The sequence below is a fragment of the Rhipicephalus sanguineus genome, chromosome 2 (assembly GCF_013339695.2).
Source record: "Rhipicephalus sanguineus isolate Rsan-2018 chromosome 2, BIME_Rsan_1.4, whole genome shotgun sequence".
Classification (NCBI taxonomy): domain Eukaryota; kingdom Metazoa; phylum Arthropoda; class Arachnida; order Ixodida; family Ixodidae; genus Rhipicephalus; species Rhipicephalus sanguineus.
This window is the reverse complement of record NC_051177.1, coordinates 116063898-116135986: the sequence shown is the minus strand read 5'-3', so window position 1 is coordinate 116135986 and position 72089 is coordinate 116063898.

Here is a 72089-nt window from a genome sequence, read left to right as displayed (position 1 = left end):
ACGAGGGACGAACGGGTGCCGCCTTAAGGAGCTTCGCCCCTAAAACAGTTCGGCTGTCCTGTCCTCGCTTCTGCGTAAAAATATTTCCGCTGGCTGAAATTGCCGCAGCGGCTTTCACTGTTTTTCTTTATTCAAGCCTCCGTGTTTGTACGATACAGTCTTGCATGCCGCCGATGCGCGCTTTGCGTCTCAAACTCGTTGCCAGCATATTGCAGAACACGGAAGAAATAAACGCGAGCAAACACAAGTAAGCTGTGTGCTGTTCATATTTGTTCGCTGTTGCTCCTTTGTGCGTGCTCGTGGGCGCATGTTTATTCTTCATGACGAAAAGAATAGAATTTGAAAAAGTTTTCGCTATCGTTAGTCATCTGCACCGGCAAGTTGGTGAAGGCGGCCTCACCGCTTCCCAGGGTTAATTTTTTTTTCAAATGCGGAGCACTTTAAAGGGCCCCTCACCAGGTTTGACAATTTTGAGCTAACGAGCGCAATGCATACACTGGGCGTTCACGATCACGTCTGCCAAAATTTGCAACGCTACGCGCCGCGGAAATGGGTCAAATTTCAAGGTGAACGCTGCTCGCCCTTCCTCTCGCGGGCGCGCGCTTTAGAGAATGAGGGGATGACGTACGTGAGAAAATGGCCCTACGTAGATGGTAGTGCTGCGACGTCGCTCCTCTACGTAGACGACTGTGCTCTGACGTCGCCAACAGTAGCACGTGACACTGCGATAATTATTTGACACGACATGTGTAGTTTATGTAATTTGTTGCTTGAATAGATTAATAAAACTTGAGAGAAATAATGAGACACACAAAGAGAATGTGTGCGTCTTTTTCATTTCTTTTCGCGAATTGCAGCGAGATGCGGGGCTAATGTGCCTGCCTTTCCCATGCGTTCGTGTCCCCGCGGTTAGCGCATCGAGCAGACGCCAGCCCTGGAAACGAAAGTAATCTTCTGGCGAGTTCGAACACGCATTATGCTCATTTATTCTACCGCGTCCAAGTAAACGTTAATGCGGCACTGGCTCATTACCGCCACTCTTGTGCCCGTACAAATGTCTCAACTTTCATGCCCGTCCCGCAGAAAGAGGCAATAGGCAACAGAGAACGCCAACAAAACGCCCACGGCCGCTACATAAAAAAAAAGGTAGCGGCCGTGCAACGCCGCTCGCGTGCTCGGGCTGGCTCGGGCACGTCATGCGCACGTGACCATGCATGCGCATGACGTGTTCATGCGTATATGTCAAGCGAAGAGGGCAGGGAAGGGATTTGGCTTGCTAAGGCTACACGGGGCGAGTGGCAAGGGTTTGAAACTCCCCCCCTCGCATCTTGGTTTCGCGCCGCTACATATTATTGTTTTTCTCAGCTCGTAATGAACCGATTTGAAAAATTCTTGTGGCATACTGCTCTTCATTCGGCACACAACAACTTCCAGCGTCTAACTAAAATTTGCTATGTGGCCTGGTGAGGGGCCATTTAAGGGGCCGGGTTGTCGTATGCTCTCGCATGCTGACATCGTATGTTGTCGCATACGATGCCTGGCGTAGCGCAGGCAAAACCACGGATAGCATAGCCCTCTGTAGCATACTGAGCGCGCGCTCGCGCAAAGGACAAGTCTTCTTCCTCTTGTCCTTCGAGCGCGTTCACGATGATAGGTGCGGAGTACTTTAGGGGCCCGGCAAAATGACGTATAAAAGTAGTTAAAAAGAGGAAGCAATCGAGGAATAGAAAGAGAGAGAAAGAAAGAGAAAAATTGGAAGAAAAATAGAAAGAGCAAGAAAGAGAAAGAAATATATATAGGCAGAGGAAGAAATAAATAAAAATAAAGACATAAAAAACAGAAAAAAAACGGAAAAAGAGAAAAGGAAAGAAAGGATGAAAGAAGGAGAAAACCGAAGAGAAACGCAGAAGGCTGTCCCGCTCTACATTTCCTTCAGGCTAGGCACACCCTAGCGCGAAGCTGCCTTTTGTTTGTCTTTATTTTCTCGTGTCAATTGTTAGGTTTCGGTAAGTAGCGCTTTGAAGACGTTGTGCTCCCATAGGAAGCATACTTGCATATATTGTATCGATTTCGAAATAAGTGCCAAGTTGTAACTGCTCCTTATCTTGTTTCAATTGGAGGACACGAAGTGGTGAAGCAGGAGCCAATAGGCTGTTTAGAGTTCAACGTAGGACGAGGACCTGTTTTTACCGTAGCATATTGCGCTATTCTTGTACGTAAGACAGAATATCAGCCAATCTTCAAGCTCGGCGTGTCTCTACTGAATCCTGCCGACCTATGGCAAAGAATTTCCAACGTACAAAAAGCTTTGTGAATTTGCTTTCTGCTTTTCGCTATCTATCTATCTATCTATCTATCTATCTATCTATCTATCTATCTATCTATCTATCTATCTATCTATCTATCTATCTATCTATCTATCTATCTATCTATCTATCTATCTATCTATCTATCTATCTATCTATCTATCTATCCTTCCTTTCCTCCTTCCTTCCTTCCTTCCTTCCTTCGTTCGTTTTCTTATCCTTCATTATTTTTCCCTTTATCTTCCTCTATTGTTCACCGTGTGATGACTCCTCAATATAGCCCAAAGGTATATGGTCCTGGAAAGCCCTCTCGTCGAGGCCAAGTTTTCGCTAACAAACTCTGTCTAGCAAAATTGTATCTACACCCGGCGCACCTTTGGTTATTGCTGTTGTTTTTTTTTTCTTCGCGCGCCTTGCTGCGAAATTTGAAAAAAAATGTCCTGCCAACGGCAATTCTGGCCATTCCACTCCAACTTGTTTTATATTTATTCTATTTATATTGTAGCACCTCAGCAACTTATAACTCGGCCAGTGTTGCGGCTTTCGACCGCAGCCTGACCGCTAAACTGCACGCTTAGTGCCCTTCTGCAGGGTCCCTTGAGATGACGTCGGTTAAGTGCACGTCTTTTTTTTTTTTTGCGCTCTGGCTGTGTACACTTGCTCCCGGTGAAAGGTTGGATTGAGAATCGGAAGCGCTGTTTGGTGTTTTCTAGGCATGTTTATTTGCCGGAAGGTACCTAATGCTCGATAAATTACGGAAGTCGCGCCGACAATCCTGAAATCGTTCTTTGAAGGCTTGTCGCCTCGCATGCAGGATAAGACAAAATAATGATGAGAGAAGAAGCTCCGAAAAACACGAGAAAATGTCCGGAAAATAATATAACCAGAGCGGTCCACGCTGTGATAGCATTCCAACGATGCATTTAGTCTGGGAAAAAAGGTCCCGTCGGAAATCTTCTTTCCGTCTGCAAATGTCACCAGCGGGACAGCGGAAGGACATACCTGCCGTACCTTAGGAGTCTTGCTCTCGTTTTTTCTTTTGGTCTGTCTATCGTGCACGATATGTCTGCACCGCACAAACTGATATCGCGTTCGTACGGTTCGCCATCTTTTCTTTTGTTCTGAAGACTTGGCGAAAATGCATTTTGTGCCGTGCTCGTGGAATATCAGCTCAAGGACAATTTCAATAGTCAACGCCACTGGCAGGTGCCGTCACTGATGATAGAAGCACACACACACACGCATATATATATATATATATATGTGTGTGTGTGCGTGTGTGTGTGTGTGTGTGTGTGTGTGTGTGTGTGTGTGTGTGTGTGTGTGTGTGTGTGTGCGTGTGCGCGTTTGGGGGGGGACTATAAAGAGAGTAAACGATTTCATACCTGAGTTTGCCCTGCGTTTATCACGAAACGCCAGTCGCCAGCCGAAATTTTAATGGAGCGCTGCAGCAATTTTTTCAGCGTGGTCAGAAAACGCTGCCAATCGGTGGTCGAGGCTCCTGAGAACTAGTGAGCCAAACATTATAGCGCAGCATGGGGCCTGGAATTTACAATTAATTCTAAAGCCCGCTAGAAATTGTGCCCTCTTCTCTCGAGAAATGATGCCATATACTGAAATGACCGCGCCATACACTCATATTTGCGGCCATTAGCTGATTTTAGCATCGTGCGCTGCATAGTTACCGTGACCGCCGCGAGAGGGCACCACGTAACCATGCAGCCCACCAAAGTAAGTATCGCACTGAAAGTAAGCCGCGTGTTCGAAGGAAAAAAGAAAGCAAATGTGCTGAAGGTCATGACGTACAAGTGACGTAACATCTTGCCCCCGTGCCATCCCTCCTTGCTTAGCTTCCGGCGCGTTCGTCGGGACGAGAGAAGAGAGAAAGCAACTACTGCGTGCGACAGATATCTGTTACACCGCTTCTCCTTGACCGATTCTATAAACTTCTGCGGCGATCGATTCATGATGCAATGAACTCCTTTGATAAACCATGCGATGTTACTTGGAAAAACGTTGCAGGGCCCGCTTAATATAAACTTCTGTTTTTGATGAAGTATCTGTTCAAGTGCACGTGTAGGTGTGCGTCCAAAGAAATATTGGGTCAATATATATTTATTTCTACTGTACTACGTTCGAAAGGAGACTTCTTGAGGGCAAGCTACGGTCAAGTACACCAATAAGGCACTACTGCTGAAATGAGGAGAAAAAACGAAGAGAACACACGTAAGAAAACCGCTTTAACGCGTACAATATGTAAGTACAACCACCAGAGTACAGGTAACGGGTACTTACACGTCACTGTAGAACGCCAGCGCAGACAACACAGTTCAGTACCTGAGGGAACCATCGATCACATTACAGGAGATGCGGACATCGCATCACAGTCCTTCCGCACGCGTAGCACACCCATTACGCCGTGTCATTGGTGTTCCCGACATTTGGTACATCACAGCGTATAACGGTGCATGAAAAGCATTAGGGTCGGCGCCATGCACTCGCGACCTCCGTCTTTGCCACTCGAGCGTAACCAATGCATAGTGCGCCGTGTGTAGAGGCACTCTCTCCGTTATTTGATTTGCAGGGAAGCCAGCCCATGCGCACAGGGATTTCCATGCGTGCAGCCGCCAGGCCAAATCGGATTTCCCAGCTTAGAGCGCACGCATTTCCGAGAGGCTGAAAAAAAGAACAAAAATAAGCACGGTATGTAGAGTGGCACTGAAAAGTAAAAGCGCGAGACCAACTTTGAGACTTGGGCATACACACTCCACCGCCGTTGAACTCCATCCTCTAATCCTTATTTTATGCAGAGAAGAAGAAAGACATATTTTTTTCTCGCATATATTACACTTCGCGAAGGCTGCAAAAGACGCAAAGAGAGAACTTGGATTTCGCGTCTCATCCGCTTAAGGGATAACCGTGTCTCCGTCGTGGAAGATGATGATGAGAAAGGTTCATCATCTATTGATGCGTTTCGCAAAAAAAATAGAAATGAAAATAATATGCATGAGGCCATAAGCGCAGAGGAGACATAGATATCGAGAATGATGATATGTTTTAGCTATTGTTCAATTTCTGCATACTGTGCATGATGTAGGGCAATGCAGCGTAAACACTGAGATGAGTTCTCACTCGCACAGGCTGCAGATCTCCGCGGGAAGTCTGTGGTCTATGAGCCGTGTCAGAGATACACCTAATACGCGTGCTTTAAAATATCTGCGATGGAATGCACTGTGTAAACTGGCTTTGAGAGTTACCCCATCCCCGTTACACCATGTGCATTACCACATCGGCATTCGAACCTGCTCATTCGAATTTATGAAGCTATTACAACTTACACTCATATGGCCTGGCTTTGTTTTTCTTTTTTTTTTTTCAGAGTGCCGCGAAAACCATTCGAAGGCAGCATTGTCCTCTTGTTGTGCGAAGGGCAGTTTGAACACACTATAAGAGTCATCATTGATGCAATGTCGGCTGTGTTTATACACCTCAACACGTGTCTTGAGTTATTCCGACTCACACTTAGATCCAACAACGCTAGTTACTATGAAACCGCATCGCCTCGATCTATAGCCTTTTCACAACTATTGCTTTATATAAACGCTGAAAAATAAACGAAGAAATAAAGAAAAAAAAGATACGCAGCGGCAAAGTGCGTTGTGTGGATTGTGTAAACAAGTTATTCGTGTTGGGAACTTCGCGTTCCACACTGCATACTTTAAACGCAGGCGCCAGTAGTTCTGATAAACGTATTTCTCCCGCATATGTTTTTTAATGCACTTCGTTGGCGTAAGTGTCTGTAGTATCGGATTCTCCTTCTGATTTCTCTGATGACGAACTGAGTGAATTCGTTGCAACGCGCGGATGCTTTTTTCCGGCTATAACAACCAGACTTAGCGTGATGATTGCTTTGAAGATGCTTCTCGATGCACTTTTCTGTAGTTTTTGTCTCTTTTCATTCGTTTTAGCGCGCGAGCGTTCTTATAGTAAATTCGCATACCAGATATACACATGCCGGCCCCTATACCACGTATGCGTGAATAGATATGTGACTATGCTTTTCATATCAGGACTCGACCGATCGTGAAATAATAAAAAAGCAGCTGTTGCCGACAAGTTATCCGTTTACGTTTGCATATTTTGAGCGTGTTGTTGCTAAGAGATGAAAAAATACTCACATCTTCCATTAACGACGTATATGCGTGCCAGTCGGTGTTTACAGGCCGGCTTCCAGCATTTGTGTATTTTTTCTACCTTACATTAACGGTGCTTTACCATAGAAAAAAATTTCAGTTCAAGGAATAATGCTGAGCGAGGTAGGCGGATATTCAGAAATTGCAGCAGGATTCCGTGAAAAATTCTGTGTGTCCTGAAGAGTAACGCGGGCTGTCTGATGTAGGAAAATTATGTAAATGCGATGCACGAAGAAACGCCGGCAGATTAATGCGAGACGAGCAAACGGAATAGTCTAGTTTGAAGACCCTTGTCAGCTTTCTCGGCCTAAATAGAAAGTGAGTAATTTTTCGTTTGTCACTTAGTTGCCATTTTATCACAGTAGTGAATAGAATACGATGAGTAAGTACGTACATCGGTCTCGGCTTTTTTATGATCGAACACGCCCACATTCCGAAATATAAAGGCAGGCTTTGGCAAAACGCACGGCGAATAAGAGAAAATAAGGAATGAGCAGGGCAAAATAAAAGTCGTTAAGATGCCCCAAATTAGGCCCTTATCGAAAACTTTGATTGTGCATTGAAACTGTCCAAGCGCTGTATGGCAGGGTCTTATTGAAATACATTTTTTCCAGTTAGCTCGTTATTGCACAGTTTAGAAGACTTTATTAATATTGATTACTGGAATTTTACCTGCCAAAGCCTCGATATGTTATGAGGCGGGCTGCAGTGGCGAACTCTGGATTAATTTTGGCCACCAGGAGTTGTTTCACTTTCTCTAAAATGTAATTAGACGGACCGTCCTGCATTTCGCCCTCATGAAAGTGCGGCAGCTGTGGGCGGGAATAGAAATCGTGTCCTCGAGCTTAGCAGTACGACACAGTTCGAAGAAATTGAACTGTCCTGTTGCCCTGCCTCCTGGAAGGTAGCTTCAATGCCTGAACAGGCTATCCCACTTTCTTTGCTTCGCTAGCGCACTCAAGTGCTGCGTACTCTAAATTCCCGAAAGCGAAGGAATGCGTCATGTTCATGCGGTGAGGCCTGCCTTCTATATTATAGAGCGGAGCTGTATATGGCACACCTCCTTCATTTCTTCGTGTCGTTGTCCGTATGCAAAAACCCCTAGTGACCTTAGGGAGCACTGGGAGGACTAAATTTAATGCATTCGTTCTTTCTAGCACCGCTCCCCGGCGGGCGCCAGATGTTTTATCACTTTAAAGCTTCAAATGTGTATTGGGAGCATTAAACTACGTAGAGTTCGCCAAGGGTGTTATCACTTTGTAGCTTCAAATGCGGCTGAACCGAATATTTGCCACTCACACGATGGCGCACCTGGAAGCCACGAGAGTGTGGGAACTGATTTGCGCCTGTGGAAACGAACATTGTTTGACGATCGTTTAGCCTTCCCTCTATTTGGCTGACCTGGGAAGGGCGAGTAGATGATGAAAAAGCGTTGGTAGCGATAATCTATGCGTGGTGGGGCTTGCCAGTTGTTGAGTACGGTCTCAGGTGCCAGCGCGGCAGCAATGGTGGGAGCAGTACATACATATAACTTGAAGCGCCCAGCGCTTGCGAGAAAATGCGTATTCAACGAGAACTGGGTCGGAATTGAAGCCAGTTGCTATGCGTTATATCTAGAGCCCGCCAATCCTTTCTGGGAAAACGAATTTAGCGCACAGGGACGCAGCAGTAGAATAGGAATAGTTCATTGCAGAACGTGCTTCGTTAACCACGCTGCCGATGTCATAACGTCCCACGTCCTCTTGACGTGGAACGTCGCTTGCCTCATTATAAATACAAGCAGTGTGGTTGCGAAGTGTTTTCATATCGCCCTTGCGCTTACAAGATTTGCCTTCTGAGTAGCTCTGAAAGAACGTGTATAAAGCAAACGCGCCCCCGTGCTTGGACGTGTGTGCGTGTTTGCGTGTGTGCATGTGTATGTGCGTGCGTGTGTTTGTGTGAACTTATCTGTCTAGGTGCGAGCATAGGTCGGCAAAAAAAAAAAAATTGCTGCTCACTCAGACTCACTCAACAAATCTTGCTCTGAGGGCTCGCTCGGACTCAGACTCGCTAAACTTTTAAATGCGAAGCATTTCTTAGCGAAGTTCTGCGACTTCGAGCGTATCTATCTATCTATCTATCTATCTATCTATCTATCTATCTATCTATCTATCTATCTATCTATCTATCTATCTATCTATCTATCTATCTATCTATCTATCTATCTATCTATCTATCTATCTATCTATCTATCTATCTATCTATCTATCCGCCTACGACTTTGTGCTCTCCTGGCCGTTTCGTTAATCGGATGTATACTAAAATTGGTGTGGCATAACATGACCTTATTACGAACATAAATGACAGGTCATAATATGAAAATCATGATATGCATGTCATGAACAGCATGATTTACATTCCACGGCCTTGGGGCTCTTGCGGCCTTACCGTTAGTTTCATATATACCAAAATTGGTATGGCGTGACAAGAGTTCATGACAAACACAATGACAGGTCATAAAATGCAACTAATGACGCGCATGTCATGTGCGGCATGATTTACATGACATGGTCTCGGGGCGCTCGCGGCCGTTTAAATGAATAGATATATGCGAAAACTAGTATGACGAGAGATTTCGGTATGACAAACATAACCGACACGTGGCAACATGAATATCATGACATGCATTTCATGTACGACATGGTTTACTTGCCACGCTCATGGCTCACTCGCGGCCGTTTCGCTAAATTGATATACACCAAAATTGGTGTTGTGCGATGTGACTGTATAAGGAACATGAATAACAGGTGGTAACATAAAAACCATGACATACATGTCATGTATGTCATGATTTACAGGCCACGCGCATGGTGCATTCGCGGCCGTTTCGCTTACTTGATGTACAGCAAAATTGGTATTGCGTGACACGACTGTATGACGAACGTGAATGAGAGGTGGCAACATGAAACTCATGACATGCAACTTATGTACGACATGATTTACATGCCACGCTCATGGTGCGCTCGCGGCCGTTTTGCTAGATTGATATACACCAAAATTGGCATTACGCGATGTGGCTGTATGAAGAACATGAATAACAGTTGGTACCATAAACATCATGACATGGATGTCATGATATACATGCCACGCTCATGATGCATCCGCGGCCGCTTCGCTAGCTTGATATGCACTAAAATTCGTATTGCGTGACGCGACTGTATGACGAACGTAAATAAGAGGTGGTAACGTGAAAGTAATGACATGCATAGCATGTACATGATTTACATGTCTTGCTCATGGCGCACTCGTGGCCGTTTCGCTAGATTGATATGCACCAAAACTGGCGTTGCACGACGCGACTGCATGACGAACGTAAATGAGAGGTGGTAACATGAAAATCATAACATGCAAGTCATAAACGACATGATTTACATGTCTTGCTGATGGCGCACTCGTGGCCGTTTCGCTAGATTGATATGCATCAAAACTGGTATTGTGCGACGCGACTGCATGACGAACGTAAATGAGAGGTGGTAACACGAAAACCATGATATGCATGTCATATACGACATGATTTACATGCCACGCTCATGGTGCATTCGCGGCCGTTTCGCTCGTTTGATATACACCAAAATTGGTACTGCGTGACGCGACTGCATGACGAAGGTAAATGAGAGGTGCTAACATGAAAATCATGCCATGGTAGTCATGTACGACATGATTTACATGCCACGCTTATGGTGCGCTCGCGGCCGTTTCGCTAAATTGATATACACTAAAACTTGTATTGCGCGACGCACCTGTATGTCGAACATGAATAACAGGTGGTAACATGAAAACCATATATGCATGTCATGTATGTCATGACTTACATGTCACGCTCATGGTGCATTCGCAGCCGTTTCGCTAGTTTGACATACACCAAAATTGGTATTGCCTGATGTGACTGTATGATGAAAATAAGTGACAGGTGGTAACATGAAAACCATGATATGCATGTCATGTATTGAATGATTTACATGCCAACCTCATGGTGCACTCGCGGCCATTTCGCTCGTTTGATATATACTAAAATTGGTACGGCGCGATGTGACTGTATGACGAACATAAATGACAGTGGTTAACATGCCAATCATGTTATGCATATCGTGTACGCTGTGATTTACATGACACTGTGGTGAGGCGCTTCCTACCGTTTTGTTAGCTGGATGCGTGCATGCGTGCATGCGAAAGATGCGATATATCGTGAACTAGATGCCACGGCATGAATCATTTCATTTGACTCAAAGACAAACAAGGCGATGTATGCAGCTCTTTGCTGGCTGCTTCGCATTACATCGATTCCCACATTGCGTGGGATCTGCCAGATTTTTTAAATGCGAAGCATTTCTTAGCGAACTTCTGCGACTTTGACCGTATCTATCTATCTATCTATCTATCTATCTATCTATCTATCTATCTATCTATCTATCTATCTATCTATCTATCTATCTATCTATCTATCTATCTATCTATATCTATCTATCTAGCCGCCTAGGACTTCGTGCTCTCCTGGTCGCTTGGTTAATCGAATGTGCACCAAAATTGGTATGGCGTAACATGACTGTATGACGAACATAAATGACAAGTCATAACATGAAAATCATGACACGAATGTCATGTACAGCATGATTTACATGCTACGCTCATGGTGCGCTGGCGGCCGTTTCGCTAGCTTGATATACACCAAAATTGGTATCTTGTGACGTGACTGTGTGACGAACATAAATAACACGAGTTAACATGAAAATCATGACACGCGTGTCATGTACAGCATGACTTACGTGCCACGCTCATGGGGCGCTGGCGGCCGTTTCGCTAGATTGATATGCACCGAAATTGGTATCTTGCGACGTGACCGTGTGACGAACATAAATAACATGAGTTATCATGAAAATTATGACACGCATGTCATGTACAGCATGACTTACGTGCCACGCTCATGGTGCGCTGGCAGCCGTTTCGCTAGCTTGATATACACCAATATTGGTCTCTTCCGACGTGACCGTGTGACGAACATAAATAGCACGAGTTATCATGAAAATCATGACACGCATGTCATGTACAGCATGACTTACGTGCCACGCTCATGGGGCGCTGGCGGCCGTTTCGCTAGATTGATATGCACCGGAATTGGTATCTTGCGACGTGACCGTGTGACGAACATAAATAACACGAGCTATCATGAAAATCATGACACGCATGTCATGTACAGCATGACTTACGTGCCACGCTCATGGTGCGCTGGCGGCCGTTTCGCTAGCTTGATATACACCAAAATTGGTATCTTGCGACGTGACCGTGTGGCGAACATAAATAACACGAGTTATGAAAATCATGACACGCATGTCATGTACAGCATGACTTAGGTGCCACGCTCATGGGGCGCTGGCGACCGTTTCGCTAGATTGATATACACCAAAATTGGTATCTTGTGACGTGACCGTGTGACGAACATAAATAACACGAGTTAACATGAAAATCATGACACGCATGTCATGTACAGCATGACTTACGTGCCACGCTCATGGTGCGCTGGCGGCCGTTTCGCTAGCTTGATATACACCAAAATTGGTATCTTGCGACGTGACTGTGTGACGAACATAAATAACAAGAGTTAACGTGAAAGTCATGACACGCATGTCATGTACAGCATGACATACGTGCCACGCTTACGGTGCCCTGGCGGCCGTTTCTCTAGGTTGATCGACCCCCAAGTTGGTATTGCGCGACATTACTGTGTGACGAACATAAATAATAGGAGTTAACATGAAAACCATGACACGCATTTTCCTCAATGACATACAAGACGATGTATGCAGCTGTTTGCTGGCTGCTTCGCATTACATCGATTCCCACAATGCGTGGGATCTGCCGGCTTTTTTTTCTCAACCGGACTCACTCAGACTCAAACTCACCGACATGTTACCCAGCCGGACTTACTCAGACTCAGACTCAAGGCTTCACCTGAGTGTGAGAGAGCCTGAGTGAGCCTGAGTGAGTCGACTCATGAGTCCGTTGGCGTAAAATTAGGTTTTTTTCTATGTTGGTGGCAAAGCTCTTAAATGCCAATATCTGACATAATCGGTGCGCTATGATGGGCATTTTGATCTTGCACATTCAAATACGAGTTTTCAGTGATTTGAATTCAGTGCGGACATTTTTATGAAATACATGACGCACACGAGATGTTTTTATCAAGACCTTCCCATAAAAAAGATTGCTGGGAGAGGTCATGACACTCCTTCCCCCTAACCGCGCCTCTGATCAATAAATATTGAGGTGGCGCATGAATGCTAGTGTGCAGCTATATATATGTGAATAATATTTAGAACAAACGCAAGCTAATATAAGGCTGATAGTAATGCTGAAGATGAGTAGACATGACCATAAGTCGGCAAAAAAAGGTGTAGCTCACTCGGACTCAGGCTCACCGAACTATTACTCACCCGGCTCACTCAGACTCAGACTCACGGCCAGATCTGAGACTGAGTGAGCTTGAGTGAGTCGACTCATGAGTGAGTTTGCCGACCTGTGGGTGCGAGTGAGTCTTTTTTGCGTTTTTACCTGTCGCTAACCACGAATTCTCAAGTTGGTAATATTTGTGAGCTTTCTTTACAAGCATAAGGTTACGCATGCAATAAGGCTCTTAAGTTCGCAACGTACAGTGAAGTGCAATTTCAACGTGCATTGCAACGTGCAATGAAGAACGCTTTCATTATGTTTAAACACTCTTTTATATCCCTAAAACACAATGAAAAAAACATTCTGCAGATCCCACCTACCATGGGAATTGATGTTATGCGAAGCGTGCGGCGGGAAGGTGACCGTGGCGTAATTTTTATCATTGAGCGAAACATTACGAAATGAGGCTAAAGACATGTGCAAATGGTGTACGCACTCTACCACAAGCACACGTTGTTGGGCTATTCGGTTCACGTTCTTTCAAAAGCCACTGATGTGGCTATTTCGCGCAAAGAAATCACAAGGAAAGGGTTAAGGGAAGTTTATCGCGCTACCCTTACCCCTTCTCTTGTGATTTCTTTGCGTGAAATAGCCACATTCATAGCTTCTGAAAGAGCACTCTACCACGTTGAAGCGTCGCGCATGTGTTATATAACCAGTTGTTTACAGTTGTGTAATCAGTGCTGGGAAGTATCGAAGATATATGTATCTTCGATACTATCTTAGATACTCTTTGGGTATCTTGTATCTGTATCGCTATACGTCTTTCAAAACGAGTATCTGTATCTGTATTTCCGATACATTCAATAATGTATCGTGTATCTTAAGATACAAGATACTGCTATAAAAACACCACCGTGCGAAACAATAAACGTCGACCGGAATTCCGGTTCTCAAGCTGATATTGCTGCCACTGAGCCACTTTAATAAAACTAACGGCGGTAACATTCTTGTATATTTCCGCCAGAGTGCTCCAGCGATCACAAGCGATGATGTTTAAGCGTCCCTATTGGTGGAGCCGAGTCACGTGATGGCGCTCGAGCCATCGCGACAAGAACAAGCGTGCGAACATCTACGCGCAGCCTACCTTTTTTCTCTAAATGTTTTCTTTCTCTTTAGTTGTGTTGATGTCATGACACTTGTTCATATACCCTGCACTCTGCTACGTACTCCAATGCGTGTGGCGTCTTTCGCACAAATTTTGTTGTCGCTATACTGTCGCTATCGAAGTTTGTCTTGCGTGATGCTTCGTTGCAATGTCTCAAGAATGCAAGAATGGGGCTGCTTTGCGTCTCGCGTCTTTCACACATCAGCGATTTGAAAGACCTTGTGGACGCAAGCTTGACTTACATAGTACGATGAGATTGACTTGCATGCAGAGGAGATTCTAACAACCGTCCCACTATCGGTGCTGACGTTAGATGCAATAGAACAAGCATTTACGTAACAGGAAATATTTTGACGTACTGTGTCTTTGTTCTACCTGCTAAATTATTCAAAACGTTCTTTTAATTAAAACTTGATTGTTAGCACAAGTGCTTTCTTTGCTGTCTTCCGTTTACATCCCATACATTACCTAGTCCTCTGCATAGCTTTTCGCCCATCTGTTTATTGTAATATTTCTTTCGTAACCTGCTGCTAAAATACGTTCTCCGCTTTATTATTATTTTTTAACTGTCTACGAACGTGGTTTTATTTCATATTTCGTGGACTTTCTCTAAAAGCCCGAAAACATTCACCACGCAGCATGTACGCTGCCAAAAAAAAATTGGGTCTGTCGTTTTTAAATTCGCTCTACGATGTGTCGAAGTAAAGTTGGCCCTAAAGTGAATATTAAAAATGTCGCAATGTCGTCTAATTGACCTTATTTAATTAACCAGTTGAGCTTAATAAATAAATAAATAAATAAATAAATAAATAGTCTTTATTTTTCCCATGCAAAAAAGGGGGGGAAAGGACCACAGACCAAAAGCTACAAAACTGTAGCTTGAGTGCGCCTGAGGCCCAACATAATACATTCATACAATATACATGGCAGACATACCAAAAACGCAGTCAACAAGTAAAATAATCACACTGTAACATGGCGTTGTATGGTTACATACAAGCTAGACCTACAACCTAGATCTACGCAAGTTTCGACAAAAATGAAATGAAATACGCCACTGGTATAGCAGACATACGAAAGCAAAAACAAGAAAACCTATACACTGCAGCTTACAAAATATTTTTTATGTTCTTTAGGTGTCAAGGTGAGTACGTGGCTATGAGCTGTTTCATATGTGTTTAAGATCGTTGGCAAGAGAAATTGCAGAGTTTGGTTTCCGTAGTTAGTTCTCACGCGAGGAACGGTATACTTATCAGTACTTCTAGTGCAAACAGCTTTGTCTTTTAAGGTTAAATTAGCTAAAGATATGAAAAACTCGTATGAGGCGGGTGGTGAAAATCTAAAGTGATACAGTAGCCAATGTTCAAATGTTGTGGTAAGGCGAATAATATTATATTTAACAAAGAACTCTCTAGTGTGTGCTCTGTAACTAACGCCAGCAACATGCCTCACGGCTTTCTTTTGTAATACCAATAGTCTGTTTAGGTTAGTTTGTGATGTCGTGCCCCAAACCAAATGACAATAATGACAAATGACAATAAAAACATACAATAACGAGTGCCACGTGACGGCAAACCAAATACCTTTGGTTTCATTCAGCGGCGGTTAATCACTTGTTTTTTTTTAATATTGGGTTCTACTTACGTGAAACATCCTGTATACTTATTTACTTTGATTGTTTAATACGGAACCACCTTGCTGTTTGACTCAAATATAATTAGTTTTCCTTCTTTTAGGTCACCTTAAAGTATTCTTGTTGTTACAAATCCGCAGGTAAGCAGAGCTAGAAATGGCAATAATGGGAATAGCAGTGATAACCTGCGGCGTTTTGTGCCGCTAGAGTACGTCTGAGACATTTCCTGGCAGCTCAGGTTCTCTCGGAGAACAAATGGTAAAAGATTGCACGTTAGTGAATATGTTGCTAACGAACGCTTTACGCCAGCAGATAAGTAAAATATGAAAATCATTGCACTTTTGCATCCTCAATTAATTGTGATAGCCGACTATGTAGTTCATCGTCTTTACACGATGCGTCACAAACAATACAGCTACCATTGTTGTTGCTGTTGTAGACCTGTTGGTGGATGCAGTATTACGAAAACAATACGCTTGTGGATAAGGTAAGACTGCACAGCGGTATTTGCGCCATCGTGCGAAGGCACTTGCAAGTACATGGTAACCAGCTAGCTGGTCGCCAAGTAGAGCAGCGACAGCAATAAACTACAGAAGTGTCACTCAAAAAGAACTAACAGCGCAGTAGTTAAATAGCTGTCATGTTAAGCAGCCAAACAAATCCCAATAAGTCGTTCAGAAATGAAACTAATACACCTTGAGCAAGAAACTTTGTATATTGTGATACAAACAGATATTTTGTTAAAATTAAACAAAGCTGGTCGCAGTTAAGAAATTTTCAAGTAAACACATTTCTACATAGGCCTTTACTGGTTCATTATATAGATATATAACAGCAAATTTGCAAATGTATCGAAGTATCTTAAGATACAATTGGGAAGTATCGTATCGGATACAAATATTCCGCGAGTATCTTGTATCTGCATCTCAAATGCTTCTTGCCCGAGTATCTTGTATCGTATCGCGATACAATTTCAAAGTATCTTTGCCCAGCCCTGTGTGTAATGATGCCAACAGCAACATGGTTATTAACAACACCAGACGTGTTATGATGGAGAACGCGCGCACGTTTCACAAATCAATGTGCATGTGTGGAAGGGGTTCTTGAGAGTTATCAGGTAGACGGCGGCGAGTGGAATATCTTTGTTACTGTAATTTATGTGCGCGACGCAGACCTCGCCGATTCAGCTGGTTGTCTGTGTGTGTTCTGTGTCTGGCAGCCGGCGAATTGGAATACTGCCTACATTCAAGTTGGGCATCGTCATGTTTTTATATGTGCCCAAGCATTCGCACCTGCAATGAAGCCGCTTGCTGTGGACGGCACGGTGGGCTTATAGCTGCAGGTTTCAGAAAGTGCTAACGCGCCAGTTTCTATGAGTAGTGCGTCTTTTTCGAGGTCGTGCATGTGCGCGGGCACAGACTGTACGTTGGGAGAGGCAAGCCTGAGCTGATTGTTGTGGTTGTGGCACAGAATGAACGCGGTAGCCCGGTCCAAGACAATGCCTAGAGACCTGTCTGCTAGGCCGGTCATGTCGTCGACAGACTGCCTGCCGATAGAGCCGGCGACTTGTCTAAACCGGAAGTCACCTTTTTCGTTGCTGAGGTATAGGCAGTCGAGGCTCGTAGCCCTGGAAAGTGCTACGTAACCCAACCTCTGTGGTTGGCACTTATCGTATCCGTAGACTATCCGGGCGTATGTGGCCCTTTGTGACATATATAGTTATGGCGTTTGCTTGCTCAAGGGGAACTGTGTCCTCCTGCACGAGATATTTGTAAGGTTGCACTGGACGTGACCCTCTCGCCCCCTCCATACACACATTCCCAGGCTGAAGTGTGCTGAAAAAATCCGAAGCTCCACAGGTGCGTCGGGCCAGACTCGCTCCCCCGCTCCTTCCACGGAACTGCCTGCCCGGTTTCTGTAGGTGTCAATGGCCGCAGTCAATGAAGAGTGATTCGAGGAGAGGAGATAAAAGGAGCGCCCGAGAAAGCCAGGGCGTCTTTTGCCTAAAATACGAGAGCTGGGCGCTTAGACACCGGCACCGCTGCTACGCCCCACAGCGGGTCATTATTTCTTCCCTGTTTCTGCTGCCATTTTGCATGTAAATAGTTCTGAATATAAAGTTGTGTCATAAAACGTCCAGCGGAGAAGACATCTTCTTCCGGGTCAACATTTCGAAGACGGCGGTGATCTCCATCAAGCAAAGGGTCCGGCGTTGCTTTGGCACGAAGAACATCGGATGAAATTTTACTATATTTTTCTAATGTATGTTGTGGTCGCGGTGGTTCGCATTACCGCGGGCATCCATTTCAATTCTATTCATGGGTGTGCCCTAGTGTTGTGCTTCGTCCTGCCTGGGACGACAGTGCCTGCAGTGGACGTTGGAAATTCAAGGTGCAGTCGAACGAGGTTGCTGTGCTCGTCACACTCGATGTACCAGAAGATGCCGATGTTTCCATTAACGAGGCCGTCGCTTACGTCGATGTTGGCCGTGATCATGTACGGCTTGCCGATGCTCAGGAAAATCGAGGCGGGCAGGCCACCCATGTCGCTTGCGTTCATTTTGGCCACCTTGACCAGGGTATCATTGTGTACCTGCTCGTTCTTATAGCCAGTTATGTTACCGCATGCGGGATGACATAACACGTTGTCCGCAGCGTCAAGGGAGCATGCGTTATAGCGGTTGAGGTCGATATTGTTGTAGTATAGCCGTATGCTGTCAGGGCACTTAGCGGCCGCTTCTATGCGTGTCACAAAGCAGCTCTCAAACAATCTGACGCCACGCTCGGTCAGCATGAGGCCATCGCCTAGCAGCATAGCAAAAGAAAAGAAGCCTGCGTCATTCTGGCGGACCAAGTAGACGAGTGGATGGCAGTCAAGCGTCTTCCAATGAAGTTCTGCCTTCAGCTCCCTCACTTGCCTTGCGTTTCAATATATTATGTTCACGGTTACTGAGTTGATTGAGACTGTGAAACACCTGTTGCACTAGCCGCATAACATGAAACGCGGTATGTGGTATGTGCCACACGTTACTGATGGAAAGGGTTTCATCATGTGCGCGACAGACGTTTTGAGTTATTCACGTCATGACCAATGAATCGCGTTCTTCATACACTGATCCCCTGCTATGCCAATTTTAGTATATTACAAGTTATGGAGACGACCAGGAGAGCGCCCAGACGTAGACTGCTAGATAGATAGATAGATAGATAGATAGATAGATAGATAGATAGATAGATAGATAGATAGATAGATAGATAGATAGATAGATAGATAGATAGATAGATAGATAGATAGATAGACGGACGGACGGACGGACGGACGGACAGACAGACAGACAGACAGACAGACAGAGAGAGAGAGAGAGAGATAGATGGATAGATAGATAGATAGATAGATAGATAGATAGATAGATAGATAGATAGATAGATAGATAGATAGATAGATAGATAGATAGATAGATAGATAGATAGATAGATAGATAGATAGATAGATAGATAGATAGATAGATAGCGCATTTAAAAAAAGAAACGCTGTAGTTTTAGTCGGCAACTTCGTAGGCAGCCTAGGTAATGCTTTTCCTCCGGCTGAAATAAAAGACCCCCTCACAATGTTTGACATTCTTGCGACATAGAGTTTTCTCATGAGGCAAAAGGGTATCAAACCCAAATGTAAGGCTGACCTTATTGTTCTGTGCATCAAGAGTTGTTCTCTCTACGGGCGGCAAAACCATCGAACTGCAGTCACTGGATCATGATCGCATAGAGCAATGGCGAAATGCCGAAATGGCGGGATTCATGGCGTAGCCCTGCATAGTATATTTTGGTGCCAGAATGTTTCCCATTGCAGGGTAGCACATCAGGTTTTTGGACTGGTTAAAATCCCTGCCTTTCTTCTCCCTCCTTTTCCTTCATTCGTGCCAGAAGAAAACTACTCATGATTGAAACCTAAGTGACAAGTGAATGACAGTTTTATTGCATCTAACGAAAAGAACTTATTCGCGCTACCAAAGGCTCTCGAGACCTTGACATAAAAATCACGGGTTTGATAAAATGTCTTATTCACGCTAGGGCTTCGTCGGCATAATGTTGTCGACGGGATCCCTATGAAAGTAAAACGAATGTGTCAATCATATTACTATTTTTTTTTCTCTTTTAAATGAGAAATTTCGTAGACTTGGGACTTGGGAAATTTCGGACTTGGGAAAGACCGAGTCAGCATGATGTTTGTTACTGAAGCACCATGGAATTTACTTAGGTAAGCAAATCGAGCAAAAAGCACCGTTCATTACCCAGCAGCAGACCTTCGCCCATTTTTGCTATTTGAAGCAACGTCGCGAGGCAGTCACCTGTATTCATTGTTGTTGTTAGAATTCTGTGTGCCCGCGAATCGTAACAAAAGCGTTTCAAGGCAAAAGTACTGTACACTTGTCCGCATAGATTTTCGATTTTTTATACATGTAAACGGAGCTTAGTATGTGTCTGCTTTGCATCCATAAAGTAACACCACGCACATGGTTTGCTCTTGGGTATTTCCAAATCATCATCTAGTGGAGGCTGAAGATAAATCTTTTTTTTTATTGGCCTTCTGCTATGCATAAGAATGAATCACTCGCGCACGGCTTTCCATCAATACTTACACAACTCCTTCGCCCGCGCACTGATTGGTTCGCGACTACGCCAAAACGGAAGCTTGCAGCACCACCTCTTCAATCATCCATGCGCTAGAATCTTGAGACGCAACTGTGCCCGTCTGCAGGGCCACGGCTGTGCAATGTATATATCGTCTTGTATAAACAGGGCAACGCAGGTACGCAGTCTGTGTGGCTTCACTGTACTTCACTTCTTTTCTTCTTCTTGTATGTCGCAGCTCGAAATTTTTCATATATGCAATCGTCAAGGGTTTTTTCTCTTTCGTCTTCGTTGTGCAGCCATCCCAAGAAAGTATCGCCTGGAGACACACATCTTGTTCGCTTATCGTCTTGGAAATGAAAGTCGTTGGCTTTCTTCTGACTTATTTGATGGTGCTTTAGTGTAGGAGAAAACAGGAGAGGGTTTTTATATTGATTTCCCCTATGTTCAAAGCGTCTGCAATCATATGTTTGCATATGCGCTCGCTGTCCATGTACATTACGTAGAAAGCCTATGTATCCTGTGCAGGATGTGTACAGTCGTCGTCGAAACGCTTTTTCAAAGCAGGATATTACCTTTCACTACAGTTTCGTTCGGTAGACACGCTGCTGACGCAAGAACTTGACTTGTGCAACTCCGAAAATGTCTGATCGTGGCTACTGTTATTCTTTTATTTGTATTTATGACGGAATAACTGTTCATGATAGATTTGATCATGTTGGTCAATTTAATTTGATGGGTTCTGCCCAATCAAAGGCTCAACGCATCGGGATAGAACAGTGGTTAAGTCGTACAATTAGCAAAAGCGTCGTCGCAGTTTCGTATATTGTCGCCGGTGGCAGCATTTGGGTAAGGTCGGCAAAATGCAAAAATGTCGCGTACAGAGCATTGCGTGAACGTTAGAGAACTTCAGTTATCAAATATTACTCTAGAACCTTTCACATTTGTTATTAATCATAACCTAATGCATAGTTTCTTACTGGTAGGTTATGTTATCTAAATTATTGAAATTATAGGTTCGAAAATTGATTGTCATATACCACCTTCTTTTGTGTACATGTTTTCGTGCATTGCTTGCCCTAAAAATGAGATCGAAAAATGGGGCACACGCAATAAAACAAACTTGTCAGACCATTAAAGAGACTTGTCAGGCAAGTGTTGATGAGTGGGCGCCTTGGTTGGTCGTCCGTCAGCTAGTATAGCGCATCACGAACAATGGAGTAACGGCCCGGACGTCCAAACGAAAGGACGAAGCACTAACTTCCAAAGGACTTGTTGAAAATTGCCCCTATGTCTATTTGTTTGGCCGGCACGGCCGTTTTTTCATTTTCCGCGACTTGCTATACCAGTACGACATTTAAGAAATAGCCTACGTTGCAAACATGCTACTGCGTCCAGTAAGAATCTCTCTCGAATGACCATGTGTAATTCTATGCTATTTAAAAAGTTTACGCAGAAAGAAATATTGACGATACGGGTGTATGAATTTTAGTGGCATTTGGCCAAAAACCTCGAGGCGATTTACTTTGAGTTTCAATGGAATGATGAATTACTAATTACAAATAAGACATGGCTGTACATCGCCCTAAAATATTCGCAGCATAATGTGCGCAAAATATGTAAGCATAATATTATGAAAGTTGTAACTGTCATGCGCTGAAAACAAAAAGATATATTACACAGCGATGATAGACTAACACGAGTCAATAGGAGTGACACCATAGCCTCAACAAAACGTTGCACGCGAGACTAGAGAGGCATGTGCTACGCAAATGCAACTTTCGTAGCATTTGCCTCAAAAGGGTGCCCGTAATAGAGGTTTCCCTGGCCAATGATTTTGCAGCGTACGCACATCACTGATGAAATGAAGAAAATACTTTTCAGAGGAATTCGCACTAGGAAGAAAAGCAAGATATTCCTCGGGCAATGAAACATTCTTTTATATCAAAAAGACAACCGTTGTCTCTGAGGCGACCGGTTTTTGTGTTGCTTGAGCCTTTTGGCCAAACACTACTGTCATTGCCACGGATGATGGGAATAACCTATCTGTAATCCCTGGTGGTGTGGGGCGGATAACCTACACTAATGGATCTAATTTCATTTGTCCTATATCTGCTTTTTATCTGCGTGGCGTAATTTAAGCCATCTTTAACGAAGTAGGGCTAAGCAGTACTAAATAACTTAAGACAGTGTGATCAATATGCATTTTTTATTTTTATTAACAATTATATGGATAGTCCCGGCAGGCGCCGTCGTGACCCCTTTATATATATATATATATATATATATATATATATATATATATATATATATATATATATATATATATATATATATATATATATATATATATATATATATCGGTGCCTGCCGGCGGCAAGTTATCTTTTCGTCCACTTTACTTTCTTCACATTTATATTCTGATTACTACAAATAACACCCTATACGTTCCTTGGCGTTATTGCCTGTTAGTTCTAAATAATATTGTGTCTAACAAACAAAAACGATCCCTTAAGAGTCACTGTCACAAAAAATGATTTGATTAGACTTTCTTCATTACTTCAAGTCTATTTTACTCCTAAACATTTTTGTACTAACATACACTTTCCTGAAAATTATATTATTATTAAGATTGGTTACGAAGAGTTTTAGATAGCTCATGAAAAAATCACGAAGTTTGAAGATTTTTGTAGTTTTCTTAAGATACGTAGCTGGTAGTGAAACACAAACATTTCAGAATTAATGAATAAGACAACTAAACAGAACCTCTGCGATAGTGCAAACGGGGTTTCGAAGCTCCACACACAAATATAGATTTTATACACATTTTGCTATTAGGCACAGCTTAACAAATACAAGCGAACTTCGAGGGGGCGCCATGATCGTCAAAGTGTTTTTCGTGCAAAAACGTTTTGCCACAATACTCTATGTGGCACAGGAAAAAGGCACAAATTTTATCAGCAATATCTGCGATGTGCGAGTGCCACCTCTGGGACACTCCGCATGTAATTACCCATCTATATTATATGTATATATATATATATTGTCGCGACGTCAAGAGAGAGGTCGCAACGCCAAGATCGAGAGAACAGCAGGTCGGTCTTTTTAATACCGCGCGCAAGCGAGTTCCTCTTCTTTCTTCTTTCTGGCTTCTGCAAAACGCGTATGAGCCTTTTCGCTGTCGTCTTCGTCTTTCTCATAGCACGCACGTGGCATTTGCCTCCCTCCGAAAGACGCATCGTCCCGATGCGCAGCCCAGGCGCTCTACTTAGAAAAGCGCGCACATATGCACTGAAACCCAACCAGAGTTAGCTGGACAGGTACGGTTTCATCTGTACGACATGCACGACTTCGGGTGAATGCTTCCGGCGACTGGAACCGCAATCACTGTCGGGAACGACCTCGTAGTTCACGTCGTTCAAGCGTCGGATGACTCTGTAGGGACCAAAGTATCGTCTCAGCAGTTTTTCAGAAAGTCCGCGTCGACGTATGGGGATCCAGACCCATACCTCGTCGCCGGGTGTGTAAGTAACGAATTTGTGTCGCAGGTCGTACCGTTTCGCATCTTTATGTTGCTGATGACAGATGCGTACGCGGGCAAGCTGTCTGGCTTCCTCGGCGCGCTGAGTAAATTCTTCGGCGTCGGTATCAATGTCGTCACCCTCGTGCGGCAGCATAGCGTCCAACGTTGTCGTGACCTCGCGACCATGGATTAAACTGAACGGTGTCATTCCAGTAGTTTCCTGTCGAGCGGTATTATAGGCGAAGGTCACGTAAGGCAAGATTTCGTCCCAGGTTTTATGTTCCGTGTCGATGTACATGGAGAGCATGTCTGCGAGGGTCTTATTAAGGCGCTCCGTTAGTCCGTTTGTTTGGGGATGGTACGCAGTCGTTCTCCGGTGAGCTGTACCGCTGAGCCTGAGAACCGACTCCAAAAGTTCCGCCGTGAAGGCAGTTCCTCTGTCGGTGATGACCACTCTCGGGGCGCCGTGCCGAAGGACGACGTTTTCGATGAAGAAGTGAGCCGCTTCTGCTGCTGTGCCCTTCTGCATAGCTTTAGTCTCCGCGTAGCGAGAAAGGTAATCAGTGGCGACAATGATCCATCGGTTCCCTGCAGTAGAAGTTGGGAATGGGCCCAGGAAATCCATTCCAATTTGGGCGAATGGCCGTGCTGGTACTTCTACAGAATGTAATAGGCCCGCTGGCTTACCGGGGGGCGCTTTGCGTCTTTGGCAGTCAGCACAAGTCTGAACGTGATGTTTTACAGCAGCAGGTAGTTTTGGCCAGTAGTACTTTCGTCGCAGTCGGGACAACGTTCGGGTGTAGCCTAGGTGACCGGAAGTGGCCTCGTCATGGCAAGCTTCTAAAATTTCTTTTCGCAGTGATGAAGGCACGACGAGCAAGTACGCGCTGCCGCTTGGAGAAAAGTTCTTCTTGTAGAGAACGTCGTTCCGTAAACAAAAAGATGGCAGTCCTCTGGCAAAAATTCGCGGCACGTCTTTACGTCGTCCTTCCAAGAAATCGATGAGCGGAAGCAGCTCTGGGTCGCCGCGCTGCTCTTGTGACATAGTGGCCGTGTTGACGACTCCCAAGAATGCGGCGTCCACGGATTCGTCATCAATGGCGGCAGGCTCGACGGGCGACCGCGAGAGGCAGTCGGCGTCAGTATGCCTCTTTCCGGATTTATAAGTTATGCTCATATCAAATTCTTGAAGCCGAAGGCTCCAGCGTGCCAAACGGCCAGATGGGTCCTTCAGGTTAGTGAGCCAGCAGAGCGAATGGTGATCGCTGACGACCTTGAATGAGCGCCCGTACAAATATGGACGAAATTTGATTACTGCCCACACCACAGCGAGACATTCCTTCTCGGTAGTCGAGTAGTTCTCCTCGGTGCGAGAGAGAGCTCGGCTGGCATAGGCTATCACTTTTTCAGTGCCGTCTTGCCACTGTACCAGTACGGCGCCGAGGCCTACATTGCTGGCGTCGGTGTGAAGTGCTGTTGGCGCATCCTGGTCAAAGTGCGCAAGAACTGGAGGTGTTTGGAGGCGTTGACGTAAGTCGGTAAATGCCATTTGTTCCTTTTCGCCCCAAAGAAAGGGAACATCCTCTCGTGTGAGTCGGGTCAAAGGTGCCGCAATAGACGAAAAGTCCGCGATGAATCGTCGGTAATAGGCACATAGTCCTAAGAAGCGCCTGACTGCTTTTTTGTTGTGTGGTGCAGGAAAGTCTGCAACAGCGTCTATTTTGGCTGGGTCAGGTCGAACACCCTCGTGACTTACGACGTGGCCGAGGAAGGAAAGCTCACTGAAGCCAAAATGACATTTTGCTGGTTTTAACGTCATGCCAGCCGAACGTATAGCTTGGAGAACTGTGAATAACCGGTTTAGATGTTCTTCAAATGTAGCTGAGAAGACAATAACGTCGTCTAGATATACCAAGCATGTTTGCCATTTCAGGCCTGATAGCACGGTGTCCATCAAACGCTGAAAAGTGGCTGGCGCTGAACATAACCCGAATGGAAGGACTTTAAATTCATAAAGACCGTCGGGCGTCACGAAAGCAGTTTTCTCACGATCGCGCTCATCGACCTCTATCTGCCAATAGCCGCTTCGTAGGTCCATTGATGAGAAATAGCGTGCATGCCGCAGTCTATCCAGAGAATCGTCTATGCGTGGCAGTGGGTAGACGTCTTTCTTCGTGACTTGGTTTAACTTGCGGTAATCTATACAGAAGCGCAAGCTGCCGTCTTTCTTTTTAACCAATACCACGGGAGATGCCCAAGGACTTTTTGAAGGCTGTATGACGTCATCCTGGAGCATCTTCTGCACTTGCTTCTGAATCTCCTCGCGTTCTTTCGGAGCCACACGGTAAGGATTTTGTCGGATCGGTCTCGTGTTATCTTCAACAACGATTCGGTGCTTGGTCAATGGTGTTTGCCTGACCTTTGATGTACACGAAAAACAATCTTCGAACTGGTGTATCAGTTCCAGAGAGGCGCTGCCTATCAGAGGGTGACAGAGTAGAACTGACGTCGACAGACAAAGGAGTCGAGGGAGGCGTGGTCGCGTCATGAGGTTGCAAAGCGAAGCAATCCCTCGTTTGGTCGATGTCGTCGTAGTAGGCAATCGCGGTACCCTTCTGGATGTGACGGCGCTCGTTGCTGAAGTTGGTGAGGAGTACTTCTGCCTGCCCACCAGCTAGTGCCACAATGCCTCTCGCGACGGAAACACCTTGCGTAAGCAATAGCGTAGCTATTTGCTCCGCTATCACATCCTTGTGACACGGCCGCTCACATGATACAGACACAAGGCAGCAGGATCTCGGCGGGAGCGTCACATCGTCGGCAACTCGCAAACGCTCGTGTCGGTCGTCAGTGGTGGTCGTGGTGGTGTCGACATACGGATGTGCGGAAAACGTCACCATACGGTCCGGAATGTTGATGACAGCGTCGTACTCTCGCAGAAAATCCATACCCAAAATGAGCTCTTTACAACATTCTGGTAGAAGGACAAAAGTGGCGACGAAGCTGGAATCGCCGATTACAAGCCGAGCGGTGCATTTACCCGTTGGAGTCATTAGCTGACCACCAGCACTTCTTATGTGCGGCCCTGTCCACGGCGTCTTGACCTTCCGAAGGCGGTCGGCGAGCTCTTGCCGCATAATCGAGAAGTCAGCGCCTGTGTCAACCAGTGCTGTCACGTGGTGTCCGTCTATGAGAACACTGAGATCGGCCCGTACGACGTCGTCGGCATTAGTATTCGTCGTCGTCGTCATATCGTCTTCTTGCGGCGGTAGGGGGGACTTTTCGGCGTCTCGACGATTGGCAACCTTGCCCCCGGAGGCCGCAGCAGTTAGTTTCCCCGGCGCGGGCTCGGGGAACGGCCTCTGGTAACGTCAGCGTAGCTCTGGCGGTTCGGGGAAGTGTGACGCACAGGTGACGGAGATTTCCAACGACGACATGGTGAAGGTACGTGGCTGGTCGACAAGCGGTCACCATCGTGGGCGCGACGGTCTTCAAAGCGAAAAGAAGCTGGACGTGGAAAGTTGCCAAACCCAGCATCTCGATGACGGCAGTAGCGGGAAATGTGGCCTGGTTCCCCGCAGTGGAAGCAAAGGGGTCGACGGTCAGCCGTGCGCCACAGGTCGGTTCTGCGAACTGGTGGTCGTCTCGCAGAATCCCGTTGCCACCAAGGCACGAGAGCGGGCGGTGGCTGGAAGGGCGCTGCCTCAGGTGAAGGTGGAGGACGACGGACCACTTCAGCATAGCTGAGCGAACGCTGCTCATGACATGGCGCGGGCGATGTGAAGGCTTGCCGCAACTCCTGGCGCACGATTTCAGCGACAGACGCAACTGGCGGCTCGGTAGAAGGAACGCCGAGGGCCCGAAGTTCCTCACGCAGTATTTCCGGGATCATTTGTCGCAGGGAACTTTCGCCAACGGCAGCGTTCTGAGCCGCAGCACTTATTGGCGTGTGGTTGGGCAGGCGGTCCAAGTGGCGGCATCGTTGCTGCAGTGCGCGCTCAATAACAGTCGCCTCCTTTATAAATTCGTCGACTGTTGTCGGCGGATTTCGTACGAGGCCCGCGAACAGCGGTTCCTTGACGCCCCGCATCAGATGACGCACCTTCTTCGACTCGGGCATGTCAGGGTCAGCTCGACGAAACAGACGAGTCATGTCCTCTGCGAACATGGCAACGGTTTCGTTGGGCTTTTGCACGCGGGCTTCAATCAGTTGCTGTGCGTGATCCCGCCGATCCGAGCTCTGGAATGTTTCGAGGAGCTTGTGGCGAAAATTGGCCCAAGTTTGGAAAGTGGGCTCCCGGTTCTCGTACCATGTGCGAGCGCTATTTTCCATCGCGAAATAGGCACGGCCAAGCTTCTGTTGTTCGTTCCAGCGATTCACCACAGCGACCCGTTCGAACTGTTCGAGCCAGTCCTCGACATCCTCATACGCTTCCCCACGGAAGATTTCAGGCACGTGAGGATGCTCAAGAGTCACCTGGGAAGGAAGGAGATCCGCTGATGTTGTAGGAGCGGCCATGCTGGGAAGAGGAGGAACAGTCGAGAACTCCGGACTTAGGCCTAGGAGACGCCGGCTGAATCGGTGGACTGGAGTCGTGACGAGAGGCTGAGTCTCCGGACTGGGGGTACGTGTCCGAATAAGGCTTTCCTGCATCAGGTTGCAGGCTCCAGCACCTCCACCAGTGTCGCGACGTCAAGAGAGAGGTCGTAACGCCAAGATCGAGAGAACAGCAGGTCGGTCTTTTTAATACCGCGCGCAAGCGAGTTCCTCTTCTTTCTTCTTTCTTGATTCTGGCTCCTGTAAAACGCGTATGAGCCTTTTCGCTGTCGTCTTCGTCTTTCTCATAGCACGCACGTGGCAATATATATATATATATAAATATATATATATATATATATATATATAAATATATATATATATATATATATATATATATATATATATATATATATATATATATATATATATATATATATATATATATATACGAAACATCGCGGACCGAAGAAGGCCTGACGACGCAGCATGGAAGCAACGCAAGAAATCGACGCAGCCGTGATCCGACGCCGCGACCCAACCGCAACGCAAGGGAACGGACTAGCGATCTCGACGTTTTATATATATATATATATATATATATATATATATATATATATATATATATATATATATATATATATATATATATATATATATATATATATATATATATATAAAAGCCACAAAAAAATCAATTCAGAAAAAAAACCTTTTTCGCAGTGCGGTTTTCAAGCAGCGACCCTTCGCTCCACAGCGCGCGGCATTAGAGGGCTCGGCCACGGAGACTACGTCCTTCAGCATACTAATGGCGAGCTTTTTATATACACCAGTTACCGCTGGCGGTACGCATAGCTCGGAGGCATTTCAGCGTGGTTTCTGCAATATCATCGAGGTGGCACGAGGGGCGCGCTTTAAAGGTCGTAGCCACGCTCGTTGCGATGTACGCCCTCTTCTACCAACTGCACTTTGCCCTACAGGGCGTGGTCGCCGGAGCGCGCGCGCTTATCTCGTAATTTATCTTGAGATAAGCGCTTATCTCCAAACGTACAAGGTTTGCACGTCTTGTGCTTTCACCGCAAAGTTTGCTTTGAAGTAACACAGAGGATGAAGGTCACCCCGCGCGCTGCAGCGGCCGAATTTACGAAGGAGCGCGCCGCTCAAACACAATGTAGTAACGGCTCTCAGTTCGCGCTCGTCCTGTGTATACCTGTGCGTTTGCTTCGTGCGTCCTTCTTTGTGTTTGGGCAGCGTGTTTTAAGTGTTGAGCTGTGAACGTTGTTAGTTCACGCTCATCCCGCGTGTGTTATTTTCGGGCGTCCAGTATGCTTCAGAAGCGCTCTGCAAGTTTTGAGTTGCTTGGCGTTCTTCGCGTGACATTTCAAGTTGTCACTGTCGCATTCATTGCTTCGCCCTTGAGGCGAAACTGTGACTTTTTTAATTATCACGCGCATGGCAAAACAAGCTCTTCATCTCAGTTTGACAGAGCCTAAAACAGTTATTTCTCCCATCACTAACGTTCCTCACCAGGCTTCCTGATGTAATCTTCCACTTCATTCGAACTGGCGCATATTCGAATGCGTTCGTATTCCATACGAATACGTCCATTTCCATTTTTAATTGACGCATAGAAAAAGCCGAGAGTCGGAAGAAAGTGTCGCAATCAAAGCCATAGCCAGTGAAGAAGGTTCACTGCACTGCCACGGTGGCGCTGCGTGCGTCGTTCGGTATTTTCTTCGCACATGTGACAGTTCCCCACTCTTATGGGCTTCTGGAAACGCATACACTTGCTGTTTATGCGGAATTCTCCCGAGTTCCTGGCTCAGAAGACACATACTCAAAAGCTTTTCAAAACCATCTTTCGGTGAGACATCAAATTTAACATAGCGAAAGCTTCTAGATTCTAGTGAAAGCTCTCCACCAAGCATACATTTAATTACTTCCCCTTTACTAAATCCACGTCGCGATGACGCAACATCAACAGCAGGAAAAACACATTGCAAAATTCATCCTTCAGAAAAACAACTTGTGTCGTTCTATTTGCTGCTTGTATTGGTGTGTTTTGTTCTAGGTCTCCTCTAGGTGGTTGGTAGGCTTTAGCTAGGTGATGGTACGTTGTTTCTTGTTTGTTTCTCAGCGCAGAGAGGCTCGGCTTAAACCACACAAAGTCAGAGACACCACATGCTTGTTCAAACCCCAGAGACAGAATCTCGTGCGGAAACCCACCACTCGCACCTCTGACAGATCTACGGGCACGTCGTCGTTGGCGTAGGCCTTCTATCGCTTCGAGGTGTTCTCGCAGCCGCCGTTGGCTTTCCCGTTCCCTAGTATTCTCTCGTTGTAAGTGCTCGGGATCTTTGGTGCGCCGCCGTCGCTTCGCAGTCGTTGTAAACTCACAGTAAGTTTATAATTTGCTTCCTTGTTTCATATGCGTTATTTTGTACTTAATTTTTATTTTTCTGTTTGCGTTCCTTTTTTTCTTGTTTTGTGTGTCAAAATGTTGTTATCACTCCCCCCTCGTAACGCCTCTGGCCCTGAGGGATATAAAAGGGGAAATGAAATGATATTTGTTGGGCTAACTGCCGCCTTCTTCTTTTTTAGTGGATCAGTGGTTAGTAGTGGATATAACTAAATTTCTGTGGCAATTTCTGCGGCAGAGTAACAAAAAAACAACTAAGAATATTGAGCCTCGACTCCTGCACAGGAGACAGCAGGACAAGTTCATGAGTAAGGCATAATTCAAAGACACAAAATACCTTGTGCTAGTATAAGAGATAGAATAGGCGATCAAACCGGAGTTCAGGTAATGGGCACAAATAGCTGAGAACAGTATAGGTTGAAGCAGAAAGCGATATTACACATGTGGAGGAAAGGTGGCTTTAAGTATGAACCAAAGCCGGAGATTTCTGCTTGTTCCTAGCTTGCTTACATTTTCTGCCTCGTTTGGACAACAAACTACCCTTCGTGCTCCACACAGCGTAAGTGCTATCTCGCCGAGTTCAACAAACACATATAAAAGGTCAGCTAAAGTTCGCCCTGATGTCAAAGGTCGTCTTCTTGTCATGCGTAAAACAGTTGCTTTAAAAAAGAAAATCGCTGGAGCAGACAATCTACCCCTGGGAAAGTTCACGCACCGGCAAGCTACACTGCAGCATCTCTGCCCCTGTTTCGTTTCTATGCTTGTTTTCGTTGCTCAGTATCTTCGAAGACATCACGTGCTGGAGACAGCGATGCTGCTCGGGGCATACACCATTTCTCGCACCAGAGCACACGAGACAGCTTCAAGCGATCACTGAAGTGGTTATAGAACGAGGGAGAAGCATCGAGATAGCGGCTTAACCGGAAAAGTGCCAGCATGGCTAGTTACTATAACGACACAGGGAAATTGGAGACTGGGAGCGTATTATTCGTTTATGTATTATTCGCTTATGTATTAACCTCACGTAAACGAAGAGCACGAGAGAGATACTATAAATGAGAGAAAGATAGGGACAGTAAGGAATGAACGAAGGGATGAGGTTTTCTGATGTGAATGATACTTTTCGATAACGGTGTACTTTCTGAGAAAAAAATAAGGTTAGGGAGATAGTTTGAGAAACAAAATCAGCATCTTCATAATTTGAAACTTCTATATGAAAAGAAATAAGTTTCTCTAATGGGGATATTGTTCCGATAGTAATATATGACGAGAAATAAGTGTAAGGGAAGATGTATAAGAAAGATACAATTCATTTTAAGAGAGAGAGAGAAAAAAGGAAGGGAGTGAGGTTAACCAGATGCTAGTATCCTGTATGCTACCCTGCACTGGGGTGGGGAAATAAGTGACTGCAAAGAGAGAGAGATAAAAATTTGCGCAGCTTGCAATGAGTCGCGCACGGCTGGGGTAGAGCAGAGCTCGTCGGCACTCGGCTGGCCCTGGCTTGACTATGCACACGTTCATTTACACGCCGATGCACGAAGTGTTCACGTGGTCACAATGCAAATCAAAAGTATTGGCTAGGTATCGATCGGGTTCGCCTGGGAACCGCTTTGCAATGACAGCACCAAGTATATAAATTACATTATTACCGTAATTGTATAATTAGGCGATTTAGCTTATTGATGTAATTTGCATGTTAGAGACTTGGACTCCATCAGCTTGCATCCGAAGTCAACCTAGGCTTAAATGGCTAATTAGCATAATTGGAACTAAGTAGTCTCATTATTAGCCTTAATTATGCTTGGCTCGGCTCATCTAGCGGAGCTCGGTATGACTGGGCACACGAGAATCTCAACTCAGCCGAATTACACCTAGTTAGGATTTGACTTCATTCGCCTAATTATGATTCGCTAATTAGATACTGCCATGTTCAACTAGGCTTAATTAGGCTTGACTATGATTAAGCTGGCTTAACTAAGAAAGCTATGCTGAACGTGACCGCGCCGGCATCAGGACGACACACAGGGTTTCTTAGGTGGGCTTGTTGGTTCGTGAACATTGTGGCAGAACAGCAAAGAAAACGGGACGAAGGGCATACAGGACACAGCGGTTACTATCAACTGGTTTCTTAATGGGAAAGACAGAGAACATATCAGTAGAGGAAAAATGACAAAACTTAAAAGTATAGCTGTGAGAGAGAGAACAACTTTATGAAATGCCTGCAGGGATACTGAGGCTCCCTCCACGCAGGGAGGACCAGCTTTCATCGCGACGCGGCCATTACGTCAGTCTCGTGCGTTGTGCTCTTCGAGGCCTTGGTCCCGGGCTACTCCCGTGCGAACAGCAAAATTTTGGTTGCGAAGCGAATTAGAATATTGAAATGTGAGTGCGAATCGAATCGAATATTTTTCAAATATTTCTCGAATATTTCTAGAATACTTCGAAGCGAAATTGCAGAAATAAAAGATAGAGAGGATTCCTAAGCATGTTCTTATGAGATAGCAACATGAAAGCGTTTCCTTTCGCTAGGTTGATGAAGCCCTGGTGGGGTGGTGTTTCATAGTTGTCTTATAAAGAATGAGGCAATGTAGAGACCCAGTTCTATTTATGTACATGATTTGGTGCAAGCAAATTGTTGCCAACAACACTTTACATGTGATGGGCAAAGATGCCGTTTCCTAAGCATCTCCTCCTCTCTCAACTTCTGTGGAAGCCCAACTTATGTGGCGGACAAGGGTGTGCTCCCAAGTCCGAAGTTCCAAATCTGCCTCGTATACGTCGATATATAAGAACATCTGAAATTTTGGATGCTAAAAAGCTACGGCTTCCAATTTTTCGGACTTCCTGCCTAAATTTCAAGTCCAAAACATCATTAATTGAGCCCCCACCACTGCCACATCTTTCATCTCCATGTTGGAACCAGCGTTTTCTTGAGTTAGTACATTTGCGACCGTCGCAAATCTTGAACGGCATCTTTGCCGCAGTGCCGGCGTGTAATGAGGTGAAGCATATTGAACATCTAGGGACCACTTTCAATCGGACTTTGCCTCTTGTCAAAGTTCGACCGCAACGGAGCTTGAAAGGCAGTTCTGCCGCAGTACGACAGTATAATGAGGTGGAGCATAATAAAAATTTGAAGGGGGCATTTTAAGTCGGATGTTGACTGTATTTGTTTTTGGGAAGTTCGAATGATTCGAATAATAAGATTCCCGTGTGAATCGAATCAAATAGCAAACACTGGTCGAAAAATATTCGAGATTTCGAATATTCGCACACCCCTACTTAAATGAGATAAACTGGCGCAAATATCATCGACTCACTCGGCCGTCCGGCATAATATCAATTTTGATAAGGGTTTAAATGATGCTACGCAAAGAAGGTTTCATAGAATGGTAATCACGAGGTCAATTTCTTTGTCAAAGAGTGCTGCTGATGACGCGCTAACGCCATCTGCTCCCCTTTTGTGAATTATGTGCGCCTCACAAATTTCGCATGCACATTGATCCCGATATTTCTTGAGAACTTGCGCATTGTCAAGCAAAGGAGAGCAGCCGCATGATGTACAATGAATAGCCGGTTTACACCCTGTTGTTGCTTTTAAAGAAATAGCGTACTCACGCATTCGGTCGTTTATGCACCGTCCGGTTTGTCCAACATAATTTTCCGCATGTATGTAATGTCATAAGCGACGTCTTTCGTGCATTCAGTGTAGCCATTTCTATGCTTCTTGTCACAGCAATAGGTGACTATTTCCTACCCGTGCACCTGCGTGCATAGGGAGGCCAGGCGGCTTGAGGCGGAAAACAAGACTGGTACGCCTACTCTGCCTGCAGCCTCCTTCAGCCTGAGAGAGAAGCCTTGAACGTAGAGAACGACAGCTAAGCGAGAGCGCGTGTGCTCGTTTAGCCCCTTATTTCTGGTCGTTCTAAGAGTGAACACTAGATTTTCAGCTGTGCAGCTTAAAAGAATGCAAGGGAACCCGATATTCCTCAGTTTCACGAACTGTTTCAGAAGCCAGTTTCATGAACCAGGTGGAACACTTGAGGATCGCTCTTAGAATGACCAGAAATAAGAGACCAAACGAGCACACACGCTCTCGCTTGGTTGTCATTGCCTACATCCACTGCTTCTCTTAGGCTAAAGAAGGCTGCAGGCACAGTAGGCGTGCGAATATGCTAATTTTCGTCTATACATGGCGAAGGAGACGGCCAGGAGGGCACAAAGTCGTACGCGAATAGATAGATAGATAGATAGATAGATAGATAGATAGATAGATAGATAGATAGATAGATAGATAGATAGATAGATAGATAGATAGATAGATAGATAGATAGATAGATAGATAGATAGATAGATAGATAGATAGATAGATAGATAGATAGATAGATAGATAGATAGATAGATAGATAGAGACGGTCCAAGTGTCTGTGGTACGCTAAGAAAGGCTTCGCATTTAAAACATATTCGTATAGAGAAACCTTGGGATAATGAGGGGAGGCTATATTTGCGTTTCATGAAGCCGTTCTTTAGATAAAGATAACGTACGAGAGATAATGTGTGAGAGATAATGTGTGGGAAACAAAGGTGACGTTACCATATATCTCACGTTAGCATTAGTGGTAATATATGCTCTCACAATGAAACTATCACGTGGCTCAGACGCAATCGGCCAATCCCGCCTCATGCTCAAACGCCGTCTTCGTTGCTTTGTAGAGCACCGCAATCATCCACGTGTAAGCGTTCAGACCGCAGAAAATGTGGAGGGAACGCCGACATATGCCGCGCCCACGGCACCTGTTAGGAGGCCCACTTTATGATCTTCTTTTTGACTGGGCATTTTCCTTTAACTTGTCACTGCAGTGCATCTTGCCAGAGTTCTTCAATTATACCAGTTACGAAACTTCGTTTCGAAACTCAAAGCTTGGCGAACCAACGTCGCTCCCGATAACAGAATGAAGAAAACACATCCTTGAGATGCAGTCCTCGCAGTGATTGTGCGAGTCACCGCAGCGAGAATTTGATGAAATGCATTAAAAAAGTGAAAGTGGCACTGACATAAATTTGAAACTTGAGATGTGTTCTTCATTCGATTGCTCAGTATGCGTAAGTCATTTCGACGAAATTTGAGTGGCGTCCGTCTCCTGGAAGTTACTTTATTTCGAGGGCAAAGAGCGTACGAAACTCAACGGGGCATTTAGCACTGCGATATCGACATTACTGTGATGTGTTACTGGGATTGTCCGGGAATCCGATATTCTGTAAACCCATATTTGCGTATGCCGAAATTCCGAACACGCAAATATTCTCTTATATAGCTAATATAGTCCTACCAGCGAACATGACCCAAGCGCGGCACCTTCTCATCGCTACTAGCAGTGTCCGTTTCTGAATCGCTATTTTGCGAAGGGTCGAAGCGAAAATGATACACGACGTCGCGAATCGCGGCGATTCCCAGTTCCAAAATATTGTTTTTCATCACTTGTAAAGACTGTTGACGGCGACGACGACGATTCTGGCGACAACCACGTGACTGCAAATGCGAGCCTAGCAGACGAAGTATCAGCGGAACCTAGGTGTCACTTCTTTCTGTGGCCAAGTGAGCCGCTGGGGCGCTATCTGATGGTGACCGCGAGGCAGAGCTGCCAGCGCTACAAATTGGCGGGAAAGCCGCCCGTTTGCATCGGGCTTAATACCTGGTCATAATAATCAATATAACAGATAGTTATTCCTCCCTCCGTTACATTTTGACGCGAATCGCTACTTGGGGGTCGATAACTACTCGTGGACGCAAAACTATTTTAATCTTTAAATTTGAAGTCAGTACTCCTTTAAGACTTCTGTGACTGCAATACCATTTGCAAAAAGAAAAAAAAAAAGAAGAAGAAACCGCGAACGTAAATGCACTGTTCGTTTCATCAAGGTAGCGATCATGTGCCATGCGAAACGCAAGATAATCATATATTAACTTGTATCTCTGCCGACAGGTGACGCGACAGTCACCAGACCTGCGCGATTTCGACCCATGCTTGTTCGGATTTTGACACATGAAGCTCATTACCAGTCTCGCAACTCATACGAATGAAGAACTCCGCAGCTAACAACATAGCTGTCGCGCTCAATACTTGATCTACTGATCGTTTCATAGATCATATTGCCTTTTGTACTTGTAGCTGTGTCATTTATCGGCCGCTTACAGTGAAAGAGGCGTTGAGGCGTTCCATAATGTCGCGTTGATTGTTATGTATTTATGGAACGATCGCAAACAGGCATTAAACTGAAAAGTTGAATAGCTTGGCTGATTTTATTCTTTGCCATATCAAAAGTAGTTCCGCTTCGTGAAGCCTTTTGACGTTGAAATACTTCCAAAACGCTAGATTTCACTCACAGTGCTGCGTAGTCGCTGTGCCACGGGCATAATGTTTGTGTTCCTACAATGGAGCTACGCTTGCCGCTGTTATCGGGGAAAACAAACGAAAGATGAGCGTTGAATGATTGATGCCTTCATAAAGACATTTTTTATCTTTTTCATTCACATAGTTCATCCAATGTCTATTTTCTGTTCACAATAGGGATTCGACACAGCCCATGGTGATCGCAAGTGCGATACCGCCGTTAGATTATTTACGTGTGTACAAGAAAATTTGCGCCTACTATAAATTCAAGTGTTTTGGGTTTTTAAATTCGATATTGTAAAAGAAAGACATAAAGAAAGCAGAAAGCAAGGAAACAAAGAGTTATTAACGCGATAGCGTTAGAGAGCTCGTTTTTCGGGGATTCCGGTGTCGGTGTCGGGGTCGTTGGTTCAGAGCGAAAAGTCAGCGTTGTCCGTGTGCGAAAATTCGAGATACACGCAAATAGAGAAATAATAGAAAATCCTTGCTTCGAGTGCGAATCGAACCCACGGTTCTGCGTGGCAAGCAGTTGTTCTACGAAGGAGTCACGCCCGTGCTCGAAATTTTTTCAAAGAAAAACCACTATATGAATGCCTAGTAGTGCGAGAAAATCCAAAAAAAAAAAAACGGCAGGAAGTGGAGGATGGAAGCTTGCGATGAAAAAATCCTTAAACAGGGGGTGGGTGCTCGAGCCGACGTTTCGACAAGTGAACTTGTCTTCTTCAAGGTTCGAACTGATTTCGTTAACTATTGTGTCTATATGCTTCGTGCCCTCTCCACCACAAGGGAGAAGGGGAGGGCAACTGCCAGAGTAGGAGTGGGTAGTGCGAGAAGTGTCCTTAACGCGTGTAATATTACGTAACAGAAGCATAGAATCGCACAAGGCGCCAAAGCGTATGAATTGCGCAACGAGTGATTGGTTTAAAGGCCCACTAATTACAGAGTTCGCGGGTATAATTAATCATTATAAGCAACAGCATCAATGACGTGTGCAGCTGCGCGGTGTTGTCTTACGGAAGCGGAGTGGGGTACTTCGCCAATTTCGCAAAAGGAAGAATTATAGCGTATTTGGCACTTCGCAACTGTACTTGCAGAAGGCATTCTAGGACGGTATGAAATGGTTTATGTTACACACGCACACTCCTTTCGTTGCGGCACGGATGAGGTGTAGACCGGGAAGCAGCGCCAGGCTGGCGATTGAGAAGGCGATGCAAACGAGGCCCAATTACGCTATCGAGTTTTAATCCCGAAGGTTAAGCTCTAGCGTCCTCCAAGTGTTTTGCCTTTACAAGCATGAAAAGAAGAAATAGAAACATCTTTTTTTAATGAAGCAAAAAAAAAAAACTTCCGTAGAAAGCTTTGTGTCTTCGTGAGTTAAACGAGAGCACATGCTTTGAAAACTTAATTTCTCCGTGTTCTCTTTCTTCTACATGTCTCTCTCGAAAAAATAACATTTCTATCTCGGGTCTCCCATTCTTCTTTATGGCAAAGCGAACTTACCTGACACTGTCAGGTAAGTTCGCTACTAATTTCGGCCCTCTAGTCAACCGTGCATTCTTTCATCAGTGATGAAGAATGCACGTCGTTACACTTAATCGATATTTCATTTAGTGTGTCTTTCTCTTACAAAGAGAGATAACACTTGGGCCCCTTTCCTTCTTTACTTGTAGTCGCGCTGATTCAAATTTTTCTTGCTTTAAATATTTCCTTGTTACCTGTAACAGTTTTGTGTTTTCCCATTGTACAATGATTGGCCTCAACCACCGTGTGCATAACATCCGCTGGGCATTTTGGGTACTAAAACAAACAAATAAATGAAATAAAGTACCTTACCATTGACTACACATTATACATCACCATTTCCGCGTTAATATAAACAGACACGTAAAGGAAGCGCACATAGTTTCCAGCAGCCACAAAGCGGTTGGTCTGTTCATCGACGTGCCACAACATCCGATTCGCGATGGCTGGCGTGTCGATATGAGCGTCCGCTGTTGCAAGAGACAATGGCGTCCCTCAAAACATGCGGCAAAAGTTTTTCCTAGTCTCGATGTTTACGCCCACCACCGATTTACTATACGTGGGCGTTTGCTGTTCCGCAGAAACAATTCGACCTCGTTCGCAAAGGGACGAGCGAGGAGAGAAGTGATGTGGAGAGAGAGAGAGAGTCTTAGCTATCGTACAGCGAACTGACCGCTGCACGCAACGGCCACGTTTTGCTTTTTGCCGAGGCAACGGACAATGAAAGCAGCAGGTGTCGCTCGTCGTTCCCTTTTTCCTAATGGTCATACGCGGACGGAACCCGGCAGTCACTGTGTCTCTGGAGCAGAATACCGTACTTCTGCGCGCATAACTATTACGTGCTGTAGTCGACCACCGCGTACTATAGACGCAAACGCCAGGGGCGCGGTGGAAGCTTCTTTCTGCGAGCTGGCCGCCACCGCCGCGGTCTTGTCGAATAGCTGACATATCAAAAGTATGTGCGCACTGGAGGAAAGCATGCCGCGACGGCGTACCGCCCGTCGGCGCCTCCGTCATGCAGCGGCACGCTCTGCACATTGCCGGCGAGAGAGTCGCGAGACAAGAGGGGTCTGCAAGGGTTGACGCTTGGGCAAGTTGGTGTGGATATTTTTCAAAATGTTAACAGCGCATAGAACGATTAGGAAGTGACGAGACAACAGAGGTAAAGAGCGCTCTTTACCTCTGTTGTCTCGTCACTTCTTACTCGTTCTATGCATCGTTAACATTTTTAAACAAGAGGGGTCACGTCGAGGTGCGCGCGCCTGCCGGCGTGCTGCCGGCCCGCGGATTCTCCCCAACAGACGGAGAGAGGTGGCGCGGGTGAGGAGAACAATGTCAGGTTGGTATGACGACCGCCTTGTGAGGAGTAAGAGGAGAAAATGCAGGTGCTGATTGGTGGTTTGCTTGAGCGGCAGCCGACGGCAGCGGCGAAAATAGCTCAGGGAGCGATTTGGCCGGCGGGAGTGAAACTTTCGAGCTCTACTGGGGAAAGAGAGAAAAGCGGCGTCTCGCGAGCGGTGAGTGGCGCGCGGGAACGGGCCTCGCCGCCAGTGTGTTTCTACCTTAATACAGCACTCACCTGATTGACACTTGTATTGTTAAAGATGAGCTGGTTCTTGGCTTTCTTATCTAATTGACAGAAACAACAAACGAAGCCTAAATAAAGTTATTGTAATAAATATACGTTTTTTAAAGCCATAAGTCCTTTTTGGATGCCTTTTTGTTACTTGGGCTGTTCATCAATTCACAGTTGTTAAAATAATCACGCGAAAGGGAATGTTGTTCATTATATGTTTGTCTTTTCTAGGCTGTACCTTGCATTGTCTTATAATCTTCTGTTCTGTGAGCTTGATGTCTGCTTAGCCGCTGACCCGGAAGACGCAGGTTCGATCCCATCGTGGAAGTCGCACTTCGATGGGGGCGAAATGCTAGAGACCCGTGTACTGTGCGATCTCAGTGCATGTCAAAGATCCCCAAGTTGTCGAAATTATCTGGAGCCTTCCATTACAATGAGCCTGATAATTATATCTTGGTTTCGGCAAGTAAAATCAAAGAAATTATTCTTATTATGATTATAACTTTGGTGTCATTTTATTGTTTTCGCTTCTTATCTTTGTGTATTACACTCTTATCACTAAACATTAGCACCCTTGAGGGTGAAATCTTAAGAGAAAACAAGAAATCAAGCTTTACTCACCTTTTTTTTTTCAACAGATTTTTCTCCGTAGGTCGGTTTATCACCGAGTTAATGGTCGTTTTTCTGTCAGATAGGCGAAGCCGTCCTTTTCATGTTTGCATGGCTCTTCGGCAATTGCTCCAGTGGCCACAGGTCGGGCGCAAGCAGTTCAGTTTCTAATTTTTGCAAATACGGGTCGCCTTATGCACCGGCCGGCGGGACGCAATTATAACGGCAGTGACGTAATTGTGTCTTTCGAATGAAACCGCTCCCCAGCTAGGCTTTGAAAATTTATGACATAACACCGTGATTTTTATGTAAAACGTTAATTTATTTTTGCAAATTGAGCGGATTTGAAGGCTGTGTAAACAGCGTCTGCCCGAAATGAAGAAGGATGTGTATGCATGGCGATCCATGGCTGGGAGGACAGAAAGACACAGTATCTGTAGGTACAGACTCAGTGGCGTGTGCAATGCACTGTGTGTCTTATCAGGCATAGTTTACGGTCACTTGAGTCATGCCATGCTTGTTATGTTTTGTAATGATTGCTTTAGGACAAAAGGACCAAAGAAATGCAATTAACCTGCGAAAAATGTTTCTCTTGCTTTGACTTAAAATTTGTCACAGTCAGCGCAAATATTAAAAGAAAGAGAAGGAAAACGATAAAAAAAATTAACCGACGATTACGATACTGACTAATGAAAATTCGAAGCGCAGCTTCGTGTTGGGACCACATCAACTGTTGTTGAAGTTTGGCTATTCGCAGTTGTAGCAATGTAACAACATTCGTTACATATAAGTGTTGTAGTTTGGGCGAGTTGGTCATCCATGAACTTAGCTTGTATTAGTTCATGGATGACCAACTCGCCCGAACTACAATACGCCTCAACTTCATTTCATGTTCAACGGGCCCGCTCTTCAACGCACTTCATGATCCTCATGTCATCGTGATCATGATCATGATCCTCACTTGATCCTCATGCCACTTGCGGAAACTGTGTGTAAAGCACGCTCTCTTGCTTTCTGTGCACGTCGCAAAATAATACCGCAAGAAATTGTCATCATCTCAGGAAGCTTCATTCCGTCACCAGGACACGCGTCTAGGATTTGCAAAATCCTACGGTCAGAGCTGTACCGCCAAGTGGGGCTTTACCGGCAAGTTCTGACCACAAGTTTGCGGCGCACCAGTGATCCAGTGGGTTCCAATGGCAGGATTCGGGCGTTCTCGAGCTTCGTCGACCAGAAAACGGAGTGGCTGTGGCAGCTTCAACTGAAACAGCTCCATAGCCGTTTACCAGGAAAGAAACCGATGCAGGAGAGCCCTGCCTGTACACGGCGCTGCGCAGCTGGACCTTCCAGTTTTCGTCCACGACGCGCTCTCACTGGGACCGAAGTTCACGGTCGAAAAGAAAAGGCAACGGAGGAACTGTTGTCGATGGTGAGGCATCTTGCTAAACTTGTTCCAGAAGAAAATGCTTCTCGTATTGTATCAGAAGGACTAGATATCGTTTCATGCCATGGTAACGCGCGTCCCAAACTTTCTGTCTAACGCGTCTCGGATTACCTGACTAGCAATTCTTTGTGTGAGTTACCCGCCGACAAGGAAGGTGGCTTTGCCGTTTTGCCTACAGCCACGTTCTGTGCTAAGGCAAACGAAGCCATCTCCAGTGTTTTTAAAAGGCATGATCAAGTCGTTCTACCTAAGGTTAAGGCGCAGGCCAAGAAACTATGTAGCAAGCTGAATCTTGACAAGTTGCGGAAGAGTATTAATCATAGCAAGCGATGTCACCTTCAGGTTTTGTTCAGTGCTGAAACGCACAGACCAAACGCCCATTTAATGCTTATTGTATCGGAGTGGAGCACATGCACGAACGAGTATGCGCCTGTGAAAGAGGACGAAAAACGACCCGCGTGCTGCTTGAGCGAGAGCCTGTACCGTCTCTGTCAGCCTTGCACTGCGTTACCGTACGGTCCTTTTTCGTTGCCACCTCCTTGCAACTTTATTACACCAATAAACCTCATCACACTAGGATCAACTGATTGATTTCTTGAAGGCCCACCCCAATGACGGTTACCAAGCCTTTTCGGTAGACATAAAAGACATATTATTTCATTCTAAAAAGAGACAGGGCGTGCAAACACGGACACAAGAAAGAGATCAGGACACCACAATCGCCGGTACGTATTCGGCGTTTGTGGTGTCCTGATCTCTTTCTTGTGTACGCGTTTGCACGCCCTGTCTCTTTTTAGAATGAATACGTACCAACTAGCTCAGCTCTCTGTTATTCTAAGCTTCATATTATTTCATACCGCACGGTGTTCTTTTCTCTTCCATTGAGCATGCCATAGATGATTATGGCGCCACGCGCTTTTAAAATGAAGCTTCATTGTCAACCAGTCATTTTTTAGAACTTTTATCGTTTTATTGATCCTCAACTTTTATTTCTTGGGACAACGCGTTGTATTTGCAAAAAAAAGGGGGGGTGTATCGGGTCTTGCATAGCGCCCATTCTTAGTGATTTATTTTTATCTGGTCTTTGCACTACCTTGTCTTCATCACTAGATAACACCAAAGTGTGCACAGTATTTTGCTTCGTTGATGACTTCCTGTTTTTATTGACTGTGTTCCTGTTGACATAGAGGGGAATGTTGATGAGTCGTTGCCCGCGATTAAGAACTTTCTTGTACCCCTTGAAGTTACCTGCGAACTTCCACAAGGAGGCTCTATCCGGTTTTTTGGATATCAGGTTATTTTACCTAGAAAAACACACATGCTGGTGGTATGAGCCGCGAGCAAACAAGCCTCTTCTCTCTTTTGCCTACGCCCACTCAATGCTCATTAAGAGAGGCATCGCGAACTTATGTTTTAAGAATGCCCTAACCAAATGATGTCGCCACAAGATGGCGTGCAGCTATGAGACCCAATGCAAGCGGCTTACGGGTCGGCTATCCAGTTATGTTACAGGTATCTGTTGCCGTACGCATTCTGAAAGATTCGCGTAAAGAAAACAGGCAAGAAGGTTGGGAGGGCTCGCGTTGCAGGGTAGCTGTGATCCCGTATATGCACACTATTTCGCACAATTTGAAAAAAGTAGCCCATCGAGCTAATGTCCGCGTCGTTTTTTCAGCGCCCAAAAAACTGGGGGAGCTTTGCAGGTTGACATGCCCAGATAAAGTCGCTCATTTAGCTTGTGACAAGAAACATTGAGTTAGATTTGTTGATTGCGAGTGCTGTGTAGTCTACAAGTTTTCATTATCGGGCGGAAATACTATATTGGACAGACCAAGAGGTGTCTAAATGATAGACTACGCGAGTGCAGCTACAATGCGAAAAAATAGTCTTTCAGCGGGAGGGTTCCTAGCAGCACACTGCAAAAGGTGTGGCTGTTCCCCTAATCTGCATGGCTGTGTAGTTATCGACCGGTTCAGAAATCGGATCGCACATGAAGTAAAAGAAGCCGAAGCTATAGCAGAATTGGGAGACTTGTGTGTAAGCTCGCCTTCAATTGCTTTGACGGAAAATGAATTGACGTTTCTTGGTTCAGGGTCACGTGCTGCATGAAGTGTGTTATTTGCGCATGTATAAGATGGGTGTGAAGGACATGAATAAAGAGTTGGAAGTTTAGCGCCTACCTGTCTCTTAATTGTGTGTCGCGTCTACTTCTCGTACGTTCCGCGCTAATACAAGCTAAATTCGTTACATATTGCCAGTGGTGTAGCCAAGGTTGGCACACTGGGCCCGTGCACCGCCCCTCCCCGAAACATTTTTCTCCCATGGGATACAGAGCGTGTGACACTCGACCACACTTGCCTGCCTGGGCCACAAGTCGGATCAAGGGGGTGCCCGCCCACCCCCCTCCCCGAAACAAATTTCTGCCTACGCCACTGCATATTGTCAGAGTAACTGCCAGCGCTCGAGTGCCACGCACTTCACTCTGTGCATCGCAGGCTCCGCTTCACACATCACGTGCAACGCTGTGGAAGCTAAAGAGACTCCTTGCAATAGATGCGTGGCATGAAGTAGTAGTTCAACGTTCTTACCGCCCAGAGCAATATTTTCTTGTTTTTACGCCGAGTAGTAATTGAATAGCTGGGGAAACACAGCGCAAACGATTAATTAAGCTTTATGCTTTACGCGAATAAGTTTTATGCTTTACAAACAAACAAACGGCTTTATGCGTCTGGATCGCTGATGGTCTATTTGCTTTCGTTTTTTTTTTGTTTTTTGGGGGGAAGGGGTATTTCATTTGCAGCCCTTCGCGACGCGTCACTCGAAGCGTTGCTCGGAGTCTGTTTGTTTGTAGCTTGCCAAGTTTGGCACATACCCACTCTGAGGATTGGCCAAGAGAGACAGAAGAAATAATAGAGAAGGAACGGCAGGAAGGTTAACCAGTATAGGACAACTTGTTTGCTACCCTACTCATGGACCAAGAAAACGTATTGTAGTCTATGGATGATAACTACAATAATGCTTACGTCCCTATCACTAAAGTGGAAAAAAAATACAAAGATAAAGAGCTATAGAGTGAGAAAAAAATATATAGAAAGGGAAGGAAATAAGTTATATTACAATAAGGGAAGTCTGAAATTTTGAGCCGACCAGACAGCTGAGCTTACCTGACCCGACCGAATTCGACTGTATGTCTTACCTTTAATCACATTTTATAATTATTTCACGAGTATTTTTCCAGTATTTCTTAAAGTAGACATTATGTTGGAATACCTTTAGTGGCTAGAATGAAATTACACACAGCATCAAAAGCATCTCTGTGGCAGTGTCCCAAAACAGAGGCACCAAAATTCAGAACATTTTCTGCTGTTAAACTTAAACCTATCGCCGAAAACGAATAACCAGAAGTCTTTTCTTTATTATTGAATAGTTGCGACATGATGTAAAATAATGTTCAATAGATTCTATTTCTTCGCGAAATGGGCAAAGGGGTGATATCGCCAGAGCAGCTCTGTGTAAATATAAGTTTAATGGGGGGGGGTGGGGACACGGCATGGAAATTTGGTAATAATAACTTCATTCTTGGGCTCGTCTTCCTATTTTCCCAAGCCTCGCAGGTGAACCCCCTTTCTCGTGCCCCTGCGCGAGAGGCATGCGTTGCGCTGTCACAAGAAGCGCGAGCTGTCACGAGGCGTCGCAGACGCTAACACAGCGGCTCGCTGCCCTCCGCGTTTGCTCTCTTTCGTGCTCGTTCTCTCTATCGGGTACGCCGACGACGGCGACGGCAACGCCGATCAACGCAGGAACGGGCGCCTAAGAGCTGCGCTCTAAATATAAAAGAAATGATAGTGTGCCTTCTTCTGTGTAGATTTGTGTCGGGGCCCCGTCCTTGTTTTATCTATTGTGTGCACTTTTCGTCTATGCATGTAAACTAACTGTACAATATGAATCTGTACAGGAAGTGCGATTAATAAATGAGCGAATTATAGCGGAAGCATCGCCGGTACCGTGCTGATTAAGAGAGAAAGCATGAAATCGAAGGTTTGTACCGCTGTGGATGACGTCAGAGAAGAGTGAGAACAAGAACCGTCTGGTCGGGTACAGGAACGTGACGTTGAATGATCTTGGTGAAGCCAGCACACACACACACACAAAAGAGTGACTGTCGTGACGGTTTGAACCGTACACACGACTGTAATCTTTAGGCTCAACAGGGGAGCGTATGAAGAAGGCGCGTGTTACTCCTGAGCTCTTGAAGGCATCGAGCACACAACATAGAGCATACAACAATAAATAATCAGGCGACGAAGTCACAACGAAAACATAACATTAAACAATACGTGGCAGATACAATTTAAAATTTATGTAGCACCAAGATACCGCAAAAACGAGCCTCAGAAATACAATAAATATTGTCACCCAATAAAAAGCTCTCCTGTGAGCGGGTAGCCCATACATCATGTAGATAAATTATCCTATATAGACAGGCTAACATTAAACTTAAAATAATAGCGATGTAGATATACTAAGTGACCTTAAGATACTAGGATGAATAAATGTCTTAATAATGGCCAACAATGTCGCTCTCTTCAAGAAATAAATAGGCATCTCTGATTGACTCAAGCTGTTTTCTTCTAAAAATTGAGTAATAAAGCAGGCGTTCGTCATCGTTAACATACATTGAACATTTGAAGCTACTATTTTGGCATCTATCTGGGCATCCGCTAAATGCTAAATGCGCATCTGTCTGCTTATTTATTTACGCACGCGGTTTCCGCTTCGAGATAATCAGCGACAGCATATCGATGATTCTCTGAGTACCACCGCATCCGCGTCGTATGCATACAATACTACATTGGCTATAAATGTATTCACGACCGCTTCTGAACAGCGCCGGGTTAAAGCGGACGAATGCGTTCCGTCACCGTGCTTATTTTTTGTACTTATGTGGTATAAGGAGCCCATAATAGCATCCGCATCGTTCAGCCCATTTCTCTTTCGTCGCGCAACTCGTAAACTGTCGCGCGCAGAAGCCACGCAATAAATTTGCAGCCCACGCTGTTCCTTCATCCATTCCGATCTTATTCTTATTTATTTTCTTTCCACGCGTCTTCTTTTGGGCAACCTCTAGTGCTGCACACCACGGCATTCTTTTATGATCGCAAACAGGCCGACGGCGTTTCCTTAGTCTTCCTGGCCTGCGTATGTGTAAGAAGGAGGCGGGGAAGGGGGGAGATAAATTTATTTTTTATATACATCGGTTTTTGCAGTAGCCCAGAGCTCACCCTCCCACTGCTCCACTTGCTGTCGACCCTTTCCCACTTTTTCTTTCCCTCTTCTTCGTGTGAAGAGCAGCAGCGTCCCCACGTGGACCAAGTGGCACGCATGGTTGAAACCGAAGCCGGCTCCCCTGCACTGCTGCGTCCGGACCAGGGAATGCAGAGCCCTGCACACGTCCGCAGCCTTCCTTTCTTTTTCTTTTGTTACTCTCTGACGAAGCTTTAGACCGACGGCATTTTGTATAAAGGCGAGGAAAGGCAATATCGAATGGTAGAGAGCTTTGAAGTTATTTCGTTTCTTCCTGTTTTTCTTTCTTCTTTTTTACTTGCACCTGCTTGTACAGTTTCATCTGTCCTCTACCCTCGCTTCTCTGATAAAATAAAGTAATTGTGAGAGTGAAACTGGTCCCTATAAGGCCCTAGAAGGGGAACTCAGTAGGCCAAACCCTGATGCTGCTGTAAGGGGCAGCGAACCATTCCGAGGCTGAAAGAGGCAACCGAAGCCAGATCGCGCAAAATAAATAAATAAATAAATAAATAAATAAATAAATAAATAAATAAATAAATAAATAAATAAATAATAAAGAACAGGAGAAAGAAAAAAGAAGAAAGAGGTTAAAACGAATTTGTGCAGTCACACTGTGGCTTTTTTTACTATTCTTCCTTGAACGTGCCCGGCTTCTCATACGCTATATCCTGCTCGCGTACCTTCACAAAAGGAATTCATTGAAGAATAATGATCTTTCAAAGGATTCAAAGTAAACCGGTTGACGTCGAAATAAGAAAGCTAAAACGCCAGTACACGGAAAGTAACAGAATGAAAGAAGAAAAACATGGTGGAAAAGATGAAGGGAGACACAGGCAGGCAGAGGACGACGAGGCAGGAGGCAAGAATTGCAGAGGACAAGCGGTTTACTCAAAGGTGCTGACGGGGTCGCATTATTGTGCCGCTCACTGCTGCACTTGTGTACCCCTTGTCGACGACTGTAAGACGAAATCCTTCGCTAACGACGACGCAACAGCTACAATGTACGCGTATTACGAAATGCCACACTTCCGTTTCATAAGCCTTTGTGCTCAAGTGAACAAGAATCTATCTATCTATCTATCTATCTATCTATCTATCTATCTATCTATCTATCTATCTATCTATCTATCTATCTATCTATCTATCTATCTATCTATCTATCTATCTATCTATCTATCTATCTATCTATCTATCTATCTATCTATCTATCTATCTATCTATCTATCTATCTATCCCTTCGTTTCTTATTCTTTCCTTCTCTATTTATGTGTCTGGCGCATCATCGCCATTGTTGCTTTTGCGCCATAAAAACCAACATAACTAACTTTCTCTCTTTATAGTACTCGGTCTGATACCTCGCCATTATATCTCACAGCCACATGCTCATGGTGCGCCTTCTCTTGGAGGCGAAGAAGTTCTCGCTAACAAACTTTTCCCCATGAAATTTCGTCAATACACGGCGCGCGTTTAGTTATTGCTACAGCCTTTCCCGTGCGCCTTGCGGAGAAAAGAGAAAAAGTTCTAACGGCAACTCTGGACATTCTGCTCCAAATTGTTTTATATTTAGGTATGTGGATTGCATCGTCCCAGCGTCTTATAACTCGACCGGTCGTGCGGCTTTCGACCGCAGCCTTACCGCTAATCTCCACGCTTATTGGCCTTCTGCGGGGTCCTTGAGATGACGTCGTTTAAGTGGAAGTCAAGACCGTTTTCGCTTTTTCTTGCACGTTGGCTGTCTATACTTGCTCTCCGGTAAAAGGTTGGATGGAGAACCGGAAGCGTTCTTTGCTACTTTCGGGTGTTCTTTTTTTGTTTGTTTTTTCAGGAGGGCGCCTAATGCTCAATGAAGTACGAGAGCTGCGCGGACAATCCTGGAATCATATTTAGGCAGCACGTCACGTCGTTAGGAGGATAAGACAAAACAAGGAGGAGAGACGCAGCTCGAAATGATAGGAGAAAATGTACAGAAAGTATAATGACAAAAACAGACCACACTGGCAAAGCATTCCAGCGATGCTTTCAGCCGGAGAAAAGGTCTCGTCGCAAATCCGTTTTCCGGATACAAGTGTCACAAGCCAGAGAAGTGGAACGGCCGATGGGCCGTATCTTTTGAGTTTGGTGAAAATGCATTTTCTCCCGTGCTCGTGGTGCCACTCACATCAGCTCGGGGACATTTCCGAAAGTGAACGTCGCTGGCACGTACCGTCACTTCTGAGAATCACCAACACAAAAGAAAATTTTGCGCTCCCGTCACTGCACTCTCGTGCTCCATTATCAGGGAAACTGCGCAAAGAACAGGGACGAAGGGAGAAAAGAGCAGCGCATATATATATATATATATATATATATATATATATATATATATATATATATATATTATTGATAAAGGAAGACAAACGTAGGAAAACAAGCTTTACTAACGTTTCGGCAGGATGGCGTGGACATATATATATAAGGAGAGGGAGGGGGTTCATTATATATTTAATCATTTCTACTGTACGAAATAGCGAAAAAGGCTTGCTTCAAGGGAAACTATGCGCAAGCACATTGCTCAAGCAATCATGGTGAAGAGGGGGGTCGAAAAAAAATCACAGCATATCCACGGAGTGAATGATGATGAGTGGGCGAAGCTGCGGAGGTTCATCGGTAAACCGTGAATCTTCCGTGAATTCTGCCCAGTACATCATCACCGACGTGAGATCGGGCGCGTTTATACTAAAGGTTCGATGAGAGTTGTGACGACTTGCAGCTCACTTTAATTTTACATGTACGCTGTGAATTTTCATTGTTTAATCACGCACAGGAGAAATCGCACACACGCACTACCTTGGAGGTCAAAATCCAGTGCCTATATATACGGGGTGGTCAGTGAACGGTTGTGCAGCGCGAGCGGTCGGTTTTTTCAATCAAGACGCTGCCTGCGTCGGCGCCGCTGAGCCGCGAGGCAAGATAAGGGGGGGGGGCGTAGGAGAGGAGAGGGCGATACATATCACGTACTGTCGCAGCGCATTGTCTCTAGGGAGCCTTCATGTGTGCACGCCCCCTTCGTTTTTAAGACTGGTTACACACTACTACGACGGGGACGAACGGGTGCCGCTATAAGGAGCTTCGCCCCTAAAAAAGAATACCATACGAAAACGGTATTAACGTACATCATATAAAGGCGCAATTGCAGGAGCGGCAGCACGGAAATCACGTCACTCCAGAAGACCAGAACCGAGAGTTCATACAGTTCAGTACCTGAGAGGTATTCATCCATCACACTATGAGAGATGCATACCTCGCGCAAGTATTCCTTCCGTACGGGTAGCTCAGCCATTACGTCGTGTTTTCGGTGGGCCTGAGTTTTTGGTCAATCACAGCGTATACTTAAAAAACAAGTCGATGAAATGCTACTCGACGACATCATTCAGCCGTCCAAGAGTCTGTGGGCGTCTCATGTGGTGTTAGTGAAGAAGAAGGATGGAATGCTACGTCTCTGCGTCGATTATTGTCGCCTGAACAAAATCACGAAGGACGTGTATCCTCTCCCATGGATAGACGACGCCCTGAATCAACTCCACAACGCGAAGTATTTTCCTGGATGGACCTAAAGACCAGCTACTGGCAAATCGAAGTCGACGGGACAGACCGAGAAAAGACGGCCTTTATAACACCAGACGGCCGCTTCGAGTTCAAGGTGATGCGCTTTGGTCTTAGCTCGGCACTTGCGACTATCCAACGTGTCATGGACACAGTACTGTCTGTCTTGAAGTGGCAGACTTGTCTCGTGTACTTGGACGACGTCGTTACGTTTGGCTCACACTTCTACGAACACCTACTGCGCCTTCAAACTGTACTTCAAGCAATCAAGAGCTCCGGACTCACCCTGAAGCGAGAAAAGTGTCGCTTGGCGTACGAGGCGCTCTTGTTCTTGGGTGATAAGCAGGTCCTGTGATAAGCAAGTCCTGAGTACGTTCTGACCCGCAGAAGACAGTCGCAATCACTACATTACCGTCATATGCCTACAAGAAGGCCGTTCGCCGATTTCTCGGCTTGTGCGCCTATTGCAGACGCTTTGTCAAGGAATTTTCACTGATCGCCGAGCCACTAACACAGCTCGCGGATCACGGAAGCGGACGTAGTATTCAAGATGGAAACGGCGCAATTCGATGCATTTCGAGAACTGAAACAACGGCTGCAGACGCCTCCGATACTTGTGCATTTCGACAATACGCCGATGCGGTAATCCAAACCGACGCAAGCAGAGTGGGGCTCGGAGTCGTGCTTGCGCAGAGAAGTGCCGGACTAGAAAGGGTTATCAGTTACGCAAGCAAGTTGCTATCCACGGTGGAAGCCAAATCATTTTACAACAGAAAAGGAGTACCTTGCCATCACCTTGGCTACGTCGAAGTTTCCCCCTACCTCTACGGCGGGCCCCTCAAAGTTTTAAGCGACCACCACGCCTTATGTTGGCAGCTAACTTGAAGGACCCTTCAGGTTGCTTAGCACGATGGAGTCTGAGACTCCAAGAATTCGACATTACCGTCGTTTACAAGTCCCGACTGAAGGACTCTGACACAGACGGCCTTGATCGCGCCCCTGTCAACCCGCTGCCACAGTACACCCAGGGCGATGACTGCTTCTTGGGAACCATAAGTGCCGACGACTTTGCTTAACGGCAGGGAGCCGACCCGGAACTTAGGAGCCCTGAAGATTACCTCGATGGCCAGACCGAAATCGCTCCGAAGGTGTTGAAGCGAGCACTGACATCTCTTTTCTTCCGGAACGGTCTTCTCCAAAAGAAACAGTATTCATCACTTCCCTCCAGACACCTCCTCGTGGTTCCTTGAGCATTAGGTCCAAAGGCTCTGGAAGTTTTAGGAACCGACAGCTGGACACCCTGGATTTTCCAGCACGTTCGCGACGATGCAAAAAAACCACTACTGGCCTCACCTCATTGCCGGCGTCGCCATTACGTAATGACTTGCCGAGACTGTCAGCGACGGAAAACGCCGCCGACTAGACCAGCCGGACTTCTGCAGCCCATCGACCTACCTCGCCGGCCGTTCCACCAAATTGGGATAGACTTCTGGGGCCGTTCCCGACATCGACTTTTGTAATTGGATGTATTGTAGTAGCTCCCGACTACCTCACCCGCTACGCAGAAACAGGGGCCCTGCACAAAGGCAATGCCACCGAGGTAGCCATGTTTTTCGTTGAGAATATTGTCCTGCGTCATTTCGTTCCAGAGTTCCTCATCACCGACAGAGTTACGGGCTTCACTGCGGACCTAACTGAGGCGATCTTGAAATACAGCTAGACAAGCTACCGCCGGACTGCCGCCTACCACCCACAGACCAATGGCCTCACCGAGTGTCTAAATAGGACCATCGCCGACATGCTGGCTATGTACATCAATGTCGAGCACAAGAAGTGTGATATCATCCTTCCGTATGTGACCTTCGAATACAACTCGGCAGTAGAAGCAACGACGCAGATGACACCATACAATTTGGTCTACGGAAGAAGCCCAGCAATGACGCTCGACGGAATGCAACCAACTGACACCGACGAAGACAATGTCGACATCGCCGCTTATTTTCAACGCGCCGTAGAAGCTCGCTAGCTCTCCCGCCAGCGCATCAAGAACCAGCGGAGCGTCGGCAGTCGTCAATATGACCTTCGACGACGCCTCATGGAATACCAATCCGGTGACCATGTGAGGGTCTGGACGCTCGTACGCCAACGCGGACTTAGCAAGAAGCTTCTCTGCCGATACTTCGGTTCCTACAAGGTACTTCGACGTCTCAGCGCACTGGACTACGAGGGCGTTCCCAACGGCATTAACTCTCAGCGGCGCAGCGCACGACCTGAATTCTTTCATGTCGTGCGCCTTAAGCTGTTCTATGCGCGTTAAGGAACCTGGGGGCTCTAGTTTTTGCTTGCTTTACTACTGTTCTTTCGTGTTGCAAGATTTTTTCACTTCCATGTTCTGTTTTAAGCATCGGGGGGATGCTTTTTCAGAGGGGGGCATTGCCACGCGCGGTTCTTACTTTATTCTGATGTATTCGGGTTGCATCCACAAAAGCTATTAGCAGCGCTCGACGCCGACCACGTCGCAATGTTCAAGAAGCTTCGCGATTGTTTGAGATCAGTCTGCTAAGAATACGTGCAGCACGTGAAGAGTGATGTTTATTCCGGAGCTTACGCGAGCACCAGCGGTAAAGCTGGACGGTTCGATGGCTACTGTATAAAAGACGACGTGTTTCAGCGATGATCAAAATACCTACGGCCGACGCTCTGTTCGCTGCTATCAGTGTACAGCGTGTATTGCTTGCACCTTGACTTTTCATTTTGCGGGCACAAGTTCGAACGAATAAAGAGGTTCGTCTTAAACCCGTCAACCGCTGCTTTCTTCAACGTCATGACCACGTCACAACATGAAGCTCGTCAGTGCCGGTGCCGCGCACGCGCCCTCCGTCTTTGTTATTCTGTCGTTGCGCAACGTCTACTTAGACCGTGGAGTGCACAGTGCGACGTGAATAGGAAGTACGTTCCCCTTATTTGATTTCGAAGGATTTTCATGCGTGCCGCCGGCAGCCAAAAGCGGATTTCCCTGCTTAGAGCGCGCGAATTTCCAAGAGCCTTAAAAAAGTGATATAAAATATCAAGACAGGAGCAGAAAAGTAAAAGTGCGAGACCAAATTTCAGGGTTACGCATACGCACTTCCCCACCATTGAATTCCATACTCTACCACTTATTTTATACTCCGAAGAAAAAAAACAAACATGCTTTTTTGCACGTATATCACTCTTCGAGAAGGTAGGTAAAATGGTCGAATGCAGAACTTGGGTTTCTCGTCTCATCCGCTTAAGGGACATAAATCCGTCACGGAAGAAAATTATAAAAAAGAGTGATGATGCACATATGCGTTAGGTAAACAGAATAAACGAAGAGGATACAAAACAACAGAAAGAGAGAGACAGATGGCAAGAGTCACGATATCTTTTCTCCTTTCTCCAATTCTAGACACATTTCTCGATATAGTCCAACGCAACGCAAACACTGCGATACATTATCATCCTCTACCCTTGGACATCATTGCGAAAAAAATTTACATAAGCCGCCTCAGAAATAGATTTCATGGCTGTGGCGCAAGATGTCTGCTATGGAAGGCAGTCTCTATGCTGACACACAAACAAACAAACAAACAAACACATACATCCACAGACAAGCACGCACACACGTGTGAGTCAGCGACAAAATGGATAGGGTATTGCAGTGTTTACCTTCGATACAATATATCGTGAAATGTGGGGAGAAATTGGAGAAAGGTGAAGTATATCAGAATTCTGGCTATCTCTCTCTGTCTCTTGTTTTGCATCCTCATGGATGAATCTTTTTTTACCGTACGCATAGTAGACGAGTGTTACCACCTCCTCGTCTGAACCTGCTCATCCTAAATGATGAAGCTGCTGGTTGTGGTGGGGATTTTGCCACAGGCGAGGTGAGCATGCGGGAGCATCAAGACCCCCGTATGAACCTGCTGATTTCAAATAATGAAGCTGGTGGCGGTAATGATGTTGCCACAGGCGGGGTGAGCCCGGGGCAACATCACGACCTCCTCCCATCCAAACCTGCTTATCCTATAATGATGAAGCGGGTCGTCATGTTGCCAGAGGCGGGGTTATCTTGTGCCAATATCACCACCCCTTCGTCTGAACCTGCTCATCCTAAATAATGAAACTGTTGGGGTGGTGGTGGTGCTGATGATGTTGGCACACGCGGGGTTAGCCTGTCGCATTATCACCACTCCCCCTTGTCCGAACCTGCTCATCCTAAATCATGAACTTGCTGGTGATGGTGATGGTGCCACAGATGATGTTGGTCGGCAATTGCTCCACCTGAGCGACTCTTGTAATGCGTTACGTCTCACCGTGTATCACTTATACTCTTCACTTGCTGAAAACGTAAAAGTATGCCAGCCACTTCCTTTCTAATCATCCTTGCACCTTCCGGAAGCGCCATTCAGAGGGGAGCCCTCATCAAGTTGCCCATGAGCCAGAATATGGCTGTTAAAAGTAAGGAGAGCTCCTTCGTCGTTGGGTGCTGAGTGCAATAAATTTGGGGATATGGACCACTACATTTGGTCTTGCAAATGCTTTGACACTGAAGGGAGAATGATCAAGCTATTACTGCGACTGCTCTATTCAATTTATGTTTATAGGACAAAGCTCAATATACCAGATACCGAAAATAACACTCTAAGGCAACAATGTCTTCACTGTTATCAGAAAGGCAGTTTGAAGGCAGTGCAATAAAACTTTGCAGTGGCTTAGCTCGCCTAGGCCAGGATATACGTAGCGTTTGCCAAAGATTCAGCTGATCATTCTTAGCTTTCCAGATTGTGTAGGATTATTAGCCTTCTTCTCTTCATTCTTCGTACGCTGAACCGCTAACTGCCAGGCAACCACTTCCGGATCCGATGAGATAAGCTTCTCGGCTCTTCTGCGCCGTCGAGAAGCATTTGCGCTCTCCTTCTCCATGGCGTTACCCACCTGCAAACGCCAGTCAGAGGCGCTATCAAGCGGCCTCAGCGCTGTGTCAGAAGGCGACTGCACAGCGAAGGCGAATAGCTAGTCGCGCGCAGGCGCCACTGGGTCTACAACGTCCCTCCTCTCGAATGCGGCGCAGACCAGCAGCAGCGAGCCGCGCGCAGGTGCCAGCGTGTCTGCAGCGCCTACGACGCCACTCCTCCCGAACGCGCAGCCCAGCACCGGCGAGCCGCGCGCGGCGGCGTCGGAGAGCGCGTGAGATGCCAGCTCCGGTGACCCAGCTGTGTGACATCACTGATCCTCGCGCATGCGCAGCATGGCTCATGACCCTCCACGTGAAATCGGCTCCGGCTAGGCAAGTGTAGCTAACGCTACAAAAATAAGAGAGCAGCGAATGTGTCTTGTCGCTTCGAACACGTGTGGCAGTCACAGTGACCACAGGAACAATGCGAGAAAATGTATCGTTAACGCATCGCGGAACTGGTATCGTGCTTTACGCGGTGCCCACTCTCTACATAATTATGAGGCTCAGAATTTGTGTTTTATTGATTTAGGTCTTCGTTATACGTTACGGTAAAGAGTAGAGTATAGCACAACGAAAAAATACCGGGACAAACGGGCAAAATACGGGGAAGAGAAACGAAGGACACAAGCTCTGGATTTTAACACGCGACTTGGTTTTCAGAATGAGTGCGTCATTTTTCGATGTTTCTTAACTTTAAGCTTGATTTATATATAAGTTGACTTAAATTTGCGTGTGCATTCATTTCATTTGTTTATTACGTTTAGTCTTCATTACACACATTATACTCTGTGACTCTTTTCTTTCTTACTTTTCTGCCTCTGCTTACCCCCTTCCCATTGCTGCTAGCAAACTGGATGTTTATCTTGCAAATAACCTCAGTGCCTCCCACATAACATTTATCACTCCATATCTCTTTTCCTAAGAGAAATATAGTAGACGACACAAATAAAGGGTGCGAGGATTTTCTAAACATAACATATATACCAAAAAATTACTCCTACAAAAAATTACAAAACGATTTCATGCCAGACCTGCATGTAATGGGGGACATAATTAATTGAACGCACGAACGCGAGACCTGAGCCTAACACGAACAGCCCCGCGCACCCTTCCAGGTTGCAGGTCAATCTGGCGGATGAACCGAATATTGACAACACGCACGACGGCGCACCTGGAAGCCACTGCCGGACGACGATTTAAATGAATCCTCTGTGGAAAGGACCCTGTCTGACCATTGTTCCGTCGGCAGTCAATTTGGCTTGGCTGCTTAGTGCGGAGCGAATAAATAGCCGCGGGATTTATGAAAGTGTCCTAACGATGAACTGTGCATGTTCAAGCGTGCAGGTTGTGGGACATGGTACACAGCCGCTATAACTCGGAAGCAGTGACGCAAAACCGGGTTGTGGTGGCAACGATGTACATAGAAGCGCCTCGTGTGCACAAATGTGGCTTTGCGAGAAAAATGAATATTGCCCGAGAACTGTATGGGATGTGGAGCCACTCTCTTTGGACTCTGCGTGCAGTTCGTTAATTGCTTCTGGGAAAACGAGGTTTGCGGGGCAGAGGCACATGAGAACGTGCTTCGTCTAACAGCGGAATGTCTGACCGTATCACGCCCTCTTGACGTGTAACGTCGCTTACCTCATTACATATATATGAGCGGTGCGGTTGCGAAATGTTTCCACATCGTCCATGAGCTGTCAAGTGTGCGTGTGTGTGTGTGTGTGCACTTTTCGCTAAACGTGAATACTCCCGTTGTGACACAGTTGTGCGCTTTGCCTACGCGCTTGATATTACGTATGCAATGTATAATGTTGCGCATGGAATGTGGCTTATATATTTGAAATGTGTAATGAGGTTAATATTTCATCATGCGCATGAACGGTTTATATCTATCAAACAGAACAGAAAAAAAAGGAGAAAGCAGCCCAGCAGTGTTATTTTCGCGGAAAGAGAGAGAGAGATGAAGAAGGAAAGGGCACCGAGGTTAACCAGACGCTTATATCCGATTCTCTACTCTGCAGTGAAGTTCGGAAATGGGCTTTAGAAATGAGGCAGAGATAGACATAAAGAAATAAGAAATGGAAAACACACACACACGTGAGGGCGTTCAAGCTACAGTCCATTTCGGCGAGGCCGGTAGATCGCAAGAAGTTCAGTAGCCTTCTGCTGCAACGTTAAGCACTGTTGATGTTGAGCGCGCTGCAAAAGGGGTTGTCTCTGCGTACTATACTGCAGGCAGTCGCACATAATATACCGCATGGTCTCTTCGTCGCCGCGGTGTTCACAGGCTGCGGTGTCGGTTATCCCTGTGCAAAACGCGTACGCATCGGTAAATTCCACGCCCAACGATAAGTGCACAAGAGGGTAGCGTCATCTCGGCGAAGTGTTGATGGAACTCTGATTTAAGGTTGTGTCAAGAGAGTGTGATCGCGCGTGCTTAAAATGCGGCTCGTTACAGTGCGACGTGCTTGCGCAATCTTGTAGGCAGCCTAAGGGCTGTTTTCTTCGTGTAGCTGGAACAAACTACCAATTTACAACATTTCCCGTTTTAAGTTGCCTCACGAGGTGAAAAAAAGTGTTCAGTCCAAAATAGAACAATAGCCTCATTGTCTTGTGCGTTCAGATTGACCAGGTCCTCTCGCGCCAAAGTTCACGAATTGCAATTAATGATCATGCTCGTATGGAGTAATGCCGACAAATGAGTTGGTGTATCGAAAACAACGAAAGTCGGAAAGCACGTTTTCTCTATACTAAAGGGATTCTTTGGTCCTTAACTGGTCGTTGTTCGGTATAGTGACACAGCTCCAATAGACGTTTTTCTTTTTTTTCATTTCTCTTTCGGTGGACGCTAAGACGCGATGAACTGCGCGCTAAGTCTCCACCACTCAGGCAGTGCTGAGAAAGTATTTCTTCCACCCCTGTGGCATTGCTGACAAACTATTTATAAATCACTCCTAACTCACCAAAGGCGTCGTAATTTACTGTGCTACTAGTTTATATGACCTATGCCTTCAGCGAAACAATGTTGGCAAAAAAAAAAAAAAAAACAAAATACGCGGCATGCTTAGAACTTGCTATGAATGAGAAGGCGAAAGCCTAGTTGGACCCACAGAGGTGTGCAATGAAGCTTGAGCTCACGCAGCGACGTATAGGCACCTTTTAGTTAAATGTTCGAAATGCGACAGCAGCGCAAGAACCCCAGCTTTGCGATCAGAAGCCGCCAAATTAGGCCCGGCCCCGACTAGAAGCGAACGTGATTCCCGCGCACATTATCCGGTATGAACCATGCATACTTGGCAAGGCCATTGCCACAGAACCGGTGTGGAGCACCCGTCTCGCCCTCCTTTACTGCCCTACTGTGCTGCTGCTCGCGCGAACGACGCTATGACGTCGTGGACGAAGTAGACGCAGAACTCGCATGCTCACATATTTGGGGTGCCGTGGCGATGGATGGACGCATCACAACATAAAACGTAACGACTGTTTATTAGCGTAGTAGCAGCAGCGGGGCGAGCATACCGACGCTGCGCTCAGTCGGGTAGCGAAGGAACGATAACTTCCGAGCTTGGCAGTTTGCGTTTATTGCCACCGTCGGTGACGTAAGCGTCCGGTGATGCTGTGGTGGCGATGTCCCTTATCGGAGGCGTGGTGCAGCACGCAGCCGTGTCACGCCGGGCTAGCTAGTGACGAGGCGGAGACTCCGGCGGTTTGTGCGCAGCGCATTGCCACATCGCCCCCCCCCCCCCCCCGGAGTGCAGAGCCCTGAGGGTCTTTATAAATCTGGAAAGCGTACAAGACATCCAGGGCGTGTCGTGAAAGGAGCGGGCTGCGACGTCGGCGGCTGTAGATAGATGTCTGTGGATGGAGTGCCGCTGCCCACTTCGTTCTCAGCGATGTATGCGGGCGTAAGCCGGTCAATCGAGACGCGGACGTCGTTCCCGTTCAGGCGCAGAGTGAAGTTTTGTCGTCGCGATGGACGACCAGGTAGGGTACACTGTAGGGTGGCTGGAAAGGCAGGCGGACGGTGTCGTCGCGCAGGAAAGCGTGCGTGCACGCTTTCCTGCGCTTTCCTTTGCTTTGGTGGGCTCCAGGTGACGGGCATAAGACGGCGATGGTGCGTCGGAGCCGGGCGATGAAGTCCGTGGGACCTGACGTCGTAGTGCTGGATGGCAGTGCAGCGAGAAATTCACCTGGGAGGCGGAGTGGTTCCCCGTAGACAAGCTCCGCTGCTGTAGCGTGGATGTCTGACTTGAAGGTGGCGCGAAGACCGAGGATGACGGCTGGCATAGCCTCGAGCCAGGTTGAGTCCGGGTGGCACATTATGTCTGCTTTGAACTGTCGGTGGAAACGCTCGATGATTCCGTTGGTGCATGGGTGGTAAATGGTGGTCCTCAAGCGTGAAAAGGTGCGACTCGAACTGTCGTCCTTGGTCGGTGGTTACGCGGCGGGGGGCGCCGAAACGAGCAAACCAGCCGGTGAAGAAGGCCGAGGCGACGTCTTCCACGGTGATTCCCTCGAGGGGCCATGTCTCGGGCCATCGAGTGTACCGGTCGATGGCGGTGAGGCAGTAGTGATAGGGTCCGGCCGATGGAATGGGTCCTATGATGTCGCGTTGGACGTGCTCAAACTGACCAGAGGTCTGATGAATGTTCCGAGTGGTGACGTGACGTGCCTCATGACTTTAGCGCGTCGGCATGGAATGCAGGAGCGCGCCCAGGTGCGACAATCCCGCTGCATGGAGGGCCAGACGTAGCGGTCAGCCACGAGGCGTGTCGAGGCGCGTATGCCGGGATGGCTGAAGTTGTGGAGCTGGTTGAAAAGACCACGGCGATGGGACAGGGGCACATAGGGCCTGCTTCGTCCTGTCGAAATGTCGCAACAGATTGTGGTTGTCGAACCTGGGATGGGGACTTGTTGCGGCTGGAGTGAGGACCCGCCCTTGAGAAGTTCCTGTAGTTCGGCGTCCGTAGTCTGAGCCTCGGCGAGGGCGTCCGCTGTTACCTGCACAGAGCTGATGGCTGCTACGCGTGAAAGCGCGTCGGCGACTTCGTATATCGCCAGAAGTTCTCCACAGTAGGCTGGCAAATTTGTCGGGGTGGTGGTCGTGGTTTCGTCAGTGGATTTGGTGGTTGAAGGGGTCGTTTTCCGAGCTGCGAGTTTCTTGGGGAAGAACGCCAATGGATGCCAGATGTTGTGCACGCGTTGCATGAGGGCGGCGCCGGTGGCGACGATAGATGCGTCTGTGAAGAGTGCCAAGCGGGCGTGGCACGGGATGGGTGAGGAGCGTGGTGGTGCAGAGGGCGGCTTTGCATTATTCGAAAGTTTTCGCTAACGTCGGTGTTCACGTGACGGGTTGGTTTCCTCGTAGCCTAGCCAAAGCACCATGGAGGGGAGTCTGGTAGTCGGCTGCGTGTGGTAAGAAACGCCTGTAAAAGTTCAACATGCCGAGGAAACGGCGAAGTTCTCTAGCGGTGTTGGGTTGACCGTAATTTTGCAGGTCGGAGTTGCGTTGGGGCAAGGGCCGAGTTCCCTCACATGAAACTCCGTGGCCGACGAAGCGGACGACGGAAGCGCCTAGCAAAGGAATGAAAACTTCCGAGTTTGGCAGCTTGGGTTTTTAGCCACCGTCGGTGACGTAAGCCTCCAGTGACGCTGCGGTGGCGCTGTCCCTTATCGGAGGCGTGGTGCAGCATGCAGCCGTGTCACGCCGGGCTAGCTAATGACGAGGCGGAGGCTGCACCGCTTTGTGGGCAGTGTGTCGCCACACATACTTTCATGTTTTCACGATAGCAATTATATGGTCACTCTCAACGGGTTCTTGCCGTCGCCGTCACCGTCGCCGTAACTTTCCATATAAAGTCCCAATTGATAACATCACCCGGCGCATCGTATGCTCTACGCGCGAGTAAGAGCTCACGAGCACTGGCGAAGAACGTGGCTGAAGCGGAGATGACACTAGCCGGCCGCCTCCGTCGCACGGAGGGTGAATGCGAAAACGTCGTCCCACGTGCGAGGCCTGCAGTGGATCGCTAATCGAGCAGAGAAGAAACTCCCACCCGTCTTTCGTAAGGAGCATGAAAAACGCCAGGGGAGGGGTTGGGAGTGGGGGGGCTGCGTCGTTCCAAGGGCGCGGTCGCTGGCGCGAGCGCTATCTTGACAGGTGTCATGAGATGGCTCGTAAACTTGCTGTGCTCTCAACGCTTACTTCGCGTTTAGGTAACTGACAGCACGAAAACCACTTTGGTCCCTGGAGCAGCCGTGTTCTTCTAAACCATCGTTTCGTTGACTTATGCGAGATCGGATCCAAAAGATTGAGCTGCTAACCTCACTACGTATAACATTACGATTTGTTGCTATCGCATTCATTGGTTCGCCCTTAAGCGAAACTGTGATTTTTTTCGGGACCATATGTCTTGAAACTCGCACGACCTTTAAATATAGACATGCAGGGCTTTCGCCATAAAAGACACGGCTTCGCCGCAAGGGCGAAGCATTTAACACGTTAGCAACAAATCTGAATGTTATACGAAGTAGGGCTGGCAACCTGGCGTTGCTGAACAAAATTGTGACGCATGGAAACGCGGCCGCTGCAGCGAACGAAGCGATCGTCGTCGTTCTTCGCTTCAATGCAAACTTTGCGATAAGAGGGCAACACGTCCAAAGGTACGAGTCGTCTGCTTATCCGTTCTAGAAATGGGTGACCACGCTCTTGCAGTCAAACTATGCATTTGCTGCCGGATCGATGCAATCCCCCTCCGGCACTCTTCTATGCACCTTTCGCGTGACAAAAATGGCCCGCGAGTTTATACTCTTTGCTTGAACCACGACCGCCTGCAATCCTCGCATGCTCTCTTTACCAAGCTCTCTCTCTCTTATATTTTCCTCTCCCTCTTTTTCTTTGCTTGGCGGGAGGCTTACAGTGGCGATTAGTGCTCCACAACGATGATTTATCAAATACTCGTGCCATAATTGGCGATGTTGCAAGCAGTACACCTTACGGAGTGAAAAATATGAGCGACACGCATTCAATCAGCTTTACGTTCTCAGTCGATCGCTTTGTTCATCACCTCTTGAAGCTTTCTACACTTCACGTGGCGTTGCAGTTCCTCCAGGATTGGCTCACCTTTGATCGATCAACGATGACGATATCATGTGATGTCATGTTGTATGACGTCATCATGCGATGTCACGATGGCCTCATGATGGCCTCACACACTTCTGCAATATGTGACGTCATCATAACATCGAATGGTGACGTGGCAGATTGCGTCAAACATCATTTAATTCATGAAGTAGGCCACGTGAGTACTACTCCATGCGCCGGCCCTGTTTCACTCATCAAAGGGACGTGCAACGAGACAGTGAAGGCTTTCGCATTAGAAAGACACACCATATGAAACTTCGTCCCATATAGCCGACGACTTACCGTGTTTTCCCACTCCATTTAGTCGAGTGCAAAATATTTCAAGCGGAACTCCGGTGGATTTCCGACCAAATTGAGATAATGCCATTTTCAAATAGTATTAACAGTCCTCTAACAATTAGGGGGGTTCATTTTGCCGAGAGACTCGTTAATAATTTTAAACAGGCATAAAGGATGTGTCAAACCGAAACCGAAATTGGGAGCTGCTTCATGCTGGGTAGATGATGACGTCACGAAATGCACGACACGGCGCCGTAGCGACGTGATTCTTCTATCGCGCGAAAAAGCGAGCTGGCGATGTTTTCCGACGCAGAATCAAGCTGTGCTAGCTCTTCTGAACTTACCAGCGACGAGATCAGCGAACACCGGGCCCGTGTCCCCCGCCCCCGAAATATTTTTTTGCCATGGCATACAGAGCCCAAAATGACACCCGACCACATCTGTCTGCCCGGCCCCACTTCAGATCAAGGAGATGCCCCCCACCCCGAAAACAATTTCTGCCTACGCCCCTGCGAGGCGGGTTAGGAAAGGGGTAGAAACGATGCGTTACGTACACAGGGTAGGCCACATTTAAAGGCGTGATTCCTGAATTGGCTACCAATATTTTAAATTCGTTTTCTAAAAAACTAAATTACTTATGGTAGCATAATTCAGCACATATCATCCGGGTACTGAATAGAATATATGTTGAAAATTTTATCGAAATTGGTGAATATCGAAAAATTATCGGAATTCCCCTTAATGGCAGCGTATGTTGCAAAAACATGGCCATGAAAGAAACACGCTTTTCTGCAATTTTCTTGAAGCGAAGCTGCTTTGCATGTTAGTCTTTCACTCAATGGTCAGATGAGCAAGACACATGTCTTCCGCTCCACCGAGTTTCTGTATGTGGGTATATACTGTCTACGAAGTCGACAATCACTTATGGCTGGACACATCTCAGAGTCCTTTATTTATAGCTAGGCTATTACAGCAAGGGTAGTGGAAACCAGAAGTCAATACGGACAACGGAAGTGGAAAACGGATTTGAATTAACAATTGTCTAGCGCGGATGTTGGAAAATCAGCGAGCTCTTTTAGTGACGTCATTCGCGCTACTGAAATGACTTGGGCAAATTCTTGAACCAGGCCTACACAAAGTAACTTGGTTGATTTAAAAACTTTATTGAGGTCCTGCTGGAAAAGAATCCACTCATGGCAGGAGCCTAGGTGAGAGGAGAATGGCAGTTGTATTGCGTATAACGAAAGCGATTGAGTCAGGCGTGAAAAGGGTTTCTATACCTTCATAACAAAATCATCAGTTTGGTAAAATGACTAATTCAAGCCAGTGCTCCGTCAACATAATTGTTGACGGGTACTTCATGAAAGGAAAACTAAGATGTAACCATATTATTCATTTCTTTGTCTTTTGAGGACTTCTTGTTTTAGGTGGACTTAGCAAAGACGCAATCATTGTGGGGTTTGTTAGTGAAGCGAACTCGAGCGAAAACACCCGGTTGCTTACACGGCAGCTGACGTTCGACCATTCAAGCCATTTAAAGCAACTTTCGCGAGGAATACGACTGTATGCACTTTTTCGTAAAATTTTTGTCGAGAAGTGAATCTTAACAAGAGCTTTCCATCTGAAAAGAAACACCACAAATATGTATTGCTTCGGGGTGTTTAGAAACTGAAGATATTTTCTTCTATTTCCCTCCGGCTGTGCATAGGAATAAATTGTTCGCGCACTGCTTTCCATCAATGCTTACAAAACTCCTTCGCCCGGGATCTGATTGGTTCGAGACTACGCCAAAACTGAAGCTTACAGCGCTGCCTCTCCAATCACCCATGCGCTAGAATCTTGAGAGGCGGCTGTGCCAGTCTGCAGGGCCAAGGTTGTGAGATGTGGATGTCGTCTTATATATACCGGGAAACACGCGTACCAATTTTGAGTTGCTTCACTGCACTTCGCTTCTTCTGCCTGTATGTCGCGGTTTGTTCTAAATTTTTTATGCATGCGACCCTCAAGGTTCTGTTTTTTTTTTTTTTTTTTTTTTGCAGTGACAACTTTCGGCTCTCTTGTGAAGCCGACGCACAACAGTCTCATCTGGAGACACGCCGCATCCTGCTGACTTATAAGCCGCCGTGGAAACGAATGGTTGTACGCTTGTTTTTCGCTTACCTGATGGTGATTTCGTATAGGAAAGAACAAGAGAGAGTCTTTATATTTATTTACTTCGTGTTCGAAGAGCCTGTAGTCCTATATTTGGATACGCGATCGTTGTCCATATACATTCCGCAGAAAGCATGCATACCCCCGTACACCAAGGCGTACCGTCGTCGTCGAAACGGTTGTTCAAAGCAGACGATCAACTTTCACTACAGTTTCGCTCGGTACGCACGTTTCAGACGCAAGAACGTGGCTTGCACAATTCAGAACAATGAGTGATCGACGCTTCGGCTTTCCTTTGACCTTTGTACCTATATGACTAGGATCGTTCTTGATTTTTATTTTATTTTTATTTCATAATGCCCCTAAAGGCCCAATAATAATAAGAACTAACAGACAATATTTCCAAGGAAAGTATAAGGAATGTTATTTGTAGCAATTAGTATATAAATGTGAAGAAAGTAAAGTGGACGAAATTATAACTTGCCGCCGGCAGGGACCAAATGTGCGACTTTTGAATAATGCGTCCCATGCTCTACCACTGAGCTAAGGACAATATTGTGACAGCGGTTATTTACACACATTGTGAACAAAAAGTGGTATTAGAGAGGGATGATAGACTAACACGGGCCACTAGAGGTAACACCATCACCTCAGCAAAGAGCTGCAGACAAGGCTAGAGAGGTAGGTGCTTGCTATGAATATGTTACTTTCGCAGAATATGCCTGAATAGGATGCCCGCGCTAGAAGTTTTTCGGCCAATGACTTGCAGTGTACACATATGACCGATGAAATTAGGGCGTACATTTAAGAGACATTCGCGCTACAAAGAAGCAGGAAATTCTCACGAATTGAAATCTTCTTTTATATCTTCGAATAAAAGCGTTAGCCTATGAGGAGCCATAGGTGTTTCTTGAGGTTCTTCCCCAAACAGCATTGTCATTGTCATGAAGGATGTGAAGAACCGAATAATAATAATAATATCTGGGATTTAACGTCCCAAAACCAAGATATGATTATGAGAGACGCCGTAGCGGAGGGCTCCGGAAATTTTGACCACCTGGGGTTCTTTAACGTGCACCTAAATCTAAGTACACGGGCCTCAAACATTTTCGCCTCCATCGAAAATGCAGCCGCCGCGGCCGGGATTCGATCCCGCGACCTTCGGGTCAGCAGTCGAGTGCCATAACCACTAGACCACCGTGGCGGGGCGTGAAGAACCTAATCTTTAACGCATTTTTGTCTGGGATGGATAACCTATTTTAACGCGAATGCAAGTCCGTTTGCTTTTTTTTTGGTTTTTATCCATGCGACGCAATTTAAGGCACTAGTAGCAGAGATGGACTAAGCTGTTCTATAAGGCATTTAAGTTGGTATCATCAGTATGTTTTAATCTTTATGTTCATGAGCAGTGCGAAGCAAGCGGTTGATCTTCATTTAACAAAGCCAAGAACTCAGTTATTTCCCGTGTTCATTATGCTCATTACCAGGATTCTTGACGAAATCATCCGCTTCATGCGAACTCACGCGTGTTCCGAAGAAGTTGGCACTCTATACGAATGCGTCCATTTCAATTTCATGATTGACGTACAGAAAAATCTGGGCGTGGGAAGAAGTGGGATGTTTCTTGAATACTTAGTACAGATGCAAAAGTATATATATATTTTAGGACACAAAACGTTCCAATATTGTAAAAACTATGGGGTGAACTTTTGTAATAATAAATAAAACAATAAAACATGTTAAAAAGACTGGGCGTGCAAACGCAGACACAGGACAGAAGTAAATGCAACCCAAACGCCGACTTCTCTCCTGTCCGTGTTTGCACGACCAGGCTCCTTAACAGAAATACCTGCCAACTATGTCAGCTAGCTTTCTGTTATTTTAACCAATACTACTGTCTATAAAAAACGCAAAATATTTAATATCAAGATAGTGGCGCAATCCGAGCAACAGCCAGTGAGCAAGAGTCACTGCACTATCGCGGTGGCTGCGTGGGTCGTTCGCCATTTTGCGATGTGCGGCAAGTCTTCGCACATCGGAGCTTTTGCAAACATCTGTTATATAAGCATCTGTTATATACAACAACCAAAGCATCTGTTATATACAACAAACATCTGTTATATAAGCTTACTGTTCATGCGAAATTTTCCCGAGTGTCTGGCTCTAATGGCTCTGACTCAGGAGCTTGTCCGAAGCGGCTTCCTGCGGCCACGAGATTTATCACTGAGAGAAAGCTTGTACAGTGTAGCTTTCAGCGAAAGTTCTCGACCATGCATGCACTTCCGTTTTTGTAGCCCTTTACTAAATACACGTCGCCATGACGCCACATCAGCAGAAATAAAAATACTTTGAAAATTTTATTCTTTAGATAAACAGCTTGTGCCACCCTGGCTGCTTCTTGTATTCATGCGTTGTGTTTGCAGAAAACTGCTCATATGATAACTTTCGTTTTTTTTAAATGCGAAGCATTTCTTAGCGAACTTCTGCGACTTTCAGCGTATCTATCTATCTATCTATCTATCTATCTATCTATCTATCTATCTATCTATCTATCTATCTATCTATCTATCTATCTATCTATCTATCTATCTATCTATCTATCTATCTATCTATCTAGCCGCCTACGACTTTGTGCACTCCTGGCCGTTTCGATAATCGGATGTATACCAAAATTGGTGTGTCATAACATGGCCTTATTACGAACATAAATGACAGGTCATATCATAAACATCATGACACGCATGTCATGAACAGCATGATTTACATTCCACGGCCTTTGGGCTCCCTGGCCGTTCCGTTAATCGGATGTATACCAAAATTGGTGTGTCATAACATGGCCTTATCACGAACATAAATGACAGGTCATATGAAAATCATGACACGCATGTCATGAACAGTATGATTTACATTCCACGGCCTTTGGGCTCTTGCGGCCGTTCCGTTAATTTCATATATACCAAAATTGGTACGACGTGACAACAGTTCATGACGAACATAATGACAGGTCCTAACATGCAAATCATGACGCGCATGTCATGTGCAGCATGATTTACATGACATGGTCTTGGGGCGCTCGCGGCCGTTTAAATGAAGGGATACATACGAAAACTGGTATGACGAGACATTTCTGTATGACGAACATAAATGACACGTGGTAACACGAAAATCATGATGTGCATGTCTTGTATGACATGATTTACATGCCACGCTCATGGCGCACTCGCGGCCGTTTCGCTAGATTGATATACACCAAAATTGGTATTGTGCGATGTGACTTTATGAAGAACATGAATAACAGCTGGTAGCATGAAAACCATGACATCCATGACATGTATGTCATGATTTACATGCCACGCTCGTGGTGCATTCGCGTCCGTTTCGCTTGCGTGATATACACCAAAACTGGTGTTACGCGACACGACTGTATGACGAACGTAAGTGAGACGTGGTAACATGATAATCAATCATGACATGCAAGTCATGCACGACCTGATTTACATGCCACGCTCATGATGCGCTAGCGGCCGTTTCACTAGATTGATATACACCAAAAATGGTATTGCGCGATGCGACTGTATGAAGAACATGAATAACAGTTGGTAAGATGAAAATCATGACATGCATGTCATGTATGTCATGATTTAATTGCCACGCTCATGATGCATTCGCGGCCGCTTCGCTAGCTTGATGTAACAAAAATTGGTATTGCGCGAAGCGACTGTATGACGAAGGTAAATGAGACGTGGTAACATGAAAATCATGACATGCATGACATGCACGACATGATTTACATGTCATGCTCATGACGCACTCGTGCCGTTTCGCTTGCTTGACATACACCAAAATTGGTATTGTGAGACGCGACTGCATGATGAACGTAAATGAGAGGTGGTAACATGGAAATCATGACATGCAGGTTATGTATGTCATGCTTCACATGCCGCGCTCATGGTGCATTCCCGGCCGTTTCGCTAGCTTGGTATACACCAAAATTGGTATTGCGTGAGGCGACTGCATGACGAACGTAAATTAGAGGTGGTAACATGGAAATCATGACATGCAGGTTATGTATGTCATGATTTACATGCCGCGCTCATGGTGCATTCCCGGCCGTTTCGCTAGATTGATATGCACCAAAATTGGTATTGCGCGATGTGACTGTATGAAGAACATGAATAACAGGTGGTAACGTGAAAACTATGACATGCATGCCATGTATGTCATGACTTACATGCCACGCTCATGGTGCATTCGCGGCCGTTTCGGTAGCTTGATATACACCAAAACTGGTATTGCGCGATGTGACTGTATGATGAACATTAGTGACAGGTGGTAACATGAAAAACTATAATATGCATGTCATGTATGGCAGGATTTACATGCTCTACTCATGGTACACTCGCGGCCATTTCGCTCCTTTGATATACACCAAAATTGGTATTGCGCGATGTGACTGTATGACGAACAAAAATGAGAGGTCTCAACATGCGAATCATGTTATGCATGTCATGTACGGTATGATTTACATGCCACTGTCATGGTGCGCTTCCGGCCGTTTTGTTAACGTGATATATACCAAAATTGGTATGGCATGACACGAGTGCGTGATGAACATAAACGACAGGTCATGCATTTATATACCAGAATATGCGTTTCATTGCCATTGTGTACACTAGATTGTGCATGCATGCGTGCATGGCAAACTTGCAATATATGGTGGACTAGAAGCCATAGCGTGAATGATTTCATTTGGCTCAAAGACAAACAAGGCGATGTATGCAGCTCTTTACTGGCTGCTTCGCATTACATCGATTCCCACAATGCGTGGGATCTGCCGAATTTTTTTTCATTCAAATGTAAGTGTGAGATACAGTGTTTTTTTTTTTTGAGGATGTCATCTTATGTTTACTGCAGCCTACTAGAAAATACTCAGTACAAAGGCATCTGATAAATAGATTTTTGTCTAGAGTCAGATAACATATCGGGGTTATTATTCTTCTCTGTGAATTCTTTGAAATCAAAACTTGAACTGACACACGGCTGTAGATATCAAGAGCAATGAAATATAGAAACTCCGCATGTGGCACGTGTGCATTGCTGCATAACCCAGGATGTTCTATGCTAGCTATATTTAGGACATTTACAACCGTTGAGAGTCACCGATCAGATCACCACAAAATTATCTCGCGTGCAAACACCTGCTTCTGTCGTGTCCATAATTTACAAAACTTTGCGCTCGTTAAGCGAGGCTGTTGTAAGTTTATACTTGGCTTACATTTGCAAAATACAGCTCATGCGCGAATATTTTTTTATATACGAGACACAAAAAGTGTTTGAGAAGACTACATGTTAGCATACTTATGCATGTTCATAGCGGCAGCTTGAAATTTTGGTAAAACGGCGCTACATATTTTATGGCTGACACTCTAAAAAGACGGATGATATGCATGATATTTTTCGAGACATACATGCGCACAAAAATTACCCAAGACACCGAAAGAAAGCAACTTCAGGAAGAACGAAAATTCCACTCGCGTCGTAAGATTCTTCGTATGTTAGTTTCACGAGTTTCTAGATGTCGTTCGGTCAAGGATATTTGCCTTTATTTATTGGGCCGAGCCTTTCCTCTAATCTAGGCTACGCGAAGGACTAATTCTGTGTGGCTATGCAAACAACATCCTTGCGCGAATATATCTTATGGTGCCATCTGAAGACGCCTCACATAATCTGGGATAGAAATTTTTTCGTTAATCATCCAGACCACACTTCTCTTTCCTTGCTGGCAGCATATTGTAATTCGCTATGCATTAAGTCCGAATGATTTGTTGTTGTCTTTTTGCTTCTGGTAAAGAAAGCGAAAGCAATATTTCAGAACTTATACTATATTCTATAGAGACCCAAGCAATGACGGTTCATGCAGCAAATACAGCAAGCAGTTACTTTAAGTATTGCTCGGCTTCGTGAGACTATGACATTATTGTACCACTCTCCTATTTTAATATCCTGCTGTGGTCCTTACAGTTCATTGTGTCATCCGGCACATATCGACTGAAAGAAAGTCAAATTTTTCTGCCTTGAGTGAAGCATGTTGTTGTAGTCAACGTGTTAGAGTGGAGAGAATATGGCAAATCGACAGAGAGAGAGACAGAGAATTTATTTTGAGGCAGAGATTCAGTAGAACCGACTAGCAAAGAAAGAAAGAGAAGAGGGAGGGAGGAAAGGGGTGTACTATAGTAGTTTTTGAGCGCAGGCACAGAAATCTGGTGTTACGCG